Raw genomic sequence first — 71900 nt, forward strand, 5'->3', positions numbered from 1 at the left:
TTGAAAATGAGCGCTTTGCCCTCAATAAATATATTATAAAATATAATGAGAAAAGATTTGATTTACCGGGGTCACAGGTGGTTGTAAATGCATACACCTTGGTGAGAATCAAGTACATCACAGGCCTAATAATTCACAGTATCAGGTTCCCTGGAAGGTTATGGACTATTATAATCAAAGGTATCACTATTATATCCATATTGTATCTAAAATATTGTATCTAAACATAATTTAACATTTCATATGTAAAGGTGATAAAACAAAGTTCCATCATATATGGGTCCTGGTGTATGTTTTTGAGAAGAACCTTGTCCATGTCCATGTTCTCCAGCGGTGGCTCTTTATCCTTTTACTCTTCATGAAACTGACACAAGCACTGAATCCCAATCAGCCCATACAGCACAGAGTGTTGCAGTGATGTACCTGTGCCTGCTTATCCTCCTGAGGTGTCTCCTTCCCTGCTCCATTTAGAGCCACAGTCCTGCTCGGATCGATGCCTTTCTCCAGCCGCCCGTCATCAATTATTCACCTGATCAGCCCTGCTGCTCATTAGATGAGTAATCTGGCAGGGTGAGGAGAGATGGGACGCTTTGAAACCTGAGACCGAGAGGCAGCAGGGAAGGGAAGGGCGGATCACATCTCCAGATCGAGAGAGAGAGATAGAGTGAGAGTTCATGCATGTGGGATTACCGATTTGTACATCTAAGTCCTGACATCCAGGAGGGTGTGTAAATCTTTGATGAAACCATAGAATCACTTTGATGAATGTGCACACGTATCACCAACATACTGCATGTGCCGACAGCAGCTTCACAGATGTTAGTGTATTAAGACAGACTGGCAACAGAGCATCAACAGTGAGAAGTGAGAAGGTGGGAGGGGAGCTTCCATTAGCCCAAAGATTGCATGTTGCACTCAGGTTTCACCCCACCTAAGTTGTTTTCGAGGGCATCTGTGGTCAGTGTGGGTCACATTTTTACTATTCTATAAATCTCCCCCGGCATTCTTCCAGTGACGCTAGTTTTGTTACTCTGTGCCTCTGTGCATGTTGTTTAGTGGTCTTGTTTCTTTATTCCAGATCTGTGCATCAGGGTCAAACAGCATTTTCAAAAATAAAATCCTGCTGAGAGTGAATACGAGTAAAGCTGCTAGGCCTGATAAAATCCCTGGCTGTGTACTAAAAACTTGTGCCAATCTGCTAGTAAATGGCATTGCTGACATTTTTAACATCTCACTCTCACAGGAGACCATCCCCATCATCGTTCCTGTACCTAAAAAGTCTGCTGTGTCTAGTCTCAATGACTATGACCCTGTAATGACACCATTCTGTTCAAGTGCTTTGTGAAACTGGTTCTCCAGCATATCCAGCCAGCCTAGACCCTATTCAGTTTGCTTTCAGAACCAACAGATCCACAGAGGATGCCATATCCACTGCCCTCCACACAGTCTTCACACACCTTGAAAATAATAACAGCTACATCAAAGTGCTGTTTTTTGATTCCAGCTCAGCGTTCAACACAATTTCCCCCCGAGAAACTGATTGGAAAAGTTAACACTCTGGGTTTAAGTACCACTCTGCAAAATAACTGAACCTTGAAACTTAACAGTCAAATGGGTACACACATTAAGCAAGTACATTTCATCTGGTATAAGTAGATCAATAAGTCCAGCATTTCTCTCTGACATGGATTTTAAAAACTGTTTGTCCCACACCTTTCTTCCTCAATCTCAACACTTCCAGGGCCACGGCAGTGTTGAAGGGGGTGTAGCTCAGAGACCCAAAGAAAGAAAGAACAAGAGAAAGAAAGAGAGCAGCCCCCAGTTCTCCTTCTTTCCCACTGATCATGTACAAGCAGGGGGGTGGCTTTGATCTCCCCTGTCCCCCTGAGAGCCACAGTGAGGTGGGAGTGCAGTGTGACGGCTGTGGTACACGTTAGCTCTGATTAAAGGGAAATATGCATCACCGTATAGCGCTTTCCTTTTTATCTGTGCCTGCAATGTGGTGCGATGGCGACGGTAGATTGGGTCTCGATATGTACTGATGTCGCAGCTTTATCTGTGTTCCACTGGAGCTGAAAGCCACCTGAAGTTGAGTCACTCTCATTTGAAACCTTCTAAGGAGTTTCAAGGAGTTGAGGAGTTGACGTAAACCTAGCGGAGGTTGTTTTGTGTCACAGAGTTGCTCTCTCTCTCTCTTGGGCTGTTGCCTGTTTGAGTAGCAGCAGAAATCACAGTAGAGGTGCCCTTTGAACTTTGAAACAGGGTCATGTGCCTCCAGATCAATTGGAGCTGATGACCTGCATTCCACACTGGTGTGGCAATGACTACCAGGGCTGGGCCTGCAGCAGAGAGAGCATTTGGCTCTGACAGCATAGAAACAAATAGAAAATGCATTCTCTGACATGTTTGTTCCAATGTTTGTTCCTGTTTTCTGTAAATTTGAAAAGAATAGTTTAGCGTTTTTTTTTTTTTACTTTAAATGCATCTTGCAAAGCAGAAAAAGACAAGCACAGGGGAAAAAATGGAGTTCAGTACTCATGTCATCTCCATTCATTAAATATGAAGCCATCACAACACATACAGCTATTGGTTTTATGCTCTTCTCAGAACATACAAACCTTACCTTTCTCTGAACTTCCGTAGTCTTTCAAATATTCAAAAAGTCTCCCACTATCATGTTACATTTTCAAGCTAGTTTTTGTTACGTGGATCATTTGTGGTCTTTTTAGTGAAAGACACAATGACAATGATTTGCATGAAAACCAAAAGGTAGAAACATTTCTACACATATCTGTAGGTTTGATTATGCTAAAGCAGACAGATGGAGGGTCTGTTTGGTGGGGGGAGCACAGAGGTAAAGCATATGTAGGCTCTTAAAAGCCCTTTGGCTAACCCACTTTGCTTGACCCTTACATATGACACACATGTACAGACTGAAATATCAATTAATCCCATTCTCTGAATCTCATCTGATGAATACACAGTGACCCTGACCTCTGTCGTTTGTGCTTCAGGAGATGAAAAGTTCACATCTGCAGGGTATTAAGTGTGAATGGGAATGGCTAGAATGTTTTTTTTGTGTGTGTTTTTCCCCTCAAGCTGAAAAGGTTTAAAAGCAGTTGTTTGTTTATCAAGCCAATATTTTTTGGTTCCAGCTTCTAAAAAGTGAGGATTTGCTTCTTTCCCTGATTTAAGATTAATTATTGTTGTCATTATGCAATACAGGGTTGTATGATGACATTTTTGTTTGCAATTCACTAAGCTACATGCACACACTACTCCTCAAACTATACAGACTAATAAAGAAAGAATAATAAAGTCATGAACATAATTTATTTATGGTGGAGTGTTGAGGCTGAGTTCAGGAGTCTCAGTCTGTGGAATGAAGCTGCTCTGTAGTCTGGTGGTATGGCAGTGGATACTTCTACATCTTTTGTCAGATGGCAGCAGGGTGAACAGACTGTGGCTGGGGTGGGTGTTGTCTTTTAGTATCCTTTGGCCTCTGTCACTTGATTCCAAAACAAATGCACCGCCGGCACACGTTATCAAAGATTTTTACAACAGCAGGTGCTGGTGTCGTACTGCTTTTGTCAAAAAGGGCCGCTAGAATCAACAAAAACTGAAAATTCCTCGTAGTCACTTTAATAATTACATCAACATCAGCCTCAGCCGTACTTACTGTGAACTGCTAATTAGCAGATTTTGACATGCTAACGCTTTCAGCTAAGATGGTGATCATGATAAACCTCACTTGCTTCGAGCAAAAGCATTGGTGCATCTAATGCTGTGTTCCAGCAACTCCAAACTCAAAAAATTTCTGACCCCTACTCAAAAAAGTACAATGGAAGGCCACTTTAAGTTAGAATTCCTACTTGTAAACTCCAGGCAAATCCATCAACCCCACCTTCAAGAGGAGCAGTTGTCTGATGTCACACAATGGCAGCACCCATGGAGAGGGGTAGGGTGTATTTATAGACTACAGTATTAATATAAGGCTACTGAGATAGCTTTCCAAGTATAAAAGTGCCATAAAATGAAATATATAATAGTGTTTGTTACCTCATGTGTTGTTTTTCCTCCTCCATTTTGTTTATACATGTAACAAGGCTGATCTGCTGAGGTTTAAACTGTTCTTAAAAAATCACCATTTTGTTATGCTCAGCCAAGATTTTCGTTTAGTTTTGGCAGGTCAGAAGTTGGAAATTCGCACTTTGTTTGGAACACAGCACCACTCACAGGGTGGCAAACTTGTAGTCTGGTCATCATTGTAAACTGTTTGTCTTTAGGCAATTTAAAGACGTGTTAATGGGTTTTGGAAAATAATGACAGGCAATATCCCCCTTTTTTATGATATTTTATTGACCAAACAAGTAATAAAAACAAAAATTCAACAATTAATTAAAAAAATATTACAAGTAATTGTAAGGGTTATTCTCCCTAATTTCCATTTTAAGGTGTTTTTCGATTTCTGAGGCCCACATACAGGTGGACTATGATCATACTATGGTATGACCCAGACCAGGAACAAAGTTTAAATACAACCATGTCAACAATCAGAGCAGCATGGTAAAACTTAATGACACCAAAAAAGTCCATTTAGAAAATGTATCACAGATCTGATCTCAATTATCCACCTGTCCTTGACCCATAAACTGGAAAAATATAGTAAAGACTTCTAAGAAGTATATCTGTTTTAAGAAAGCACAACAGTCACAGAGTCCTCAACAAAGCATATCTTTATTGTCATAAACATCAGGTTCTTCAGGTACACAAACAGTAACAAGCACGAACACTTTCAGTCTTTTTTTTGGACACAGTCAACATATTAAGTGAGCCAAACACATTATATCACCAAATGTGTGATTTTTCACTTTCCGACATGTGCTGACAGTCATGTATGTTTGTCACCTAACTGAGGAAAGAAGAGTCTGACCCATAATTCTGTCACTTCCTGGTTTGTGTTGAGGGCTTGAAAACAAAGGACAGCTCACTGATGAACACCCCAACATGGCATTCAATGAACAGTAATACTGTTAACCGTAGTTGACCTCTCGATATGCAAGTGCGATATGTAAACATCAGTGCTTTGCCCTTCATTCAAAGTCCTACGTTTTGTGTCAGAAACATAAGGACAGCTCGACATGGCTTTTGTTTTTTTGTGTTGCCAGTTTTGGCAATGATATATATTCATCTCGTTTCCCTCCTCCACTATGACAGAACAAAGCAGCTGATTCACTAGTTACTCTATGTAAATATATATTTTTTCTCAATATATCTATATATTCTATCTATAGAATTAGTCTATATAGCATACATATACTTTTGGTAGGGTTTTTAAAACATTCAGGTACATTCACTTGACCCTGTGATGTTTTTTTTTTCTTCATGTGAAAGATAACCACAGACAAATGTTAGCAGAGCTACTTGCCATGTAGTAATGGCCTCTCAATCAATAAACAAGACATTAAGCATCCCCCAAATTAGAAGAAGCATACATAACAAATATCCCAGTGCTGGTTCTTCAAGGACCAACAACAAGCATAAATATACTAAAAGACCTCTGTATTAATCTAGAGTATAAAATAGCATATTTTCTGGACTTGACAACAGTTTACATTAACTCTAATAATAGAGTCTGGGTGCACACAATTCCACAGGTGCGTACATGAGCTGGCAACCACAGGTAGGCAATTCAATGGTTTCCTTTGCGTATTTACTAAGTCAACAAAAGGTATTCTGTCAGTGGTTAAAACGCTTAAATGCTAAACTCACTTTTACAATCACTAGTGTGAAAAGACCCTTGGCATATCACAGAATACACATATAGGCATTTATCAACAAGTCAAGGAGATAGAACTTGGCCTAGAGGACCACACTGACAATAAGCCACATTACACATGAACACTGATTTTTTTTTTTTTCAAAAGGCCACAAGGATGTCACTTGGGTGCTGGTTAAAGTGTTCCTTCATGGGTCCAGGTTGGCAAAGGACCCTAATGCTGCCCTTATCAGACTGTGAAAGTTCAAGTCATGACTGAAAATATCGATTTTCCGTTACAGGAGCAATATCAAATCACAGGATTGTGTACACATACTGATTACTTTTAACCTGTAAGAATCCAAGGCCAATGGATCAATTGACAGCCAGTGTGATAGTAGACAGTGTGCCCTTTTAGGAGATTTACATTTCTCAGTATTTGGAAGGGTCAATACCCCCCCCTCAAAAAAAAAAAAAAAAAACTAGACATTTTTTCACTTTCCCATAGTGGTATCTAGCTATGCAGATTTGATAGTTTTAGACCAGATGTCATCTTCAAGATTTCTGCCTTCACCCGTAGAAAATGGAGGTGACAGGACATTTTCTGGGGTCCTCAAAATATTTAAAAGGTGTAATTTGTAAAAAATCTTCAGAATTGGAAGGTAGCTCCAATACTATAGAGGGCAACATAAACGATACCTGCTGCTCACTTTACTCTTTAGCTACTATGTTTGGCTGTAGCGACTAGCTGCCATTAGCAAGTAGCTCAGTTGTGGAGCTAAGTTGCCCTATAAGCTGACAAGAGTCTTCCTGGACTGCAGCCTTGGATCACCACGGCTTTCTTGCAACTTGTCCTTTAGATGATCCTCAGTGTAACACGGGTACTACTTGAATTTTTAAGATGTAATTTTCTATTGTGGGGAAGGCAGAAATCTCAGCTTAGATATCTCAAAAACTGAGCACATAAAACCAAATAATCTGCATGGCTAGATATTCACAAGAGGTGTTTGGGTGAAATGACCTTTTAACAGTTTTATTGTGTCAGCTAGGTTATAAATGACCCTTTTAATAACATTTAAATAAGCAGTACAAAAAAATAATCCAACAGGATATTAAATACATACCTCCAAACAAAATGAAGTCCAAAAACAGAACAGTGCAATCAAAATAACAACATGAAAAATAATATTGTCTATAAAATTGGATTCTCTGACCTAGAGAGAATATCCCATATGAGTTCTAACACGATTTTTCATTTCCATTTTCACCATTAACTTGATATTCTTTTTCTGTTCTTTTTGTTTTTTGTTTGGACCATGTCAAATGCCTCAACTGGTGAAAGATGAAACTAGTGTTAAAAGACATAAGAGAAACCCTCTATCCCTGCGCTGCTGATTGTTAGGACTGAGTGTGTATGATGTGGAGCCACAGTGAAGAGCTCCATGCCCATCTAAGGGCTAGGCTGGATAGTGTGGGCTTGGAGCAGGAGTGTCCAGATCCCCGTCCACCTCACCCTCTTCCTGGCCAGAGTATGAGCTCAGGGCATCCCACAGCAGGTTGGGCTGCTCACAGTGGTGGCGACTCCTCCAGTGGTCCATAACTCCCTCTTTAGTGTCCAAGACCTCGCTGCAAAGCACACAGTTAAAGGCTGCACCTGCTGCAAGAACCCCAAGACCACTGCCAGCATCTGGTGACGAGAGGGTCCCGCTGTCCTCCCCTTCCCCTACACGGTGATGGGACATGATGTGCCTCTTAAGCTTGGAGAAGGAGAAGAACTCTTCATCACAGCTGCCGCACTTCACTAGGTTACGCTTCTCGTTGAGCTGTCGCCAGTAGTGGGCAGCGTGTTTTACAAGCTCCATCTCAGCCTCACGGCCACTTCGCTGGTGTTGGCCATCGTGAGGTCGGACTTGGACCTCCTCCCCATGCACATACAGCAAATGCATCTTCATGTCGGCAAAGGTAGGTGTGATGGCCTGGCAGCGGCCGCATTTAATCTGCAGCTCCACTGGGTCTTCACGATCCTGCTCATCTGATGGCTCTGGGGAGTTGGCCCTGGTGAGGAAAAGAAATATTAAAGCTTATTTCTAACTTTTTAAAATTTTTATAAATGTTATAAAAGTTGTCTAGTCAGGCAATTGATATCTTAAGCCACTTAATCTATATGTTGACATCTTTGCATGAAACCTGCTACAGGGTTAAGGCCACAATGAAGAAGGTGCACAATTGATAATGACTAAAATTTCTCACCCCTCCACAGACACATCATCCTCATGATGGGTGATGGACGGCTCCACAGTCAGCACCACTTTGTGGACCTCTCTCAGATGACTGAAGTAAACCCCCACATATCCAAAGGCCTTCTCGCAGAACTCACAGCCTAGGGACCGACGTGGACGTACCTCAGAGTGGTGAAGCTTCATGTGGGTGCTCAGGCTGCCAGAGTGAGCATATGCTTTGCGGCAAACTGGGCAGATGTAGGGCCGACTATTGGTGTGACTGTTCATATGGCTCTGGAGGTGATGCTTGAACTGGAAACAGCGGCTGCAGGTTGGGCAACGGTGGAGTGGACGGCTGCCTATGAACACTCTTGGATGGGAGGCACCTCTCAGGTGGAGGGTTACTGGGGCTGATTGAGGGGGACAGTCCAGGGCCTTGGATGTGGTAGTGGTAGGAAGCTGATGACCAAGTACAAGCTCCTGTTCTTGACCATCTGGGGTAATGGCAGGCAAACTAACCAGTTGAGGAACTGTCTCCATGACCAACATGGGTTTGGGTCGGATGCTGCGGTACTTCTTTGAAATATCAACTTCCTTTTGTTTAGAGCCTGGAACGACAGATGGTGGTTTTTCTGGGACCCTTCTACGGAAGAAAGACAAGGACCTCTTCTTTTTGGCCTCAAATGCCAAGATGTCTTCCACTGTCTTTCTCTTCCTCCCTCTCTTCTTGCCAGGTGGTTTCTGGAGTGTTCCCAACCCAGGCATGAGTGTGGTCTTGGCCTGGGACTGTAGAGTGGAGTTTGGCACCTGGTTGTGACCCAAGGCTTCAGCTGTCTCAAGGGTCTTGGATGTAGGATCTAATGGGCTGGTGAGTCCTGTTTGGCGAGAGAAACCCTTCTTCTCTGGGGACAAATGGCCAAGCTTGGTAGCTGGGATGAGGGTGCTCTTCATTTTAGAGTACGGCAGGATGGGCAGTTTACCCTTAGGTGGGGATGGGATAATCTGGACTGCTTTGCTGAAGATGGCTGGGGACAGGACAGTGATACTGCCCTGGGGCTGGGCTGCAGCGGGCTTAGATTGGCACAGCCTTACTGTAGTCTTACTTTCCTCTGGGGGTTTGCCTGAGGAGCTATTTCCAGCAGCAGGGGGGTACTGGAGGTTCTGAATAAGGCTAGCAGGTCGTTCAGATCCGTCTGGTGCTCGCTCTAACTGAGAACCCGGGTACTGGACAGCATTGTCTGGGAGTAAAGCAGTAACAGAGATGTCAGAGGAGGCTGGGTCAATCAGAATTACCTGCTCTGAAGACTCCTCTTTGGGCACTAGGGTTTTCTTTGTGTGCTTAGATTCGTGTTGTTTTTTCTTCAACCCTGTTGATGCCCCACTCACCACTGACTTGGTCTGTGCTGTCACATCAATCTTGGAGGCTGTTTTCACCCTAGCAGCTAGTGGTGGAGATTTTACCTTATCTGTCATCCCCTTGCTTCTCACTGGCTGGTATCTGGGAATGGGCAGCTTGAGATTCTTTTGAATGGACTGGGTTTGTGGCTGTTGTTGCTGTGGTGTCTGAGAGGAGACAGAAGGGGGCAGTGCCACCAGAGAGAAAGTGCCATCCTGACCAGCTATTTGCATCAATGCATAGTTTTGGGTGGGCACAATAATGGACTTGGGGCTGGAGGCAGTGGAAGCCTCAGGGAGGGCAGAGGGAGGCTGGCAGGACAGGACCGCAGGGGAGGGGGAAGGCACCACGGCTGGGGCCTTAGGGGCGATGCTCCGGAACTGAAGACTCTTCATCTGAAGGGCTGGACTCAGTGGCTACCAACTGAAAGAGAAAGAGAAAACAGTTTTATGAGTTATTGCACTGAGACCTGAACCTTTCCAGACTTAACTTACCATTTAGCCCTAACCCTCTGACCTCAAGTTTCCATATCAACAGTGAGTATATGATTGCTTAAATCTGTTTGATATAACATACTTAATAGGAATATTTTAGATGGACACACGACTTCCAGTGGTCTTTTCTGAAAGATGCCAAGATCAGTATCAATGGCCTCAATTTTTTATGGTGTCATTACTGTGCAACCCAAGCAAACATACACTGTCAAAAATACAGGCATCTGCACAAGTGTGACAAGCTGTCCTATAACCCATGTCTCTCTGGTCACACACAGAAGACTACATCTCCCCCAGGCTAAGGACAGACTGTCCCCTTTGATTTGGGATCAGCATGCAGCCATGGTAGATGCTAGGGCTCTGCGGGGGGTGTAGGGGGTGGTGGTCCTTATACCCCCCTACTTCCTGGAAGGATCAGCCGGTGGAGCGTGAAAGCTGCCCAACGGCAGGATCTTTACCAGATGAAGAGGGGCTCCTCTCTCATCTCCCCCTCCACTGACCAGCACTGCAAACTGGCCGAGGGCAATGAGGATGCCCTTGAAAAAAGCACTGGATTTACTTTATCATCCCTTGTTCACAAACAACGTTTCATGGTTATCCAGCAGGGATAAGGCTGTTCCACTCAGTGGATCGGCATTCTGACTGTGTTGATACAAAATACAGCTGAAGTCTAGGGGGAAACTATAACCTCAGAGTGAGGTTTTAAACAACTCTATATTATCTAAATCTACCATAGAGTTTCCATCCATCAATCAAAAGCCACAGGTATGGCTTCAAAAACAAAGGCAAATTCCCTTCATTTATATCAATACTGTATCTTTATATCAAAAGGAGGGAGAGATTACAGTGGAATGCTTCAAAGGGCCTAATTGTAAACAGACTCAGAGGTTTGAATTTCACATTATGACCTGACTTTCAATAGCAGCGTTTGATACCGGCAGAGTTCCAACTCTACTCTGTATTACTAATCAGCTTAAAGTGCAACAATCTGGTGTCACAAAAGGCAAATATTCAAAAGCAGTTTCTCACAAAAAACACTCAGTATTCATTTTTCAAAGCAATCTGGGCAAGAAGCTTTATACAGTCAAAAAGAAAGGAGAAAAGAAAAGCTGCAAAAGGGCATATTGTTTAACAGCTGGAAGTGTTTCTGCGCAGAGAGATTATTTATACAGTACCCCTACCGCATTACGACTCCATAAAACTGGAGATATTCCTTCTCTGTGTGGATAGTTGACTCCAGTTTGACTGTGACTTTGGCTGAACACCGAGTGAAATAAAACCGTGGGATGCGTGTTCCTCTGGGCATTTTATGTGGCTATAGAAAGTGGGAGAATAGGATGGAGGCAACGCTTGGCGATTAAGTCTACCATGTGAAAGTTCACAGCTGGACATGAGGAAGAAAAAAGCGGTGTGTATCAACAGCTGGAGAAGCAGCCAGTAGGCCTGTAATCCTTTTGTCACAGATGACTCAGCAGACATCACCTGACACCAAGTAACTCCACACAAGAACAAATTCAGCTTTGCCATATTTGTGTGTCTCCTTCCACCTGTAAAAGTAGGAATAAAACTAGAGCAGGATGGTCACTGTATACCTTGTTTGATCTTAATTTTTCATTTGAATTTTTTTTAGACTCAACTTTAAAGAAACTCAACAGAAGAAGATAGCACTTACCAAACACAAAGCCTGTCCCAACAATTGTGCTGATTCATATGCAAATTTGTTCAGTGTGATGTTTCAAACATGTAATGTTCTTGAGTTGCAGTGCATATTGCAGGAGGAATTGGGGACAGGGAGAAACCAGAGGAACTAAAAGAAAATATCAAAATTATTTCTCTGTAACTGATTGTAACAAACTCTTTAATGAATGTATCCTTAGGCACATGCAACTACACACAAATTACAAGGAGGGGGGGCATAAACCTGTGTACCCACGTGAAAATGATTTGAGTAATCTACACACTTATTATCATTTTTCACATCTGCAAAGACATCTTTTCTTAGTAATCCATTTTGTTGCACTAAAACATGTTTACTGTCCACTTTTGGTCTGATCACTCAGGATTCATACCAGGTCCGAACAGTCTCTGTGAGGCTGTACTTACTGGGGAAATCGGTCTGAATGCAACCTTTGGCAAAACAGTGCTTGAAGTTAAATGCTATCGTCAGTGTGCTAATGTGCTCACAAAAAAAGATAATGTAGACATGCTGATCTTTAGCAGGTAATGATTGCCATATTCATCATCTTACTTTGGCATGTAAGCATGCTAACATTCACTAAATAGCACTAAATATAAAGTATCAGTGAGGCTGATTGTCATTAGTTTTGTAGGTATTTAGTCATAAATGTAAGTGTTGGACAGTCAATAAAATTTTGACCTGATGATGATGCTAGATAGAAAGTTGAATCAAATTTCAATAGTCAAATAGTGTCCAAGAACCATGAGTGTATATCAGATTTTGTGACTTTACATGTTGTAGATGTGAATAGGTGATAGGTGAAATATTTGATCTGTTGGTGGCACTGAAGGAAAAGTCACAGGATCAGGGCAATTTCATGGCAATCCATACGATAGTTGCTGCTGTATTTTAATCTGGACAAAAGTGGTGGACCAAGTGATCTTGCCATTCCTTCAGCCACTCCACTAATGTGGTTAAAAATAATGAGAGAAGATACTGACTAATCCTCAAACTAGTACATCAACAGGACAGTCCAAAACAGGCCTAAACAGGCCTAGAGTGCCTTATAATGAAGCATTCAAACCTTTTCAAAACCAAGGCAATGACATTCAGTGCATTTACAACAAAACGGTGTTTTCATTGTCAGGCTAAATTTTCTAATTTGTATGGGAGAGAGTTGGACAACGGTAAATAGAAGCTGCTAAGACCAATTGTATGTATAACTGCTCTGAGAACAGGTGGTATTTTTGCAGTACAGCGTTGCACTGATGTCTAGAGGCCCTGAAGCTACTGGTTTAACACACACACTCTCTGAGCTCTACTACAGAAGTACACTAATACAACAGGTGAGTGTCTGTGATGATGATACAGCCTCAGGCCACATCGAGTTATTCAATAGACAGAATGGAGCAGTCTCTTTTAAAGATGTAGGCCGACCAATTTTACGATGTGAAATGCACTGAAGGCTGCCCATTTCCACCCTCTCTCTCTATTTTTCCTCTCTACAGCATGTGAGCCCTCTACTTTCACACTTTGCTTTACATTTTGGGATTCTCCTCTCAGTGTGTGCTTCCATCAGCATAATCGGCATGTTAACAACTCTGCCTGCGGTTCAGCCATGTGGGAGAGGGTAGAGGACAATGGATGAGAAGAGAGGAGGAAGGCTTTATTCACTTGTTGATGTATCAGTGACAGTCAACTTGCCCTGTCATCATTAGTCTCTTCAACCGCTCTTCTCTTCTTTAACCTGGACCACTTATATAGTGTTTTAAAAATGCTACAAGATTTGTTATTGAAGGCTTTATAGATCTCGTGGATCTAAGTATTTTGGTCATTAAAGTTTTTTTTAATCCGACGAGGGAATCCTTTTCCTCTTGCTGTCAGAGTCCTTTAAATGCAAAACTCGATGCATGTTGTACAGGACTGCTGAAACACTGTCCTAGAGATGAGAGTTGTTTTTGGTCACCTTTGTGATTACGCTCTCTTCTCTGGAACTTTTTGGTAGTTTCACACTTATGTCCTCTAAGGAACATTCAAAGCTTGTTGTGAAATGTTTGGTACCCATGCCAATGTTGATAAATGTTTCAACACAATTTGATGGCAGAGGTCTATAGAGAGTTCATAAGACTTCATGGCTTGGATTTTGGTCCAAAGCACTGTGAATTGTGGGCCACAGTTGTGTGCCTAGGAAATCATGTCCCATCATCTGAATATGCCTCTAATGAAGATCTAGGCAGGGTATCTATGGCAGGGTTGCCTGCCATAACGTTTAATTTGATCCATCAGATGTTTCCAGTGAATGAAAAATAAAAAAAATGAATTATACAAACTGATCTGTGCAGTTTTATTTTTTGGAAGATAAAAATGTTCTTTAAATCCTTTAGGTCCTAATGGATATTTGGTCTTAAGTGGTCTTAAAGGATACGTTTACCCAGAAATGGTTATCTCCTTCCCCCTATGCTGATGGAAAGTCAGGTGACGTTTCGTAGACCACAAAACATTTCTGGAGCGGAGGAGATGATGACTGAATTTTTCATTTTTGGTTGAACTTTTCCTTTAATACTTTTAAAAACCACAGCAACCCACCTAATATTGGCCCACAGGGCTCAGCTGAATTTGCCTATTAACCAAGGTATTGTCTCAGGGCTTGAAAATGCCCTCACTTGCAAACCTGTGTCCAATTGTTAGTGAGATCTGACTGGCTTTGTCTCAATTCTAAGGTGGCGTCACACGGCTGCGCAAATGGAGAAATGTACAGGGGACTCACAGATGCTACTCAAATCTGCTGCTGGATTTGAAACAGCAACCACTCTAATCTGACTGAGGTCAGAGGTCACGGCTAAGTTGATGCAAAAACCTGGTTTCTGGAGAGAATGTGAGAGAGTGAGGGGGAAAGAGAAGAAAAAAAGGGTGGGGGGTTATCCACAGAGACAGATTATCAGGTAAAGCCAGTGGGGTGAGAGGTGAGGATCTGCTGTTTATGCTGGAAGCAGGTCAGGGTTGAGCAGGAGGGCAGTGTGGGGACGGGCCAGGCATCCACCTGGAATGGAATGAAATGGTATGATGTGGACTGCACAAGCTACACACGCAACTCACACTCTCGAGCCCGGACCTGGGTCACATGTAGAGGTGGTCCAGCCAAGGCCGATTGACTAACCAGCCAAAACAACCTGCTTATTGTTCGCCCGTAATGCAATTTAGTGCGAGGTGAAAGCACTGCTCTGTGAAATGTCAAAACAGGCAGAGTGCTGTGTTTTGGTAGCATCCCTGATGCATTCTCTGATTCCATTTTGTCTCGCTTTTGGCCAACTACTGTTCAAACTGCAGAGTCCAGCATTTTGCTCTCAGTCCAGTCTGCAGACCTTGGCCAGGGTCCAAACACAAGACAACCTCCCCTGTTTACAAGAAAAAGGTAAGCTTTTAAAAAACGTTCACATATGAAAATGACAGTCTGTGGATGGTGTTTGTTGACAGAATAGAAAGCGGAATGGGAGGTAGATTCTTTTTCTCTTTTGGTGAGTTTTAAAAAAAAAAATCAAATCTGAGGTGTTTTGAGGGGAGCAGAGCAGGGAGCAGAGGAGTGTGAGCTCTGTTATCTCCCTTGTAGGTGAGAGCAATGCTCATCTGGGACACAAAGATAGAGCCCGGAGATGGAGGGGGTCTGGAATGAAGTGTGTGTGTGCATGTGTGAGTGTGCGTGTGGGAGGGAGGGATAAAAACCCAGCAGAGGCCAAGCTCCCCCAGGTTTTAGCCCAGATGAAAGGCCAGGATCTGGGCTAGATAAGAGGACAGATCACGGGGGGTCGGGGCCAGCCGGCTGTGAGAAGCCATGTCCAGCGGCCATCTTTCTCCAACCTCCTCCCTCTCTCTCACATATACACACATACAAACACATGTACACAGTATGTGGGATTAGTGACCCTGAGAGAGTAAGACAGGTCCAATAAAGGACCATTCTGTGACTCATCCAGTCCAAGAGGAAATCAGATCATTCCATTTGTTTTTTACTCCTGAGTGAACTTAAGCTTTATCTGTGCTCGATTGCTTCTTCCTGCATGCATGCTAACTGCTCATCTTTGCTCTCAAGGCTAAGGTGTACATGTGTGTATGTGTGTGTGTGGGGGGAGCTAGGGTCTGGAGCGAAGGCGGTCATGTGGAAAATGAAATCAGTGTTTGCAGTGCTCCTTGTTTCATCTCAGAGCTCCTCTGAACGAGAGAGCCAAGGAGTGGGAGGAGAAGGTGCATGCGTGCGCGAGCGCACACACACACACACACACACACACACACGCGGGCACACACAGATTTGGTAACATCCAGCTGCTCCTTTTACCTTTTCACCGGACAACAAACAGTAAAGGGTGTTGCAAGTGAGAACATTACGGCACCATATGGTATTCATGGCATGCGCACAAACACACAACCGTATGTCATCCACTGTCACCTGAGCAAATCAATGCAAGGGAGAAATCCATTCCAATTAGGATCCCGCTGCTCTGCCCTGCATGTGGATATAGATGAATCGATACAGAAATCCCACAGCTAACCTGTCGTTCCTCTCAGAGAATACGCTGAACTGAGACTCGTTCATTTACTTACTCATACAAATGAGAAAACTCACTTATCCCTTTCATTTGCAGCTGTTTCTAAGTATAAATATTCCAAGGAAAGGCCCTAATTGGTTTAAGGAATTCCAGTTTGGTGGTCACTATAGACAAGCTGGAACCTCAATAAAAAATGAGGCAGTACTCTTTGAAGGCAGGATGCTGTAAACCTCTGACAACCAATGACCTTTGACCCGATGTCCTACAAGGCCCTGTGTCATCTCTGGGAAGCCGTAACATCTTCAATCATCCATGCTCACAGATGAAGAAAATGAGCATATGACTGCACGCACAAACACACAGTCACATGCTCATGGACAACATGGCTGCTGGCTCAGAGCTGAGTGGCACTGACGTGAACTGGAGGTGACAGCAGTGTGCCCCAGTGTGTGTATGTGTTCAAGGTCTCAAGTGTTAGGCAGCCAGCACTGTGTTAGCCATCCAGACTTTGCTCGACACTAAACCTTTACCTGACCTTTCCCTCTGCCGTGACATTTGGACCCTTGTGAATAGGTCAAACAGCACTAAAGAGTGGTGGAAAAATGGAAGAGAGATGGAGGAGCAAAAGATTCTGAGAGGGGGTGAGGGCTGTCAAAGCAGGGAGGCGACAACAGATGTGTGTTTGAGAATGTGTTAGAAACAAATGTCAATAACTGAAAGTTGCAATATTCCTCAAATTATTATCATCAAAACTGTTGCAGACCAAATTTAGTGATGAGTTAGTTCTTTGGTTTGTAAACAGCAGAGGGCCATCACTCGGTGTGACAACACATAAGGATGAGCAATTATAAATGCCACTCTGCTAAATTCAAGTCTGTGAAAAAGCACTGGCAGTGTCAGATATTTTGTTTCAGAAATGTGCAGGGTCACTGATGTCAGGATGTTGCTGCAAGTAGATTTTGCTGGGTGACCAACAGGAACAAGACGGGGATGACAACATGCTGGTAAAATAGTTACACAACTAGATAACACACATGAAAAAAGGGATACTGGTGGATGAATGACATAATAGGACATACAATGAATCCTTGTCTACCAGTGTGGAAGCATTTAAACTCTCATTGCCAAGTTGTAAACCACTGACACTTCTCCAAATTACCAAATAGTGAGGCTTCGTGTTATTAGGTTAGGCTAGCTACCAACCCAAAGCATCAGTTTCTGATGACCTGGGAAAGAGACTCAACAATCAGCTATCTTCAGAATTGCACCTCAACCAGCAGACTTCCAGAGTCTGAGGGGCCCAGACACACCACACCATCATCAAAGAACTAGCGGCAACTGTTGCGTTGTCTCACATCGCCTGTGTTTTGGCCAAAAAGCTGCACTTGAACATATCGAACAGGCTACAGCTGACAGCCAACTGACTCGTCTGCCTGCTATTTTCACAGCACTCTCACAAATAGAGCCACTTCTAATCAAGGCAAAAAAAAAAAAAGAAATTGCACTACATGGGTGAAATCATGGATACAGTGTTGTCTAAAAAGCAGATGACAAGGGACGACTAGTGCCTACGGACACACCACAACAACTAGGGCCACAGACGTTCACCAACATTTGCCAACGGCCTACCTTCAGCCAGGTGTGTCAGGGGCCTGGCAGGCATAACCCTAATATCAAGACCATGTTCCCATTACAGCTGGACAAGAAATGCAGAATACAAATTCTGTGTGGCCACCAGCTGATTATATCTGTCAATCATCAACAAGGAGCCACAAGCATGGAGCTTGGTTAGACCGTGGACCACAGTGCTTCAAATGTCGAAGGGCACGCACCGATCTGTGGCACCTAACAATAAAAAAAGAAAAAAGAAAAGAACGTGTAAACTAGCACAAAAGCCGTCCGAATGACCTAAAGGCCTCGGTATGCTTTGAACAGATTATGTTCCATCTGGAAAGTGACTCAACAAGGCTTGTGACTTTCCATTACAGACAATCCATCAATAATGAGGAGGTATGAAAGTAGACATTAGGAGATATTTGTATCAGGGATCATGGCCACGACATAACAGGCTGAACATTGCATACAGGATTTGTACACTCAGACATATATTATTTTTTTTAATCAGGTAATGTCTGAGGAACACGAAGATGCTGAAACCTGCTCAGCCTGCAGAGGCAAACAACAGGTCCGTTTTAAACCAGCTCTGTCCTCCTGCCCTCTCTCCATCCCTACTGACAGATGTGCAGTGCACGCTGTAATGCACTGATACACAAATACAAGTAGAAAACCTGTTCAGACACACAAACACTCCCACAGATAAGCATTGCAAAGAACTTGGCCCTTCCTAGGAAAAGTGATGCCACTGCAACCTCGACTGGGACACTAAGAAAACACCTGCGTTCCTAGTCCCACCTTAATGATCACTCGTCGCAATGGGAGAACTTTAATGGGGGCCCTGGAAGGAAGGAAGCTGCCAGCTTGCTAATTTTAGGCACTCGGCATCTCAGATGAAACGCAGGAAAAGGCAGAGAGGAGGCGTGGAGAGGCGGGAAAGTTCTCTGTCTCTCACTTTCTTGACTTTTCTGCATCATGTCTTTTTCTAACTATCATTACCCCCTGCATCCGCTACCAGAGAGTCTCATAGCTCTTTGATTCTCTGAATCACTTCTCCCTCTCTTCCTGTTCCCAGCCCTCCCTCTCTCTCTTCCTCTTCCCAGCTTTCTCTGTCTCTTTCTCCCTTTTTCCGACTCTCTCTTTCATTCTCACCTCCCTCCCCTTCTGTCGGTACCTGAGTAAATAAACAGTGTTGTGTGGGATGCTAATTAGAGCAGGTTCAGGGACGTGACGAGCCCAGAGACAGATAAACAGCAAGGTGGGGAGGAGAAGAGATGAGATAGAGGGGGTGGGGGTGGAGGTAACCCACCCCAAGGGCAACACAACACAGACACAAACATGTCAGCTTAGCGGTGAAGGACAGACAAGAGTGGTTTTGGCTTTCAACCCAACTAAGGGCGTCTTTGAAGCGAAGGGCGCTAGCAGGGTAGAGGACTTTGAAGGAGCTGCCATGGAGTGAAGGGCAATAGCAAAGAAGGGGGCACGTGGTGGAGTTTCAGCCATGATGAGAAGAAGAAGTTACGTCGTGCAAACTTCCTTAATGACGTGCTACTAGAGACCCGGTGCAAGATCAAAAGAATATGCAGATGATTCCAACAGTTCTCCTGTTGAGGTGAGCCTGGGCTTCTGAAAGCAGGTCAAAATGAGACGGCTTGTTCTTATTTAACAGAAGATGGCCTGTCTGGGGGGAATAACCTGCTCGAAATGCAGGTCAAAAGGTAATGTTACAAAGGAGAGGTGAACACAAACAAGTACGCTTACACTTGGTGGTAACTTGATTTAACTCCACACTGTCCGAGCAAAAATATAATGTCATCAGACAGCAGGCTGACTTGAAACTTATTGTATTATCTTTTAAATCACTTATCAAAAATATTCTCTACTTTAGCTCAATTTAATGTGACATGGCAACAGAACAGCAGTCATAAATATGAGGACTTAAAACTTATTGTCCTTTTCCACTACAAGAACTTAACAATCTGCACTTCTGATTTAAACTGGAAAAAAGTTTTTTTTGCTTATTTTCATATATAACTAAGTAAATATTGATGTTACAGTGTAATGGCTATAGAAAAATGACACCATCCACATTTAGATTGGTTCTCTATAACCCTCCCTTTTACTACGATACTCAGTCTCCCACTGGGCTGGATTTTTATGCAAAAATGAAGGTCGATTACAGCACGAAGCAAGTGTGTCTGCCATTGGGCAAACAAAACAGGAAGAGGCATTGTTTCCCTGGTCACTAACCCCAGGTAATGGTGGAACAACTGATATAAGTGTGGAAACTGGATAAAGAACCCCCACTGATCGAGGAGGCAAAGAAGGTGGAGAGGGACAGTGATAGAAACTGAGGCAAAACAAGAGTGAGCGGACGGGCACAAAAACAGCTTTTCTTTTATTTATTTAGAAAGAGTACAATGTTTGCAGTCCAGGGTAGGGCTGGGCAATATTACTTCAAAATAATATTAAAGTATTTTAGACTATATCACGATACACAATATATATCTGGATATTTTGAAATCTCAAAAGCCTTTCATAAATGCTCAATACCTCGATAACAATGCTCCAAAAATATTGTAGGGATGACTATTGGTACTTTCTGAAAATATTAACACAATGACATTTTTGATGACAACGCATCATCAAAAAGCAACACATGCCATATCACAAGATAACCCTATCCAAAATCTAAGACCGTATCTCATATCACAGTAATTGTATAATATTGATACTGTATGTCACCCAGCCCTAGTATAGAGACGTTGTTTTGATCCCTAACCCTTTTTTTTTGACACTGAGCATTCTACAGTGTGGAGAGTCCTTGTGGAAGAGAAAGTATCTATCTTTCAGACTCAGCACCTCAGACAGAAAAGATGTGCATGTTTTGGATACTCTTCAAAAAAAAAAAGAAAAAAGGCAGCAGTGCAGACATTACGTTAATGTTTCACAGGGGAATAAAATAAGATTTTGTGGGAAAAACAACAAAGGAAGAATTGGCGCTGACATTGTTACTGCAAACATTACATATATGTTAATACTGTATGCTGATGGAGAACCTGGGCCACTGCTGGGGCTAGAACAAGCTGCTCAAACAGTGCGTCAAACCAATTTAATGATATGGAATAATTTTTCAGTGTGCTGCATTGCATGCAATGTGATCCATTATTAATTTGAGAATGAATGACGCATTCGTTTGACCAACCACAATCTGCAAATCTGCTGGGACCCCCAAAGTACCTGGCATTTAGAATCACCTACTGAGTAAAGCTAAAATATGGTTCCTTAAACCCTATTACTGGGTCTCAGCTGTGTACCAAAACATAACAGTAGTAATACAGATTGAAAGGAAAATGTTAAATGTTAATGCAGCGCTTTACCACATAATGTTGTGGTGCGGTGCGGCAGAAGTTCAGGCTGATTCAACTTTTTTGCTGCAGTTAGCAGTATAGTACTGGTCCATTCAAATGGACATGTTGGGCTACGTTTCTTTATGCAGTACCGAAGACAATCTGAACACAACTTACCTCTAAATAAATTTGAGTGAGTGAATTATGAATATAGTAATTTTATCACACTATCAGTTGATCCTGAATCCGTGTATCATTTGTTTTTTAAATATTCAACTGGGAATCCAAAATCGGAAAATGAAAGAACGATTGTTTATTTCGTTATTCGTTTATGTATCTGATACCAAAGAAATAATAACGGTTTGTTTTTTCATACTTCGATTTTATGCTCAGATCAAAAAAAGGGAAATGAAAAACCGGGCGACGGGCCGAACTTGATTTTGATATTTAGTTTGTCTGATTTGTGTGACCCAGAAGTGACTTTGACTTCTTCGTGTGTTGCACTTGCAGCAAATTCACCCACCAACAGTTCAGTGTGAAAGAAAGCCTGAATAACCAGAACTGATTGTAAGTCAATGAATCAACACTATGGCCGCACTGGAACCACACACTAATATAATAGAAGACTTATTTGAAACTGGCAAGACGCAGCAGAGATTTCCACCAGACTGCAAAAGATGAAGTTAACCCACGATTCACAGCTTCTTATTGGAATTTTCCAGTCTACCTTAAAAGTGGCATACTGCCTAAAGATGGCATAGTTCAGTCATTTTCAAGCCAGTTCACTGAAAAACGTAATAAATATGGTAAGATGAAATGACAGTGAATTACAGGTTCAGGGGCGTGACAATGACACAGTCTGTAATTGGTTTACAATCCTTTTTTTTTTTTTTTTTTTTTTACAAAAATGCTAGAATCATTTTGATTCTAGCATTTTTTTCTTATTGTCCTCGCTCATGGTAAACTGATACTCAGTCCTACCTATTTGCTTTGGTTCTACCTGCTCAGTATTAAAAAGTCTCAAGAAACCAATACTCCAATATGACAGGGGACATCACAGGGTTTGAATCCTGACTTTTATTTATTTTTACTGTAGCATTTATCTCCTGTTGACCTAAAAACCTTTACTCTATTTGAATATTTTACATTCATAACCCTGGGCTACTTAACTTTCTCAAAAGAATACAACAGATTGAGCTAACAACACACCTTGTCATTTACTTAAGTCATATCCCTGTCTCTGCTCTGCTCCATGTCTGTAAAACACACAGACAGGAAGCAGAAGGGAGGGAGAGGGGTTAGAAAACGCAATCGCAAAAGACTCTCAAACTGAGCTGAAATGCAACAAGGGCACATAAATCAGGTAAATAACAGAAACGGTCCTGTTGGACACGCAGGCTACATGTGTAAATTTGACCAAAAAAGAACTGGATATATCTAACACTGATTGGCCGGTTATCGGTTATGGCAGATCATACTGAAAACCATCTGCTTTCTGATGTCTGGCCAATCGATCGGCGCATCTCTACTTTTTTTTCTGTTCTCTAGATTACAAAGATTCTGTGAAAAATAAATTAAGTTTCTTGGTATTTCATGCCCCCCAAAATCACATTCAATACACTCCCCCAGCCCTCTGATTACTGTGATTGCATACTTTGAAAACTGTGGAACATAATCATTAGAATTTTTATTATAATTTCTGCCGGTCATCAGTACCCTGAGCTGCTCCAGTGGAGTGGCTCAGCAGCCAACAGTGCAGCGCCTGTATAAACAGCTCCCAGGGGTGACTATGTGTATTACTGTGAATGTAAAACAGTGCTTTACTGAATAAAAACCACCATGAGCTTAGTCACATTTTTCTTCCTAATTAAAGTCTTAAGAAATTAGTTTTTTTTCTCATTCCTAAAGATTTGGTGGATCCTTCCCTCCTGTCTGTCTGTCTTTGTCTTTGTCCATAAATTCAACATCTGCTAAGGTGTCTTTGTTGGGTTATTAAAACTGTAGGAAACACTGTCTGGCAGGATCAAAGCCAGCCTTGGACCATAATGATCACTGATGCTGTTGTTAAATTAAACAGACGTGAGTGCTGTTCAGTCTAATGGGGGGATTTCGCTCCACTAGCAGAAGAGGTGAAGAGAGGCAGTGGACCAGGTACAAGACAGGAGAGAACAATGGTGGAACAACCGCCACAGCATGCGAACACTGTCTTTAATGTTACTCAGAGACGTTTCATGATTAAAAGACATCTTATGATCCCAGATTACGGGCAGATTGGTAATGACAGGTGCAGGGGAAACCTTGGCATTACAAGGACTTGCGTAAGCTTTTAATCTCATGTTAAGTCCAGCACAACACTGATGAGGAGCCAGAGAGGGGAAAGTGGAAGGTGGAGAGGACCACGGTATATCGAAGAGATTGCGGAGGAGAGGGGAAATGGAGGGAAGTGTAATGGCTGGATAGATGAGCTATTTTTATAATGAGGTCACTGTGAGCTGTGGGATTTCATTCTCCTGGGAGACACACACACTCACACACACAAACACAAGGGAACTGTGGCGATGCATCGTTCCTGCTGAGTGGGGCTGCCTCTGTCCACAGAAAGAAGGAGAAGATGAACAAGAGGAGGAGGAGTAGGCAGACAAACCCGATGTCAGAGAGAGGATCTGGAGGATTTTGGTTATAACCGGATTGGTCGGAGCAGTCGTTTTTCACATCTCTAGCACGAGGACTGATGCTTAATTATTGAAAAGGAGTGACATTCACTCATCTTGCCTTTGTTTCAGGACAAACAAACACATTCCTCCACTCTCATGACTGCTACTGTCTCTAATCCAGTAAAGTTCGAACATAATGACAGAAAACACTGCTACCAAAGAACTTGATTCACTTCCAAATTCATCCATCGAAGAGCAACTTTTGAATCAAGTACAATTTTAAAAAATATATGTTTGCATATTTAGTACCTTTTTTTCATTTTGCTCATGCTTCACTTGAATATAGTTGGTGTTCACTATGTATGTATGACTCCTAGTTTTTTTAGTTATCTGTTCTTGTACTTCTGCTGCTGGGACACTTTAATTTACCAGCGTAGGATCCATTAATGTATCTTATCTTAAAAGTAACTACTGTCAAACCAAAAAAGTGTTTACCGATTGGATGATCCTTCCTCCTCAGCTGCTCCCTCGCTCCTCCTTCTTCTGGATGGTGCCCGGGATGTGGTCCTGTCCCCGCCTCTCCACACAACCCCTGTAAAGACATCAAACAACAAACCTTAAATATAATTGTTAAAAAAATAGAGAAAAACAACAATCTTAAGGCAAACTGTATAACTGATTTGCTATGCAAATAATATGGAGTCCCAAAGTGTCAAAATACCTAAAAAATAAACAAGACATCATTAATAATCATATGAATAATCAGATTAAAGTTAATTAATATTTAAACATACATATAACCTTATTATTGATTCAAAACTCAAATCATTATTACAAAAGCTAAAGACATTATAAAATCAACAATAAAAGCAAAATGGAATTAGCTAGCTGGGTGGGAGGATAAGAACAGATATGATTAGCTGAAATGTGGAAAGTGGACGGTCCCTGGTGACAACTCCACTGTCATGACACTTGATATTATGACGTAATATCATTGTGAAAAAAGCAATTATGAAATAAAAATATACTAGAAAAAAAGGCATTTTAAAAATAAAAAAAGGACCATTGTCATTGTGTATTATTTGTATTATTGTATAATAATAATAATAATAATAATATATATTTTTGTCACACTTAATAATAACCATCATTAATAAATGGTAAATTTATAGTTAAACAGTTCACTGTTAACTATAATGAAATGCCTTATAGCCATTTATTAAACAACGGTTTCTAAACAAATTACAAAGTATTATAAACAATAAACAACTGCTTATTAAATGGTTTATAAAGCATTTCATTGTTTGTTAAGAGTGAAATAACCATTAACTAATATTAAATTAACTTTTATTTTACCCTTTATTAATCATGGTTGTCATAGAGTGCTACCTTTATTTCTTAATGCCTTATTTATTTAATAGTGACACATTTGGGGCTCCATAAATGTCCATAGTATTTTTTCCATGCGTTCGTTACAGTGTGTGCTGTTCTATAAATTCCTGGAGGCATCATGTGAAGGGTCTCAAATGATCTGTCTGCATCAAGGTAAAAAATGTAACATGGTGTGACGACAAAGTACATTTAGCCGCGGCTCTGCATGGCCTGTTTCAGAAGCATACATATACACACTAGCTACAAACTCTCTCTTATGCACCCCCTTGCTCGCTCTAAATGCCTGTCGCTTTGGACCTCCATTAAGCGAAGCGAGCTCGTTTAGCCAGTGTTTCGGCAGTTGGGGACGCAGGCTGCCCACTCAGTCAGATCCAGCCGTATTAAATAAATAAGGAGCGCTCTTCTGTGTAAATTATTCATTTAACACGCCTTATCCTCTTCCAACAACCTTGTTAGAGCAACTCAGGAGTGGAGAGGGGGCGAGCGCTGGGGCCAAGGGGGGGGAAGCAGAGGGGAAGAGGCAGACACCGCAGCTCATGTGCGACTCAGCAGAACCTGTGGTGCATCTCTAAGCTCTCTGGGCGTTCAGTCGTAGGGGGGCTAATTCGCCCTGACACCTCCTTTGTTTCAGGGGGAAAACTGACGCGTACACACAGCATTTGCTCACATGCGCACACACTTGAGCACACACCAACATGCACAAACTTAGAGAGAAAGAGCATAAGAGAGGAAATTTTAGTGCATATTCATAGAATAATCATTCTAGTTGTCTGGATAAATTATTGAGAAATAGGAGTCCAAGACACGCAATGCTGGAATGCGGGAGCTGTTTTTTGTGCTGCCTGAACTCCAGTCAGACAACACAGCAAGTCATCCACCCTAAACAAGCTGATTCTGATAAGCCGAGCTGGGGACGGAGAGGAAGATGCTTTGTGAAGGAAGAAAACAACTGTTCTATATATGCATATACAGTGGGGTCCAACAGTTTTAGACCACTAGTCAAGATACTTGCACTTTGATGAGGGTTTCAGGGATCAGAGTTTTCTTTCATCACTAATGATATTTGCTTAAGAATTTGAGTGAAAAGTTGAATCTTTGAAAAATGTCCATGAATTTCAGAATATCTTTATTTGTTTTGTCCCCCTTTTGCTTTAATGACAGCATGCACTCGAGCTGCATGGACTCCACAAGTTAGTGTAAAACCTGCTGACTCATGTAATCGCAGCTTGATCTGACAGTGTTCCACAAAGCTTCTTGTGATGTCACAGAGGATGTTTGGCTATCTCAGTCGTCCAGTGCCCCCATAAATATTGAATGGGGTTGAGGTCGGGTGACTGTGAAGGAAAGTCCATGACAGTCAGGACTCCTTGGTCTTCTTTGGTCTTCAGTAGTTGTGTCAAAGCTTTGAGGTGTTTGGGCTCATTGTCCTGCTGCAGTATGAAGATTGAAGATCAAACCAGAGGGTGGAGCATGTCTCTGATGAATGGAGTGGTGCTTCTCCTCGGTCAGGGTGGAGTCAGTTCTGTGCAGGAGTCTGAAAACAGCCCCAGACTTGAATCTTCCCACCACCATGTTTCACTGTGGCTTTGAAACACTGAGGTATCATTCTCTCTCCTGTCCGCCTCCTTACATACACCCTTCTGTTACTGACATACATCTATAACTTCGATTCCTTTGGTCTTGTGTCCCCTCCTGAAAAGTGGTTTAAAAACTGCTCCTTGTCTACTGAGACACTACAAGACAGCCTTCTTTTGACATAACGACTGCTGATCTGAGTCTTGTGTTGTTTATTCAATAAATGATGTATCTGTGATGAAGTTGCTTTTCTATCTTTTAGTGAACTGAGCTTGAGTGTTTTAGAGTTCCATGCACTGCCCCCTGAGAAACCTTGAGTCTACCCATGATTTTATGCTGAGAGAAGAACAGAAAAGAAATGCCCTCTTGGTTAAGAATAACAATTTGACTTCTGACACTTTCACTTACTTTCTGAATCTTCAAACTTTCTAATTATTTCCAGGGTTATGCGACAATATTAGAGATTTTCAATGTGGTCTCTCTCAATATGACCCTTTATTTCTAACCCTGCAAAGTTATGAGTCAGAAAGACTCCATTCAAACTAGACTTAATTCCTAATACTTGAAAACTCCAGTGATGCTTAAGTTTTAAGCCCCAGTGTTAATTCATTTCAGGTATAAGGGGAATTAAACGCAGTCACTGTAAGTTAACATGATTTACCTGGAACTTCAACCTCTCCTGCGACAACGAATCACAGTGATGGCAGTTTGAAGAAAAGGGCATTTAAATTTATTTAAAGAAACTGAGATACTTTTTCTCTAATACCATACAAATATAAAGCTATTGGCACAAACACAGCTAAAACTGACAGGGAATTTGAATGGTTAATTTGCAGACAGTCCCAGGATCACGGCAGCACAGACAGAACCTGTTCTCTCTCTCTCTCTCTCTCTCTGTCTCTCTGTGTCCGACTCCAGTGTTCAGCCCCAGAGCGGGAGGTTGTTATGTCAACTCTGACAGTGCTCATTACCAGCCTCTACGCTCTGAATTGGAGTTAACAGGCTTTGGCCCAGGCAGAGGCCAGCAAGACCTGACTGCTACAATGGGATCAGTGTGTGTGTATGTGTGTGTGCATGTGCTGAGAGTTAATCACAAAACGCTCTTTCATTTCTAAATCACACCCCGAGGCCACTGTACATTACAGAAGCACTGATACACAATGTACCATGACATCTACTGCTTATTTTCATTTTCCTCTGATCGCAGCGTCCTGCTACCAAAACGCTTCAGTTGGAGTTTGTACGTGAACCAATGGGCATTTCTCAGTGAACAGTTATTATATTGGGATTAGAGCTGCAAGGATTGATCAGTTAATCAATTGTCAACTATTTACATAATTGGGTAAATTTTTAAGGCAAAATAAGTAAAAGTTCTCTGAATCCAGCTTCTTTAAATATGTATATGTTCTGGTTTCTTTCCTCCTCTATGACAGTAAACTGAGTATCTTTGGGTTGTGGACAAAACAAGGCATTCGAGGACATCATCTCAGGCTTTGGGAAACACTAATTAACAGACCAAACAATTAATCGATTAATCAAGAAAAATGATAAACAACTTAATCGACAATGAAAATAATCAAGAGTTGCAGTGCTAATTGAGATTACCTCTGAGATCACACAGTAGACTATTCTATGGTTAAATCGATGACACAAAAATACTTTTACTACCAGTAAGATGTTGTATTGATGGTAATGAACATCTTTTCCATAATGGAATATGATTTTGCATATGTAGTGTAGAAATAATGTGTTGTTGTTTTATAATGGGAAGTATCTTATGGAACTGGCATGTAACTTTTTTGCAAAACTTACAAACTCACATATTTACATTTACAGGTTGCAGATTCACCACAAGGGTTTTACTCAAAGCCACCTATGGGAAAGGAAAGTCAGTAGTCGAGACCTGTAGAATTAGACATGATGACATTTATGTGTGAATCACACCAAAAACAGCACTGCATTAAAGGATCAATGTGAAGGATTTAGTGGCATCTAGCAGTGAGGTTGAGATTGTAACCAAATGTACACATCTCGTCTCACCAAGCGTGGCTGGCTGCTAAAAACGCAAAAGGCCCAATCTAGAGTCAGGGTTTGGTTTGTCTGTTCTGGGCTACTGTAGAAACATGACAGTACAACATGCAGCAGACTCTGTGGAAGAGGACCTGCTACCTCTCTAGATATAAAAGATTGTCATTTCACAAACTTAACACTGGTCAAGTAAAGGAGTTATCTACTACTTAAGCTACAGAAGTACTTTATAGTTCAATCCACATCACCTTTGACCCCCGTTATGACATCACTGTTCTCAAAACATTTCCTGTCCAAGCTGTCCAGCACAGCTCCCGACCAGGTCTTCACCACATTTACTGACATCACAAGTAGCCAAAAAATGTTTTTTTCAAGTAGACCGAGTGATGGGACTCCACTCTATGTTTGCACTGTTTTATAATTTGTACTGACACTGCTGCACAACAACGTCCCAGGGGATGAATAAAGTTCTAGCTACTCTTAATGAGAAGTATACAAGAAGAAAACAACATTGTTTTTACTTACTGACTCAATTACTTCATTTATTCTGCTGTCATAACTCATTATAACTACAGTGAAACCAGAAAACTCACATTAAATGTTGCTGTCTTGATCAAACATTAAATAAAACATTAAGTAAGCAACATATAGATATTTTTGTGTAATATGACTGCCTGTGCAGAGTGATGTTTGTGAAGCACATCTCCTGGAGTTGGTGTGAACTGTTCATTCTTTTTTTTAAAAAAGGCAGCAAGGACTTTTGCTTATGGAGTCTGCGCTGTTATTTAAGAATTTCCGTATCAGTGATGAAATCGCTTTGCGATTTCTCAGAGAACTAAGCTTGATGTTTTGATGTTTTGATGCTGTGGTCACCTTAGCTGTCTGATCGTGCTTTGGATACAACTAATCCAGTTTCTGTAAAGTGTTCCATGCACTGCCCCTTTAGAAACCTTAAGTCTAGCCATGATTGGATGCTAAGAAAGCCCCTCTTTGCTTAGAAGAACAATAAAAGAACAACAATAATCTCTTACTTTCTGAATCCTCAAACTTTATCATTATAGGTTCACATAAAAGTATTAGAGATTTTCAATGTCGTCTCAGACTTTTGGACCCCTCTTTATATCAACTAAGATTTGTATGAGATTAGTTTCAGTACTAGAAGTTATCTGGTTCTGTAATATTGCTTTCAGGAGCAAACAATAAAAAATGTTTTACCTATCTCTAGTTTATCCCCAGAGACAGAATCTGTCACAATCCTTTGTCTCCTGCTGCCATCAGGTGTCTCTCAAGACCTTGATGGCATCCCTCGGCAGTTTCTGCCGCTCCTCTCTCAGGCCAGAAACCACCAAGCAATGTCAATGATTACTCTTGCGATTAAAAGCTTTCCACTTCAAATGGGCCTCATGTTTATACAGGCTCTGATATGGCGGATGGGATAAAGAGCAGGTAGAGCTCTGTGTTTGTGTTGGTGTGCATGTGTGTGTGCCTGGATTGGAGGATGAATGTCATTACGCCCCGGCTCTGTGGACATACAATCATAATGACACGCCAAATGCCATTCTGCATATTGCAGCTGCTTCTTCCTCATGCTCTTCCTCCTCCACCACCTACATAGGCCTATAGAAACCACACTCATATGTTGCTTTAGATTCAGAATGAGTGCAGTTTTTATGCAGGAGGTGGTGGGAGGAGTGATTTATTTCTCCAAGGCTTACCTAAGAACTTTGGTGGTTTTGCAACAGGGACTGGAACAAAAATATTACCAAAACCTTTATAAGGTCCAATTTCCATGTCAGTGTTTTGCTGGGAAAAATTGCCAAGTCTTCAAATGTCTCACCAACAGTTTATTGACTTATCCTTCAGTCTGTCTGTTCTACTGCATGTCTAAGTCTGGGCATGACCAAGTCCTTTACATTACCTTATAAACAAGTTGCTTTTCCCATAATTTTTTTTTATCTCTAGGCAGAATAAGAAGGACAAAAGTGTGAGGTGTCCCACAGCTGCAGCACTGCAACCTAAATTAGTCCAGACCACATGAAAAGCTGTCGTCTCTATTCCAGGCCGGGGCGGGAAAATTACAGCCCTGCTCTCGCTACTCTAGCATTAAACCTCAATTAGTGCACAACTACACCGATGATGTCATCACCGAGAGACCCAAGAGCCCTGAAAATAAGGGGTGCGTTGCTTTACAGAGACAGAGGCTCACAAACCACCTCAAACTTTCAGGTCCTCCCTGAGCACCTCAGCGGCTCAGAGATGTTGTTTTTTCTATCTAACTGGCGAGAAATGAGGTGATGTTCTTTTGATACGGCCTGAAAAAACAAAAGCACAAGAACCTGTGGCCCGCTTCAGCTAAATTTATCAGGAATTTTAATCCAGAGTCGTGACTGGAGCTTTCAAGAGGTCAAGAAGGTAGGACAAGAAAAACTCCTGTTTGACCTCCAGTGACCTGGCAGGAGAGAGAGGAGGAAGATGAGGGGGAGGAGGGTGATGGGGCCTGGCTCCAGTCCAAACACTGTTTCTACTGGCCATTTATCAGAAAAGCAGTGATATTACACAACAAACTCACATAAACAAATGCTGGAGAAATTTCATTTGCTGCTGCACACATTGCGCTGAGCCTGAATATTCCTGTTTGATTAAATAGAGGGTACTGTTATTCTTGAGTACTATTAAGGATCAAAAAAGGTGTTTCATACTAAAATTAAGTAGGTGGTGTCTACATTGGTGTAGGAATGCTGAATGGGGACCAGTTCTAAATGAGTAAAAATCTGTTTCTGAGGTCATCTATCTGTACTGAGGAATCCAACGAGTGACATAAGCATTACAATGAATGTGGTTTGGTGTCATTTTTGCTCTTCCGCTCCACACACAGTGGGCAGTAGTCATGGCAGACTGAAAAGGGAAACGGTTTGAAATGTGGTTATATTTTTTGTAACATAAATCTGCTAATATCAGACGTCTTCCACGGCTCTACCCACAGAGAGTCCTAAGTCCTAGTCCCAGTTCGTCTTAAACTGGTAAGTTTAAAATTACTACATGAAGCTTGTTAGGTTAAGAGCATATTGTTATAACCAAGCTAAAAACACAAGTTTAACTGTATGTTAGGGAAGCACTGATTCAACTTTTCCCATGGAGACATTGATTCCATTACCTCAAACTAGGGCTGTGCGACATGGCCTTAGAATAAAATTGCAATATTTTTAGGCTATATCGCGATACACAATATATATCTTGATATTTTTTACATCTTTTCAAAGCACTTCATAAATGCTCGATATGGGAGAAAAAAATCAAATGTCACAATATTACTGACCAAATCCCTCGATATCGATGTTGGGACAATAATGTAGTAATGACGATTGGTAATTTCACAAACAAACAAGTAGAACAGTCGCGTAAGTTTAGAAAATGACCTCACTTTACTGTAATGCTGCTTTTAGAACCACGAAAAGACAACACTTGTGTCATATCACTATATAATGATAACAAAATCTAAGAGTATATATAGTCTCATATAACATTATATACTATAATGATATAGTATTGATATATTGCCCAGCTCTACCTCAACTCAGGGTATCTGCTGATGTAGATCAAAGATATAATAATTGTGTGCTCTTTACTGCTAATTTATTAATGACAAATTACAAGCTCATCATAACTGATTGGAATGATACCCTTAAAAATAAGAAGTAACATAAAACCCTGGACACAGCACTCAGTGGTCGGTTATGTAGTCTAATGTAGTCCCTCTTGCTGCAGGGACATTGTTCCTTCATGTCGTACAAAGGAGGGAGCACCTTCAACACAGCTCAGCATGGGAACGCTCCCAGGCACCACCTCGTACCTTTCTCCTCTTTGTAACACAGAGAGCCATTCCCCACACTGTGTGAATTATGCATCGACCCTCCCAGCAACTTCTCACCGGTTGTTCAAGTGTGCTGCCCGAGGACCACAAGTCCTCTTCGGTGTACCTCCACCTGAAGACACGGACTGCTCTCACATCTTCAAAGAGAAGTCAATCACGCCATAGATTGTTAGTACCACCCAGTGGGTTTACAAAACTTATACTCCCTCTCTCACAGGTGCAGAGAAAGGGGATGGGGCCCACATTTCTCAGAAAGTGGAACAGATTTTTTTTTTTAGAGCCAAGCTCCAACAAAAACTTCGAGCATGGGTGGGTGGGGGTGAGGGGGGTGGTTGAGATCAAAAGCCTGCAAGTTCCTGGCGAGCGGACCCAATCAGCCAAGAGGGCCAAGGAGAGGAGGAGAGACAAGCGCTTCCTTTTTAAATTGATCCCACTGAGACCCTCAAGGTTCCCCTCACAGGACTCACAGAAAAGCGATAAAAATCTGGCCCTGTGGATCTGACGAGGAACTGGGAGGGTAGAAGGCGAAGAAGAAAGGTGGTTTCGGGGGAGAGAAACAGAAAGAACAGAGGGGAAGTGTGGGGGGAGAGGAGCCAGTTGAGGCAGATCAAGGGGAGACAAGGGAGACAAGAAGGGTGGGCTCATTCTCCGAAGGTGCATCAAGGCATCGTTGTGTGCCAGTTAAGAGCCAGAGTAGGCAGGACTGTGCTATCAGCTATCAAACCTGTGTTATACGTCTGATGATGTGCTCAACCAATTAACCACGGGTGTATCTTTATCCTGCCCAGGTCCTGGCAGCTGAACTGTTGGATTATTTCGTGCTGGCCTGAGATCAGACCCTGGACGGGGCTGGTGTCGTTATCCTCAGCATGTTGGGGCCTCAAAGGAACAAGCGCTATCAGAGCAACCCAGAGACGCCGCAGCCTGCCAGACACACCGCAGACCTGCCCAGTCGACTCCAGGAACACACTAACACACAGCAAGGTGGTGTGTGTGTCCTCTCCAATTCCATGGATGTATTTTACAGTACGATGTGAAGCCATTATCACAGGGCTTCACGACAAAAGCCAGATAAAAAATAAAAAGATCTGCAAATTATATTTATGCAGTGTTTCTAAAATGCATTTTTTCTCTTTTCAATTTTTTCTCTTTTACAGTAGGGATCCTACTGTAGTCTTAGTAGTTCAGATTCCATTAATTCTCTCTCACTTTTCAAAACAGGGTTAAACAACTTCCACAGCTTACAAATGTGACTTCCTTCTGGTTTGTTAATGTTTCTTTGTCTTCTCAGAAAATACTAAAAAGGTGTAGGAAAATAGCTGAAAAAACACAATCTCAATTCATGCGCAGAACATTTTGTAGGTACTTTCTTATATTTCTTCAAAGGGGACTCACACTATAATATAAATTCCTGATATTAATAGCATGTAGTAATGTTTGCCAACTGGAATACACTTTCAAAATGACATTACATTTCATAAATTCAATTACAAAACGGAACAGATTTTAAACGTTTGGCAAAAAATGATATAGCATTTACAGTTTTCACAGGGAGAGATTACAGGTCCAATGCCACTTTTTGCACTCATGCTAGACCTCGACATGTAATGTACAGTATGTCACTGCATGGCCTTGCTGATAAAACATGCATGGTCTCTTAATAGATTGGGGCAGTATACCTTATTAAGTTTCATCTCTTCATTTCTCAAAGCTTCTTGGGGTCTGAACCACACAAACTATTTTCTTAGATCTGGAGAACAACTGTAGGCCAGGACATATCTGCAGGACTACAATACTTCATTACAACGAGTTTGATGGCTTATTAGATGCCAAAATACATTTGTTAATAATGCAACAAGACAGGATTACAGCTCTGAATAATTATATACGGAGCTCCCCCAAGCGTCAGCGAGTGCCTGATCTAGGCTCTCCTCCTCTGTCCACCCCCTTGGGTGCCTGGGTAGGTCCGCTGTTCAACCAGAGGGGGAGGGAGTTGTGGGCCATGATGAAAATTACGATTAAATCACACCTCAAAAGAGAAAAGCGTGCTATTTCCTATCTGTATGTTCAGTGGTTGTCGGGTGTTGATGGGTTGTGTTTAAACAGCCATTAGCAGAGCAGATACGTAGGATTGTGAGCTGCTGCTGTGCCGGTAAACACATTGGCATTTGGCTGTCGCAGTTGCAGAGTCTCTGCACTCATTAGGTAGAGCGTTCCCTCGCAAAACATGTTGCAAGGGAACGCAAAGTATTGCGAGGTAACGCAAAACTTATTGTGAGGGAAAACAAAGAATTGCGAGGGAACGCAAAAATTACTGCATGGAAATGCAAAAATTACTGCATGGAAATGCAAAAATTACTGCATGGAAATGCAAAAATTACTGCATGGAAATGCAAAAATTATTATGAGGGAATATAAAAATTATTGTGAGGGAATGCTAAACATATTGTGAGGTAACGCAAAAGAAATCCTAATGAAAGTCTTCCCATGTCCTTAAAGAATGAGCTCACCCGGACAACAAAATTCAGTCTTTCAGTCAACTAAAGTAGATGGGGAGTTGTTTTCAAAGTTTAAAGAAAAAGAAACACACTAACAAAAATGGCTATGTATGATCAATTTGAGATCTTGGAGCTTCCAGAGACTCGGATTACACTGGACAAGCTTTTCAGTTGTTTGCTTTACATTTAAAAAAAAGTTTCCTTAAGCTAAGTGTATACTGAAAAATAACTATTTCCTACGATTTGTCTTCCGACTACATCAGAAGGCCGAAGAGTTTATAGCTAAACTGAGCAACACTGGAAGGTGAGCCTACTGTCACACAGAGGCAAGATGTGATACTTATTTACATTTCTTGTCATGTTAATTGCAGTTCAACTGTTTAACACTTCCTGTTCCTCTGAACAGAAACGCTCTGTCCTGCGATGTCTTTTTTAACATTAGTTCTGCCAGACCTGTAGCAGCAATTGGAGCTAACTAGCTCTCCTCCTGTTGTTTTCAATACGGACTGTTGGAGCCCTTTTGGTATGATCAGTGCAACATTTCATGATGTTCTGCATTCTGAGACTGAGGAGATAGATGGGCCGGTAAAGTGAAACACTTCTTGTCACATTGGGTCTCCCGCCGAGAAGCCAGCCAGTGATTGTAGCTAGCGCTGTGGAGAGAGAGATAACTATGGTACCAGCATGAGAAGACATGCTGCGTAGTAAATTCAGGTTATCATTTGATAAACAAAAGTCTGTATGACTTCAGCAGAGGAGGGAGCAAGAGGTAGCCTTCATCCACATCTCAGATACTGAGGACAAGTAAGAAGCAATGTAAGTGAAGAAAGACTCACTTGGTCAAACGGAGGACTGGCAGACATCAGCATTATAACCCTGCATTCTGATCTGAATGAAGAGTAGAGGACGAAAATAATCTTATCAGATTATCAGACAGTCTGGTAGCAGTACTACTTAATACAATAAACCAACCTAGCTGTGATGGATAGCCAGTGCTGAGCATGAATAACTTACAGCCTCATAAATAAGCAGATCTCTACTAACATCATTAAAGTAGCCTTGGGCTGACACGCCCCCTTATCCCAGTGCAACACCTTCAACCAAACCCTCTCCTCAAATGCTTTGAAATCATGTAACTATTCAGTGTCAATATTTTGACATTTCATTCAGCTAACTCTCCAGACGAAGCCATTTATTTAACTAGCAGAATAAAAATTGGCAGGAGATGCAAAGTTACGTGACCGGGGCTCAGTTGCCACAGGTAACCTTTTTGGAGGGACTTAGTGTGGCAAATTGATTGCTGAGAGCGCAGACTCATCATGAGTGCTAATTTTCAGCAGCAGCGCACAGCGGAGGGGGAAATAAGAGGCTCTATTTATAACAGAGGAAAACAGCAGAGGGGGATTAGCTTGTCATTAGAATAAAGAGTGCAGAAGAAGAATCAATTTCAGGGTTTAAAAAGCTGACAAACACAGTTCACTTATTCTTTCTCTCACTCCCCCTCTGCCTCTGGCTCTCAGGTCACCTTTTGACTTGACAGCCTACTACCAACAGGATATGATGGAGGTGAGTTTTTTGAGGAGGCAAGCTCAGATTTCACTTTCACGACAGCTCTTTATGTCTAGTCTAATGAGGATCTATTCAACAACACAACTGCCTGAAAATAATAGTGGTTGTCTTCATACCATCAAGGCTGGTAACAGTTGTAGCTGTAGTTTGAGTTTGGCTAACCTAAAGTATCATACTACTCATTTGTGATTAAAGAAAATACTCCTTAATACATTCACTTTCTGTGAATTAGTCGTGCTAGTAACCAAAAGTGGTTATTCATTGAAACAGACTGTAAATTGTATCTATGTACATTTGTCATGCATGGTTTCTGCAGTCAATAGCCTGACAAACAAAAAAGAAAATCACATAATCCTAGCAAACCCATCACCACCACATCTAAATCTCTGTGACATGATCCACATTGTTTCCAAACATGAGGGACTCAATGCTGCACTCCACACAGTCAGGGCAGACTCATGTAGATAAGATGGAGACCTTAATCTGTCGGGAAAGAGACACTTTAAAATGCTAAAAATAGCTATGCTGACTGGATTTAAGGACAGATCACACAGGTGGGGACAGCAGCAACTACTCCTGAAACAAAGTCTTGACATTTAATAAAAAGAAAAAACTAGAAATGAAGAGTAAATTGTGTTTCAATTATGGATTTCCTCAGAAAGATATGAGAGGCTTGTTGATGAAGGTTCTCAGTCATCCAGGTCAATGTAATTCCAAGTGCAATATCGTAGGCAACTGGACTTTCAGTTTCTTGAAGACGTTTCACCTCTCATCCAAGAGGCTTCTTCAGTTCTACCTAACTGAAGGGGAGTTGTCCAGGAGTGTCCTTACAGAGTCATTAAGGAAGCGTGGCAACTCTGAGTTTCAGAGTCTTTAGGCCCACTTGTGAGTTGTTGACCCAACTGGCCTGGACTTGAAACAAGTCTTGTTGCCTATGATATAGCACTTGGTATTATGAGAGTCTTGTAAGTCACACACCAATAAAAAGTGCATCTACTCTATGACTTTAAAAGTCATGTTTTTTGTCAATGTCAATGTCTCAAAAGATCAAGCCAAAGGCAATTTTCCTCCTCGTGGACAATAACCTTACTAGCTAACTTCCCTGTGGGTGTTGCTAGGATGGGTGAACCAACACTTCTTTCAGGAAATTTTGCACTGAGGTCAGGCTCTTTAGCCTAATTTTCACCAAGCAGTCCGGTTCAGTTTGGTTCAGTTCACCACACTGATCCAATACTAAAAGGTGGAGTTAAAACACTGCAGAGCACTGATTGTTCATCTTGTCGTCTGCGCTCTGATGTAGGATTTCCCAAACCCCCGTTTTTTTATCAGCAGGTTTTTGTCTTGCTGCCTACGGCAAAAGGTTAATAGATCACAGTGTGTCTTTAAACCAGTGTCCCGTGTGGTTCCTGACTGCTGGAAAAGTGACAGAGATTACCCATAAAGCACGGCCATTACAAACCCCACCTACATTGAAGAGTGGATTTAGGTACAGTTACCACAGGTTCAAAGGGTACTAATCTGAAACTACTTTGATGGAAATTATGCCCATCAGTATGTTGGGAATGTGCTCCTTTTCAGGAATCGCCTGTTAAAAGTGTTTGATATCATCATTTTCATGATTGGCAGTCCACCTGGTCTCACTTCAGGTGTGCATAATGGAAAAGGCCTTGGAAAAATCAGTTTTCGGGAACTAGACCAGGAAGGAAGCTTTGGGCTTATTATCAGACAGAGCCAGTCCAAACTGATCATCCTACTACCCCTCACCACAGATCCCTCAGCCCCTGACCTGGGCCATCGTGTGCCCGCTGTTTAACCTGGACAAGTCGTGGGGACAGGAACCACACAGGAAACAGTGTAACTCGACACGATCAGGAAATCATGCAGGGGGATGGTGAAAACAAAAGTAAACTTTTCCACCAACGCCATATTACAGCCAAAGCGAGTTTAGCCGGGCGGAGGCACTGGTACATTTCTCTTCTCAGCCCAGGTTAGGCCCACATAGAGCAGCTAAGCTGGCTGTAGGAGGCAGCATTGGAGGGATTTATCATTCAAAAGGGATTGCTTAAGAAGGCACCAAAAGGGGGGATGAACTGAAGACAACCTCCCAATGTCTCCTGTAGAGGATGCTGCCAAGACTCTTCACATTACTGATACAGTAGCAGGAAAACATATTCAATTAATACACTACAGCAGACAGCAATACTGGACTCTCCAATCCAATCGGCTTATGGAGCATCTAATAGCATACGAGGAGGAAGGATATTGTGCTAATTTGTCTTGTCTGTGGAGCGCTCTGACAGCCCCATTGATGCTGACATCTCTTTAACATGAGGTTAGTGGGTGTTTGGCCTCCCTTTCAGCCGTTTGTGAGCTGCAGAGCCTGGAAATGATTAGGCCTGGGAGGGCAATTAGCCTGAGCATCGCTGGGCTAAATATAGTCCGGCTTGGCCCAGCTCTGCTCCTGGGTCATATCCACATCACAGCCTCCACGCAGGCATGTTAGTTCAATCTGGATCCCGTTTGTTTTATGACTGATGCGAAGGCTCCGCTGACTCAGACGAGATAACATAACTCAGCCGTCGATCAGGTGTCTCGGGAGGGAAGGAAGTGAGTGGGAAGGAGTCGTGGAAGAAAAACTGAAGGTATGACGTTTGAAAGGGAAGCACATGTTAACCTCAATAGTCGGAGCAGCATGTTCCTAAAGTTGACTGACTCATATTTATTTATTCCATCACACTTTAAATGTGTCTACAAGCAGTGCCCTGCTTTCTTAGAATCAAACCTAACAGCCTTCTTTCACAAGAAACACTGTCTCAAAAAAACATGGTTGGGAAAACATGCTTTTCCCACAGCCTTACACCAACTAAACGGAATGCAAAGAAAGAATGCGTTCCCATCGCACGGCTCCCTACTCCTCCAGTCCCCGTATTTCCCACCCCCTGTGAGAGATTTTATCCTTAAAAAACAGGAGGTTCGCCCACTCGTTCACCTGGGACGGCTCTTGGACGGTGGAGGCAAGCTAGAAGGTTATAGGAGCCTGGGAATGTTTAACATCAAGAAAGCAATCAGAACATAGCTGGAGCTCTGGGATTTAGACAGGAAACATGGAGAGTAACCCCTTCCTGCCTGAGAGGAAAGAGAAGAGGAAGTGATATGGGTTATGTGACGAAGTTTGACTGTAACCTGAAAGGGAGCCTGTTGGCATTTATAGGAATACTACAATTTTAAGTGCTAAATTTAGCCTATTAAGACATATCAGGAACCTGTAAAGTTTCACTTCTCTTGCAAGTAACACTTTTTGGCTGATTTCAACCTACATCAGTGTTCAGAAAGGTGAACGACATATACACAGGAGTAACACTAAACAAGACAAATAGTCTACAGACACACTATCGGCCATGTCATACATATATGCTCACTGTAAAGGAAACCACACTGTAAGAATAGATCAAAGTTGAGGTCCAAAGTTTGAGCAGTTATTGCCGCAGTTATAGGTAACCAGGTCACTCTCTTCTTTCTCCAAGAAGCTGATTTCTTAATCTTCATGCAAACGAAAAAACAGGTTTCTGTGATCTGGACAGAGTAACTAGGATTTCTCCTGAAAAAGCACAAATTTGTCAGCTACGTAGAAAACAATGCAATGAGCAGGAGAGATAATTACAAATAATAATGGATCATATATTAAAACCAATTCCACTAAAATTGAAGCTCCTACAGAGTAACCTGTATAGGTTTAAATGAATGTGTTTCAGGTAGGGTTACAGCAATGACCACCTCAGAAATTAAGACACCTCTCAGTATCATAGTATATGGCATTACACTATTATCACCCTTAATGGAATATGGAATAAAAACAGAGCTTTAACTTGGTAGACAAACGCTTCCTTATTATTTCACAGAATATATATATATATATATATATATATATATATATATATATATATATATATATATATATATATATATATATATAAAAATACACATACATATATATATATGTAAATATATATGTAAATAAAACACAAATATGTTAGAATTCAATTCTTTAGATAAGCAAATGTATGGTAACGGTCGATTTTCATACCATGGTATACATTTAAACAGATATATTGCCTCAACTCTAGCTTCAAGTGTCTTGTACCACATTACTTACATGGTGCATGTACATATATTTACAGCTTCAATGTTCTCAAAGAACATGTCAGCATGGTAGATTTCCTGAATGATTTTTCATGGTTACCCACAGCATTTTATAGAAGAGGTGCCCTGTCTCAACTGAAATAAAGACTGTCTTCTCAAATATCTGAGGAAATTACTACATTTCTTTGAAATATGACAATAGTTTAATTACAAGCTATATCACACGGCACATGCTGCATATTTAACAAGTGAGGCAACTGCTTAAATTATAATCTATTTACGACATTGATAACAAGATTAGATACATCAGGATCTTTCAGCTCAGCAGGTGATTGCACGATCGATCATACCATACATATTCCTCTCTATAACTAATCAAATCAGCATTTTCAACTGTCAGGAAAAAATTAAACTTTTGAGTTTTTACATCCGTCACATCAGGTTGAAGTTAGTTTCCACCTTCACTAACCAATTTCCTGTAATGTGTGTGTAAAGCAAGTCAAATTTTATATCACCATGGTTAGAATAGATTGTGTGGCGTCCACAAGTATCTGTACCAAATATTATGGCAATCATGTTTTATCATATTGTTCATTCAATAATAGATTATCAACATGCTTTACTCAGTTAGTGAAACATTTGACCTGCTGGTGGCGTTAGAGGAACGGTCATAGGGTTGATAGGCTTAATCTTCTGGGAACCATCAATGTCTGTGAAAATTTCATCCAACCATCCCATTGGCTAAATAGAAATATGCTAATTGTAGCGTACTGTAACTGAAATATGCCCCTTTTATAAGCGGTTCATTTCCGTGTACTGTGGTGTCTACTTGGAAATCAACCTCTGACTGAGACATTAACTGTTTACATGACATGAGAGAGGACTCCCATAAAGAATTCTACTGAAGAAGCAGTTCAGAGAAGAGATGTAGGATTTAAAAAGTCAACACAGTAGGCGACAGCACCACCTAAATACTGCCTACCAGAAAAGGCCCGCTGGCCTTAATCCCAGCCATAAATCACATCCACTGTGCACCCACTATATGAAATTCCCTGTAAGCCCTAACATTATGGCCATACCCATAGATATCCTTGCAGCTTGTAGCAGCAGAATAAAAGTGGAAAATACATCCATCATAAAGAGAGGTTATTTTGGCGGTGTGCAGTGATGATAAAACTGTGGGCATGCTCAGTGCCCTGTTTATAAACTGTTTGTTAATCTATCATTTGCCACAAGAGGAATGAGATAACAATATGGTGTGGTTTACAGTCAGCTCGCCCACCGTGGAAAGATCGAAGTGTGTCCTTGGACTGACATTATTTATTGAAATATATTCACTCAAGCTGAAATATGTATAGCGAATGCATTATGAACAGTGCTTCTGATGGAGCAGAGAGCGCTTTAACTCACCGTAACATTGGCTTGCTCTTTTCAACAGATGTCCCTTGTGTGACACACGGCGGGGATAATAGAGAGGAAAGGGTCTGAACGCTTTAATTTACCCCTTTCATGAATGGAAGGGATTTCCTTTTGATGGCCTATTTGAATGTATAGACAATTTAGAGTCCTTCTCCGAGCAGCGATTCTGATCTTAATTACTTCGTTAATTAGCTGTGATTCACAGGGAGAAGCCTTGCCCTATCCAGAGTCCCTCTGCATTGCTGAGGGGGCTTCTCAAAAGCCCTCACATCCTCGCTCCTATTTTAGAGCACCAATCCTGCACTTGTGACACTGATTTGCAAGTCTGCCTTTGCTGAAGGTGGGCTTTTTTTCCTCAAATGTCAGCAAACCCCATAGAGCTCCGGCTCTCTCATTCTACTGCCTGAGGAAAGCGGACCAGATCAGACCCAGCCCCCCCTCCCTGGTCTGCTGTAGACTTATATCACACGGCCGCATTCCACAGATTTATGTTTATCGTTTTCCAATGAAAGAGGGACAGCCGGTGCAACATCCTGCATGCTCCCCTCACTGTGATAAATATGGCTCCCTCGCTCTGGGTGCCGCAACTTTGCAGATCGATGGAGCATTTAGCTAATCACAAAAGAAAGCAATAGCAGGAAGAATAAAAAGGGTTGTCATAAGCAGGAGGCGTTGAGTGAACACAGCAGACAAACAATGATGCTTATCATTTGCTTGTGAGGTTTACTTACAAAACTGCCCCACAGGAGTTATCACTCATCAAGGTGGATCAAGCTTTTTCTTGTACAACAGGCAGTGCAGAACATGCAGTGCAAAAGTAGGTGTTTTGGCATGCAGGCTAGCTTGAGAGAACAGCCGGCCAACTGAAAGAAAAGGTAAGGTCCAGCTGAGGCAGCTGCTTGCTATTACACCCCCCCCCCCCCCCCCCCCCCGCGGCAGGAAATAAGCAATCATTTAGTACTGACAGGTACACGCTGAAGCAATGCTATCTCTGCTCTCAAACCAACCAAATCATGGATTACACAAGTTTAGAATTAACCTTAAGCCTCTCAAGTATCTCTGCCAAGGTTAGTCACTTTTATACCTTGCAGAGTGTGAGCGTATATATTTTCGTAAGTAGGATAAAACATGCGGACACACGTGAGCATATGTGAGAGAGATTTTACTTTGAACAGCAAAGAGAGTATCAGCTCACACGAGCAAAGATATCAGATGTACAAACCATTTCTGTGTGTGTGTGTACTTTCCTCTGGAGACAGAAAAAAATCATAACGGCAAACAAAGAAAAAGCTCTCCTCAAATCCTCCTCAAACATGTGAGGTGCTTTTCTGCTCGTGAAAAGCAGCAATTTAGAGGTCTCTGGTGAGCTGTAGAGGGCTTAGCGTGTCCAACTGGATCTGGAGTGTAGCTGCAGACCTGCCTTAATGCACTGCCAGGTCACCGTAACTGTGTGAAAATGGCAACACAAGGCCAGTATGGCTGCTTGTAGCTTGGGGCACATAAACAAGGTGACAGTACAAGCAAAAAGCTAAGAAAGTCCAGTATATACCAAGTGCCGCTACCCTTAGTGTTTTTGCCATGCAGGCATGGTGTTCAGCTAGGATAACCAGAGTCTCTTCAAACCCAACACCAAATAAGACTTCTACAAACTTAGACAAAAAACAATTACTTGATAGCGGTTAAGGTGTAAGTTCTAAGAAATGGACAGAATTTGAAGGAGGTTCCAAATCTACAGGTCCAGTATAACTACTATCTGCTGCCCATTATACTCTTTGTGGTAGCTATCTTTAGATGTAGTGACAAACTGCAGTTAGCAAGTAGCTCAGTTAGCCATGGAGCTAAATGGCTGACAGGAGTCTGCCAGCACCACTACTTTGGATGAGTCACCACTGACAACAAGGCTCACTTCGGTTGGGCTCAGCAGCCTACCAGTGAACAGAGCTTTACACTAGACTGGGGCTGAACACAGCCTCTGAGAACATTAGATACATTGATGAGTTTTATTTTGTTTATGTTATTTGTATGAAGTGTATTTTAGATGAGTTAAAAGGCATTAAAAGCTCCATTCACACCACCTTTTCAAGGCAGGAATATTGCTCTGTTATTCCGCCTTGCCGTCAGTGTGAAAGTCACAGAGGTGGAATGGGGGGGGAGTTTTGTCCCGCCTCTGATTCGCAGCAGAGGTAGTAACAGAGCCGCAAAAGAGCTGAGTCGATCTGTGTGAAAGTGTAAGCCGGCAGCACGGGACAGGGGTTTGACATTTTGATGTTGTTTGTCTGAAAACAAAACAGATCCTTCACTGGATAGTGCTCACAATAAAAGACCTTCAAAATAAGAGACATGTCCCCCACTTTAATCCACTAAGTTATGTTACAAGACCAAACAGCAGTGATGTGGTCACAGGTAGTGTCTCTGGCATCTTATATGAGAAAAAAACAGCAAATTTATATGTGGAAAAGTCGTTGCCAGGCACCTCCAGCTGTTGACTGGCGGTGATTATGTGACACACTTTTAAGCAAAAATTCTGACATGTCTTGTCACCCTCCACTACTGTGTAATGGTAGTTACTGTCTTTGGCAACTTGTAAAAAAACAAAACAAACAAATTTAATGAGGAAAAGTCATTGCGACCCAGTCAGCCCTCCACTCACTGAAGACTCAGTAGTCTTCAGTGAACTTCCCCCCAGAAAACGGCATCCCTTTCTGCGAGTGAGAGCCAGACAGGGTCCGCTATTTACTGATGGTGATTATGGGATGCTGTTTTTTCTGTTTAGTAGACGCTCTAATTAAGACTAAATAGCAGTTAATCCAATCCATTGTGAAAATCCAAATGTGTAGTGATGATAATATTAACAGCCTACAGTCTCAGTAACTTGCAGCGACCTGCCTGCCGTGAGCCTGATACTAGTGCATTTTCTCCTCTGGGTAGAGATATGATATGTCCTCCCTTACCTTTAAATAGCCTTACCCTTGTCCTAAATAACCCCAAATTATTATTCTTTCCAATGAAATAAATCTAATCTAACATTAGCATGGCAAATAAGACTGTGCCAAGGCAGTGTAAGGGCCAACTAAAATGCCCACATACATGCAGTCAGCTCTGTTTTGTCTGTGACAGCCCTAAAGGCCCTGAGGCTCAGTAGCATTTTCTCCATCTACAAACAGCTCTGTTCTCCAGCCCCAGATGTCTCATTACTGTAAAACAAGCAGAGAGATGAGCGACATACAAGCCACTGGCCCACAACGCTGCCTCCCTTTCAATTAGAAAGGATTAGCCTAGCCTGAGCGGGCCTTCCTGTGCGATATGTTACCTTGCATTGCACAGGACAGCCATATGTCAGACCTAAATAAATTACTGAGAAGCTGAAAGCTTGGCGATATCTGAAAGGGAGTTATGGCTCCACTAGAGTGCACAACAGGCTTAACAGGAGGAGGATGCTGTTGCCTCTATAAAACTTTACACTCTATGAGAGGGCATGGGCGGAGACACAGGTATACACCTTCCCTCACTCACTCTCGTAAATTAGACCTATAGGATGCCACAATTCCTCAGTAGATTTAGTAGTTTTACTCAGCGTGCATTAATCAAGTGATAAAGCCAAGCCAGTGAAATTTCTGCAGTGTCAAGCTTTGGCTAAGCCAACTGGACAGATCTCATACTGTCCCATGGCACATACTGGAGGAAGAGAGACCAAACTTAACGGGATAGTGAGGCCCTCATGCCGCTGCCTGCATCACTCACTTTTATGAGAATAGGGTGGCGTGGGGTTTAACAAGAGGTTTTACTCGTCAAGGGAACCGACATTACATAACCATAAAACGATGAGGTCCACAAATCACCAGTTGACTTGTGACGCATGGTAGGGCTGGGCTTGTGCAGCTCACAACCCTGCTGCAACTCTTGTGATGGTTGCTGTAAGAGTAAGAACAACAAAAAGAGTTTTAATGAAACCTGTTTTTTCTACAGTTAAATGGAAGCAGGGTTTCTGCTGGCGTTTGCTTCCCCCCACATGAAACTGAAAATACAGCTTTGATACTCCAGCTAACCCTGCACCCCGCCACTCGCTCGTCTGCAGAATTTTCCAGCGAGTCCGTGCCATAGCTGGAGTGACTCCACTGACCAGGGGCGTCTGTGGTTGAACCGTGCTAGTCCGCAGGTCCGGAGAGGCAGGCAGCGAGCAGGCAGTCAGGCTCCGCTATGCCTGACATGGAGCACCCTCACAGGGGGAACGACTGAGTAATGGCAGGGTAACTTGATCCAGGGCTGGGAGGGAGTGGGAGCAACCCTGACGCCTAAATCATAGCTGTGGGATGGAGAGAGGGAGACACACAAATGTGTTTGCAAGAAAGATACGCAGAGGGATGAGAGGCTGAGGAGACAGTGGGTGGGACGAGCAGAGAAATGAGCAGTGGTGAGACAGGATACTTGGGAAGCGGCCAAACGACAGGGGATGAAAGTGAACGCCTCTCTGCTGCCTTTCATGCACGTGCCATCGTGAGGTGGGAGGGACCACAGAGGAATGACAAGGCGTGGGCTTGGGTTTCAAATTCATCAGTCTGTCTAAAACAGAATAAACATGCGTAGGCCCAAAATGACTTCTATTTTCCCTAGTGTCTGACACTAATTGAGAAATTTGGGCTTGTAGACATAAATAAATGTATACCTCTTCGTATAGGCCAAAGCATTTAACCAGGAATTAACCTGTCCCACAGCTCTGTGGGCTCATGGAGAATCACTTAATTACATCTGGAGCAAGGATGCAATACATTTCAACATAGTGAACTTACTGAGGACTTCAACCATAAACTGTGATGCTCCCAGAACTCCAGGATCCCTACTAGCTTGAGGCTTGCTGCAGAATAAATACAGCCACTCAATAACAATATTACTGAAATGATAAGGGCCCTAAGTTGGGTCCAGCTTTACTAAACTTTTAATAATCAATTTACATAAAAAGAAGGGCTAATGATTTCACAATAAATGAATTAATTAAAAATCTGGTCAAAAAATTGTATTAATTGTGAAAAATGCCAATCACAAGCCAATCTTCAATGTTGCTTATTTTGTCCTACAAACAATCACAAACCCAAAAACGTTAAATTTACTATCATGTAATTTGAAGAAAAGCAGCAGAGAAAGAACAGCATAAGCTCTAACTTTATCAACCCTGAAGAAATTCTTGTGCCAGAGATTGCTCCAGATACAGCATACACTGTAAACAAGTATGTTTTAAAATTAAGTTTCTCTTGACTGACTAATTGTTTCAGCTCTAGAAAAAACAGTAAATTATAGATAAATCATTTATACCGATATTAAATTGCAAACATGAATAAAAATAAAAAAAGCCCTTTAAGAAAATACCCTTACAAAAAGGCAAAGAAAAACAACAAACCATACAAAAATAGAAAATAGAAAAAAAACCTGATTGCAGTAACTCTCATAGCACAGCTAAACTGCTAAGACACTATTTCAGGACTGTGGCAAAACACAACTTCCTATTTTTTAGGTTATATTCACTGAACATGAATGGTGTTTACAGGAACACCCTGCTCCACACTGACCCTGTTCAGACCTGCTATCAATATGAGTTTTAATTGGACAGCTCTAAGTACAGGTATGAACACTGTCAACATGCTTTGAGGATGCATCTGAGATCTGATCACTCAGACCACATTTCAGAGGTGGTCTGGGCCACATGTGAACACGTTCTTTAAGCAGTGTGCACGCACATGTGTCCTGCGCCACACTGAAGGACTGCCTACTCAACTGATGTGCTCTGTGAACAAGAAGAAGAAGCCACAGCGGCAGCAGAATGGTCTGATTTTCCTGTGGTTCACTGTAATGTAGATCACATGTTTGGGCTCTCTTAACCTGCCAATGTTAGCAGCAGATGTTTGTGAACACACTGTCTGTTAGAGCTGTCCACTTGTGATTGGATCATTCAGGATGATTGTTGATATCAGGTCTGAATTTCTTCTTTGATTTCTTGTCTGTACAACCACAGTCTGTGGTCACAATCTGTTGTTAGCTGCTGGAACAGGTTGGGGTTAGGGGCCTCGCTTAAAGTCCACTCAGCAGGGTTAGGAGGGAGGGGCAGATTAATTCGGAAAAGCCAGCCTGTACTCAACTCCATTTTAAAAACTGTCTGACTTCACTTTTTCAGTAGCGACTTGTGATGTATCATAAATATATCATTACACTAAGCGAAACGACAGATCTGTCCCAGCCGTTGCCATGCCAATGACCATACAGGTCTGATGCTGCAGTCTCCTCTCATCAACCTCTTATGATGTTACCACACGACGACAAATTTTTACCACGCACACAGCATACAAAATGGTTTGCTAGAAGTGGAACACAGCCAGGAACTATGCTAATGCTCAAAGGAGCAGCCTAATATAATAGTATGCCTTAGCTGCCTGCAGCCTACAAATCCTGTAAAAGTCAGTCATTAAGCTTCACATGTAATTTTCATTAACTTTTCTTGGAAACAAGAGTCTAGCAAGACCAACAATTTAGCAGAAAAAGAAATGTTCACCAGACCATTACTGAACCACATCCTCCCTTTTCCATCCACAATATGGTCTCCATTCATTATTCAGACTAGAGATGCACTTTCCTTGTTCTTCAACTCTCCACTCATGACATCTTTGGGCAGCACTTAACAGACGGGATACATATCAGCTGCTTATAATTCAGGTATAAACTAAAAAAAAAGACAACTTCATCAGGTTTTATTCAATTAGGCTAAAACAGGCTGATGGACTTCTTCCAAAACCCACACAAAAGGATTCCGACTTTGAATGCATGACTGAATTAGCTGTGTATAAATGTTTTTAGGGGAGACCTGCATTTTAATTTAGTCTTGTAGCGCCTACATTACGGCCATAATGTAGATAAGCCATAATTGGAATAAGTAGGCCAAGCCTTGAAGCAAACTTTAACTTGGAAAAACAATCAGTCGCAGCTACAGTGTCCATCCTGCAAGACACTTCATGCAGAATAACTGAATCAAGACGTGTCTGCATTATCATACTCCTCGTGCAAAGTGTCAACAAGATTTAGGAACAATCTACACTTTTTTTGTTGATACCTTCTAGTTAGACCGTTACTTCAAAGTCTGGCTCGATTGGCGCCTGAGTAAAAAAAAAACAACCTTGTGTGTGTTATGGTAACATGATCTTGGTTATGATTGAGCGGAAATGTTAGACAAGCATCTAAGTTTCCTCTGCCTGCTTCCTCCCTCCTCATCTAGCCACATGTGAAACCACACTGGAACTGCTCGCCAGCCAAAGTAAACTCTCCAGTCATCCACTTGGCATGTGTTTACACTGGATGCCAGCTTTACATGCCAATCCCTTACTCATATTCTGGTGATTAATGATATCACACAGTGGAACTCTTCTACATAATCATTGTATGCCATGAGTGTGATACATTTCCCACAGTGAGATACATGTAATGGATGCAGTTGCAGTCAAACTCTGTGTGTGTGCGTGTGTGTGGGAAGGGAAGGTGTTCCTCACACTGACTCATCTATAAAGGTACAGAGCTGCTCTGAGTCTGCAAAAAATGGTCACCAAAAAAATGTGTAGGCTAACCAATTTTCTAAGTGAGCAGCAAGCTGCTCTGAGTTGAACAATGAATGGAAATGTAATGTAATTTAGCAGATGAATTAGAGCCAGAGTTAAAGCTGATTTATGTGCGTATGATTAGCTTTAGAGCTGGATACATCACATGCTCCAGCAAATACCTTAAATGAACTGTATGGCCTGTTTACAGTCTTCTGCTTAACCAAAGTGACCCGCACTTACATAACATGGAATGTACAGAGTTCTCGCGAGGCAAACAGAAAACAGCCAGTAAAGGCAGAGTTGGGCATTTTATAAAGTTGAGAGCATGAAAGGGTCAGTTCACTCACAATAAAAAAAAGTGCGATATGTAAGATTTAAGTTGAAAACATACAAAAAAATAACTACAATTATCAGCAGAATGTGAAGAAATAAAAGTTTTGACATTACAATGTTTATGTACTGTGTTGCAGAGATATCTACATAAGTTAGCATGCTAAGCTAGCCCCGTCTGTCCTTGTCCAAAGCTCCTGTGTTAGTGGTGTAAACATCAACATTATTTTATTTTATTTACTTATATATATATATATATATACATATATATATTTATCCATTATGTACGTTTTTACAACCTAAACAATTTTTATTGATTCATTTTGTTTTATTTTCTTTTTACTATTAGTATTTTAGTTCACTTCAATATCTTAGTATGATCTGGACCTGTAAGAACTTTTTAATTTGCCATTTTTTAATTTCCACTGTCCTAAGTTGGATAATGTGTGATATGTGCCTCTATGTTTTTCCCATATGTGTGTATGAGGACTCCCATATGTGTGTATGAGGACTCTACTGCAAACAAAATCTACCTCTGGGTACTAATAAAGTAACTTGAACTTGATTACCCCAGTGCTCAGAGAACTGTTTCAGGACCGCTAGCTGCATGGCTAACTGAGCTAACTAGCTAAGGACAGCTACATATAGCAGCAATTAGAAGTTACACTACCAATATGCTGCCCCATATAAGTATGAAATTGACAGGTGGCCAATTCTTACAAATTGCACCTTTAAGAAAAAAATATATTTTGCCTCTTAGTTCTTGTGGTGTATATACACCGATCAGGCATAACATTATGACCACCTGCCTAATATTGTGAAGGTTCCCCTCGTGCAGCTAAGACAGCTCCGACCTGTCAAGACATGGACTTAAGACCTCTGAGGGTGTCCTGTGGTGTCTGGCACCAGGGCGTTTTATAGTGGATCCTCTGGGTCCTGTATGTTGGGGGGTGGGGCCTCCATGGATCAGACCTGCTCCAGCACGTCTTACAGATGATCGATCAGATTGGGATCTGGGGAATTTGGAGGCCCAGTCAACACCTTGGGCCCTTTATTGTGTTCCTCGAGCTGTTCCTGAGCAGTGTTTGTGGTGTGTCAGGGCACATTGTCCTGATGGGGGGCCACTGCCATCGGGTAGTGTTGTTGTGATGAGGGAGTGTACTTGGTCCACAACAGTGTTTGGATGGGTGGTGCGTGTCAAGTGGCATTCACATGAATGCCAGCACCCAAGGTTTGCCAGCAGAACTTCGCATTGTGATGAAATGATCAATGTTATTCGTGTCACCTGTCAGTGGTTTTAATGTTGTGGTTGATCGGTGTTTAGCCATGCAAATATTTTGAGTTCTCTCTCATAGCATTGGTTTCGTGTCCCACATTGGAAACACCTTCAGCGTGACCTCATCAGAAGCTCCTATTGCATTCTGCCAGGAACGTCCTCAGAGCAGATAGTTGTTCAAGAGCGCTCACACTAGCCTGTCACCAAACAGTAGTTTGAGTTGCTAACTGTGGGAGTAGAAATACTTTCAACAGCTAGCCAAAACCGAGTGGCAATACTCCCTGGTAGCAATACCCACCAGATAGAAATATTTTCCCGAACTGAAGTTAACTTCACCAAGCTAACACAGTACCGAGTAGCAATACTCTGCTGTACATATTAATCCGCCTGGAGGTCGGAACACTCCCAGTTTGTCCACGCTTTTACCTAACCACACCAGGTTAGCATAAGCACATTAACAGGTACAGCTTAATGTTAGCTTCACAGCTAATTAGCCCTGCTAGTGACCATGGCTGCCTCTAATGCCCCCATGAAAGAAGAGGAGAAAACACAGACGCGTGGAAGCTGGAACGGCAACGTTGCCTAGCTGGGGGGGATCAACTTGACCTCATCAACCCGCTGCCTCAGGATTTAGCCGGTCCCGACTTAACAATAGGCTCGGTGGATTGTCAGAATGTAATGGTGGATGATGATGTGGATGGTCTCCTCGTTTCAGATGAGGATGACAATGACAACCCTTCACTTGCACTTTTGGACTGAGTTGCAAAACCTCATCCCTCAATGGCAGTTCCAGCGGGTGACGACGACTTGTCTTCCCCAATGTGACTTGGACTTGCACGATGTGTGCGAACACGTCGCTGCCAAGCTCAAAATCCAATGTCCAGAGGTTCAGGTTGAAGCTTCAAGGTCTCGTTATGAGCTTGTTAAAAGCTGCCTAAAGTGAAGAGACGGGCAAACAACTCCTCCTGATTTTTACAGAATTGATGGAGGAATTTGCTGTCTCTTGGCGTAACAAGCCATACAGAGAGAAGCATCCTGTGGCTGGCAGCTCCATGCTTGACTGCGAGGATATGGATAAACACGTTCTCCGCAACATGCTTCTGGTGAAGCCCGTGGTGGCAGCTCATCTCTACCTGAAAATATCCCTGTCGTCACCAGGGTCTGCTCTTCAATCCAAGGCAGATCGTCAGGCCGAGCTTGAGGAGGAAATGACGGCTTCACCCGACCCGGCATTGTGGGAGGAGGTGTGCATCATTACTGATCATTGCCTTCACCTGCACAAGGTGGCCATCCAGTTGCACGGAAGAGCCATGGGGTTGTTGGTCCTGCAGGAGAGAGCCTGCTGGCTGAATCTCACTACTTTGTCGACCAGAGAGAAGGACGACCTCCTCGACACCCTGATGACATCCCAGGGAGGATGTCTGCCAAGAAGGGCAACCTCAGCCACATTGCCAATCCTTTGCCCAGGCAGCGAAACGGCCTCCTCCCACTTTCAGAATCCCCAGGCTGCCCAGGCCTCAGTCGGCCCCCCAGGCTCCACCAAGGGCATCGGCTCAGAAGGGTCCATGGCAGAGAAAAGCTCATCTCCCTCAGGAAGGGACCCGGTCTGACCAACCACCTCCAACTTTCTCTCAGGTGGTGAGGAGGAAGGAGCGGCTGGCCTGAAAATGCGTGCAATATTAGACCTCAGAGATCTAAACGAGCACCTCAAATACAAATTCAGGACGTTAACATACGCATCTCTGATGCGTTTTCTGCACCCAGGTGATTGGTTCACCTCAGTCAACCTCAAGGACGCTTATTTCCACATATTTTGTTGAGTGAAGGATCTGTTTAGTTATCAGACTGTGAACACCATCAGATCGCAGGCCCCCGCCGGCTTATCCATTCACACAGACGCCGGTTTGCCTCTGCTGCACCTCTGATACCACCTCCGGAGGCGCATCAGAGCCACGGCAAAATTTCACCCCTCGCCACATCTGAAACTTTCACACAGAGGAGGATGCAGAGAATTGGCGCAGGATCTCTGCACTCAAAGGGCAGTGTGAATGGGGCTAGTGTCTCACCAGACCACCTTCCTTGCTCTTTCGTAGCGAGGAAGAGGTGAACGTTTTTGAATGACGAAGAGGTTTTTGAATGACTGGCAGTGCAGTGTCAAGCCCTTTTCATAGGGGGAGGGTCTCCACCCTCCATGACACTGACGTGCCTCGCTCCAGCCAATCCTGGCTGGCAGAATGTAATAGGAGCTTCCGATGAGGTCACACTGAAGGTGTTCCCAATGTGAGACACTCACTACTCAGAGAAACTAATTCTTTCTCCTACTCTGAGGATTACCTGGGCAATGGGTGACAAGTCCTGACCGATGTAATATATGATTGGTTGCCTGAAAAAAGAGCAAGGGTGATGCAACCAGTGGCTTTCTGAAATGTTGAAAGGTTTTCAAGAAGCGCTCAGAGCGGATGACCACAAAAGGCAGTGCTTTTTCTCTAGACGGCCATATGCTGCCACAGACGCTCACTCCTAATTAGAAACAACTGAAAAAAGACACTGACACTCCAGAAAAGACGTTATGTGAAAAAAAGTGACAGTTTCAGAAGTCAAACTGTTATTCTAAGCAAATAGGGTTTTTCTCAGGATCTTGACTAAAGGTTTCTAAGACGGCAGGGCGGGAACTCTAAAACATTTTACAAAAACTGGATCAGTTGTATCCAAAGAACGACCAGGCATAGCCAAAGTGAGAACAGAAGATCAATACATGAAGCTTAGTTCCCTGAGAGTTGAAAGGGCTACTCCATCACAGATACAGAATTTGCTACATAAACAACACAAGACTCCAATCAGTAGTCCATGTAGTGACTCAGAGGACGAGGAGCAGTTTCTAAACCACTTCTCAGGAGGGAAACAAGGACAAACACAGAGGGTGTATGTAAGAAAACAGACAGGAGAGAAAGATACCTCAGTGTTTCAAAGCCACAGTGAAGATTCAAGTCTGGGGCTGTTTTCAGACTCCTGCACAGAACTGACTCCACCCTGACCTAGGAGAAGCACCACTCAATTCTTCAGAGACACGCTCCACCCTCTGGTTTGATCTTTGTGGAGAAGGATTCATAGTGCAGCAGGATAATGAGCCCAAACACCTCAAAGCTTTAACACAACTACTGAAGACCTAAGAAGACCAAGGAGTCCTGACTGTCATGGACTTTCCTCCACAGTCATCAGACCTCAACCCCATTCAACATTTATTGGGGCACTGGATGACTGAGATAGCCAAAAATTCAGTGACATCACAAGAAGCTTTGTTGAATACTGTCAGATCATGCTGGGATAACATGAGTCAGCCTGTTTTACACTAACAGAGTCCATGCAGCTCAAGAGCATGCTGTCATTAAAGCAAAAGGGGGACAAAGCAATAAAAGATATTCTGAAAATGTTCAACTTCTCACTTAAACTTTTAAAATTAGATTATTTAGACTTTTGTGCCCCACTGTATGTAACAAATGTTTCAATAACATGTTAGCAAATTAAAATATTTAATAATTTCCATGGCATTTTATTTATGCCATGCATCACTTTTAATTATTGTAATAATTTAATTAGGACAGTATCATTCACTTCAGGACAGTTTAAATTTCATTTCAGTGGTGGTGAAAAAAGTTGGAGCCCTGCGACTGCAATCAAACTGCAGGGTATGTGTTTAACATACTTGGCCAATAAAGCTGATTCTGATTCTGATTCTGAGTGTGGTGGTCGGAAAGTAAGTGCTAGCCTATCTGTTAACTTTAGTGTAATATTCTAATCACGAGCAAGCATGGAGCATGTGTTGGCTGTGTCGTAGGAGGTTCTGTTACGAGTGTGAAGTTGTACCAAATTAGAAAAAAGTGTTTGCTGATTTGTGTGGTGCCCACTTTTCCATCATCAGCAGAAAAATATTGCTGAGACAGCTATTTTTCTACAAAAAAGTTGTAACAGTGAAAGCTTTTTTCTCTACAGGTCCTGATAATATTTCCTGAACATTAGTCAGGCCTTTGTTGAACAGATCTGAGTCTGACACAAAGAGAGTTACATCAGATTGACCCCTGGAGCAAGGCATTGAAGCCCCAAATGCTCAAAAAAATATAAAAAATTGTGTTTTTACTGGGAGCCTCCCAGTTCAGAATTAGTGTTAACTTTAGAAGTGAAAGCTGCTGCTGAAAAGAAAACACAGTTTTCTGTCAACGTTCCCAGCTTAAAATGTGTGGGGTTTACTGACCTTTACAACATCTTTTATGTGACAAAAACTGGGCTTCTGCAGATAGTGAAATAATAAACTGTTGTACCTGGAAAGGAAAACCATGAACACTCACTGGAACATACTGAATACCACAGTTTACACATTTCCAGTTCCTAAAAGATGGATCAGACTTGAGGGGAATTTTCTTCATCTACACTTCACCACACAGCAGATCATATTCCTCATTTTACCGCCTTAGAGGCGTTTAATCTAAATCTTCAGGTCAAACACCTAAGGGACCAGAAATTGTCTCTAACCAATGAGACTAGGCCAGTACTTCAAATTCAAGGCCACATTTAATCATGGTCTCAGCGCTTTTTACAGTATGAAACAGAAGGCCTTAAAGCTCACGCTGACCTTTGACCTTCCCCCGAGAAGAGGTGTAAGAAAAATTTTAGGGAATACAGAAACAAAGAATTTTCCAACATGTACCACAAACTGTATCTTTATCAGCCGAAGCACTCAGTATGAGTGGAACGCACTTGTTTAACGTCTCTCTAGATTCCTTTTCTGATACTTAAACTCAGCTGTTACTGAGTACTGATCTGAAACCATTGGTTTGTTTTGAGTTTTGAGTTTACAATCTATATTTAACAGAATAACTGGAATTATTTTTAGGTTTGTAAAACTGCAACCTTACAATTGTAGATTAACAAAGAGTAAGAAATAGTACAGTACGTAGCAGTATAGCAAAAAAAAAAAAAGGCATGTCAAGTCTCGCCGATAAAGAGTAATCTGAATAAGGTCATTACCAGGGCGATATCACACTGAAGCATCACTAATGATTCAGTTAATCTATGATTGTGTCAAAAGTAGAAGCATAAGCACAGGGCTACAACTGCCTTAGAAAACATATTTTGTTATTAAAAAAAAAAACTTCACAGGTCTACATTATATGACAAATAACAACACATAAAAAATGTATTATGACAAGCTCAGAGAACACAACTCCAAGCACAGTTATTAAAGATAAGAGCCCATTAGTGGGTGCTACGAATTATCACAGTATATGTCATTTTATATAATCATACAAAAATATTCTGCATTCTCAGTTTAGAAGCCGTATACATCATTTTCAACAAACCGAGTGAATTCAATATGCCTTGGTGCCTTGATCGTTAAAGATCAAGGCACTTCAACACATTAATATAAAAACTCCTGTACATCCAGTCATGCTGAATAGAGTATAGGGGAAGATGACTATCGGCCCTGATTACCAGGGCTGATATTCAGCACTTTTTTTTTGGTATCTGTGATTTTTCTGTGAGATTGCTGATTTAAAAAAAATAATTTAAAATTAATGTTAATATCCTAACTCTCACACAATGCCCCACCCACAACACTATCTGATTGGTAACACGTCACAATTAATAGCCCATAAACACTGAATAATCTGAATCTGCAAAGTAACTAGTGACTAAATGCAAATATATGTAGTGGAGAGGAAGTAAAAAGTAGCAGAAGATGGAAATACTCCAGTAAAATTACTTGAAATTGCACTAGAGAACAGTTCTTGAGTTAATGGTAGTTATGATGGTGATCATCAGTCCAAAATATTGGTTTACCTTGATTTCTAATAATCTGTATCAGCCCTGAAAAAGCCATATCAGTCAATCCATAATAAAACATTTCTTGCAGTGGTCTACACATCTACTGACATCATCTCTCACAGCTGGCACATTTCTTTCATCTCACAGTATATGTAAGCAAACTGCCTAAACCTTGGGCCCGTCTACATCAACTCAGTTTTTAAACTGAATTATTTGGTTATGTGAATATTGAAGTGTAATAAGTCAATACTAACTGGACTTTGTATTGTGTTATCCCAAAATCTTCTGCTCTAACTGGGAAACAGGTTCTTCACTGCATTTAGCATTTATTATTGTATCCACAGCAGTTAGATGAGTTAATTTCACCTGATTAACACTAAATATAACTCTGCTCAAGGTGAAAGCAGGGGATACCTCCAAGTACACCTAGGTGACTCCTCTGCACAATGCCTTTGGAAAAAACAAACCAAAATCTACCCGACTTGACAAACTCCCTCCTCCTGGCTTCACATCCATCATGGACTCTTGCACAGGTGCGCATCCAGCACTGCTCACACAGAGCAGCTGAGTTGAGGACAGAAGTGAGGCTGTTCATGGGACAGTAACAGTCAGTCCACTGTCTGGTTGCACATCTTGTCTGTGTACACATTTAACTGCAGGGAATTCTAGCCTGATGACGTATGTCTGCGATGCACAGCTGCAGGGTTAGCCACAGGCCTGCTCTGCATTAGCTACACACACTCTGACACCTACGACACCTTTATCTATCCGCTGTTTGTTGCATGTGCACTTTCACGCAAAACCTACACTTTGTGAAGACTGCTATTTGAGTTTGACTCTGCTGTTCATACTGTAAATACAGAGCAAAGCCAGAGCTCCTCACTGCTGCATGTAGAGGCTACCGTGATAACACTGCAAACGAGCCTGGTTTGGCTTCATTTGCTCTCGCGGAAAGCAGCTGGCTGGGTGAAAATGTCGGAATGACTGTAAACATGTCTCACCTGGATCCCCAGTTATGTGGAGGACGCGCCTTCAAACTACAGACAGACTCATTTTTGTAAATACCTGGCAAAACCGTCGATCTTCATAACTGTTCCTCTCCAGCCATTTTGAGCCAAACCGTCAGCTCGGTCCGGCGGGGTGAAACAAATATGACGAGTTGTAGATAAACCACATTTCTTTGCGTATGCGTAAGAAGACAATCAAAACAATCAAGTTCGAGTGAGGTTAGTGTTTCGGTGAACAGTGTGTGTTTCAGACGGGTGAGGATGCGACATCCTACAGACATCACTTTCCTGTATGAACCCCTGTGTAGGCACAAATGGTACGGCTCGTAACATTCCGGAGACCTACTTCGCTGTGCTCGGTGGGAGCAGCCAATGAGCGGCTGAGTAGTAACCTGAGCGGGACAACACAGCGCGTCACTGAAACAGCTGAGCGCGTGCCACAGAGATCAGAGCGTCCTGCGGAACGTTACTGTAACGACAATGTAACGATGACGTGTACACGCACGCACACACACACACACACACACACACACACTCATAGCGAGAAGTGTCATACACATCAACGGTTTTACATATATAACGAATAAGCGATGGTGGAAGAAGTATTCCCTTTCTTTACTCAGCAGCAGCAATACCATGTGTCAAAATACTAAATTAAAGGTAAAAGTCCTGCATTTGATTTTTAAATTAAAGGGGAACTTTCTTTCCGTGCAATGCTAAAGTATCCCTTTAAGAAAGTAGGCCTACAGAATTTAAGCGACAGTCTGTAATAACTATTATAAATAACCGTAATTTTATAGTAAATCAAACTTCAGTTAATAATTATTTCACTGTTAACTAACAATGAAATCCTTTATAAACTATTTATTAAGCAGTTGTAAAGGTTTATATAGTGGCATAGTTCATTGTCTTGAAACCCAGTAATCAGTTAGCATTTTTGCACATCTAGTTCCCTTGTCTCAAAGTCTGTAAGTTTTTTTAATTTGTTTTCAGTTAAATGTCTGAAGTAAGGCGTGTGGCTACCACAGGCAGAAGATATTGACCTGTTTTGTTCTGTGACATAAAATACATCATTAAATGTCCCACAATTTAATTATAAATTGCTTACGTGTCTTAAAAACAGATGTTCCTAATAAGAGTCTAAATAAGACTACAGAGGTTGTCAGGGACATTAAACTCTAACTTTTCAACTTGTACATTGATTAGTTTCCTCCACAAAAAGGATTACTGCAGAAAATAAACTCTGTGGCAAACATAAGTGTATGATACTTTTAAACTACATTTACATTAACATTAAACTTTACCTTTCGAAGGGTAAATGTAATCACCAGAAGAAAAAAGCTAACATTTGACTATAAACAAACTACACAACTGTCACATCATGACACTAAGATTCCCACTAAACTATGCTGTACACACTTTAATGTAAACTGCTCAATGTACAAGTTGTAAAGTCAGAGTTAGAATAGTTTGTGGGCCTGTAAAGACGGACTAGTGAGTAGATGAGTCTCCGTGTTCGCTGTGATGACTTTTAATTTCCCCGACAACATCTGTAGACTCATTTCGACAATTGTTAGCAACTGCCATTTAAAGACAGGTAAAAGCTCTAAAGCTTGTGTTTACCACAGACCTTATTTCAGGTATTAAACAAAAAAAACATTCAAAAACCCATTGACTTTGAGATGAGGGAACCAAATGTGCAAAAATGTTTACTGATTTCCTGTCAGTTGTCCTGTCATTTTCTTCTTATTGTGTTTTCTGTATTTTCTCCTCCTGTTGTGTTCCCGTGTTCTTCCCCAGCCTGCTTTCCCTCCACACCTGCCCTGCATCTGCTTTGTTAGCCCAGCCCTGTTCCTAGTGTTCTTCCCAGCTCAGCAGGTCTTCACGTCATTCTCCTCACCTGTGTTTCTCCACCTCTCTTCACCTGCACCTCATCGCCTCGTTAGTTTAGTTTGTATTGAAGTCCAGTCCATATGCTGCATTCCATTGCACTCAGAAAAAAACAGCCTCCGACACGGAAAAGTGCAATGGAATGGTCATCTAAATGAGAATCCAAGTCAGAAACTCGGACAACCCCGAGCCTGGCTTCACTGACGTAAACACACAACATCACAGCAACATGGGCACATTGTGAACAATTACCTTTTATCTTTTCATCACTTTTACTTTATATAATGTTTGTGAGCATAAGGAGGGAGCCTACTGCTTTTTAAGTGCTCAACATGTAAAACCAGCTGTTGTAGTTGCTGAAGTTCACAGACTTAACATACAAACATCCATTTGCTGCAGGCGTCCATGGTTCGTTTTGTTTCCCGTCCGTGATGTCCCGTTCCCATTTCCGTGCACTTCTATGTTGTTTCGATTTCGTCCAACTTCGCCCATGTCCGTTGTGGTCCGTCATCCTCCGTCATCCTCCTTCCTCCGTGTTGCCACCCTGCTTTCTTTTCCAGTGTTTCCTCCAGTGTCTCCTTGTGTTTCCCATTTGGTATGTTCCTGGCTTTGGTTTCTTGTTTCTCTTTTGATTTGTACTTTGCTTCTGTTGCACTTTGTGTTAGCTTTTTGTTGCTACTTTGTTTTTGTCCTCATGACTCGTTTTGGTTTATCTGTATTCCTAATTTTTTGTGTCATTCAGCTTTATTTAATTAAAGCTCGCCTTTTGTTTCACCTGTGTGTCTGCTTTTAGGTCCTCAACTTGTGTAACCTTAAATCATAACAAAACGAACTGACCAAAAGTATGGACCCAGCAGACAAGTACGCACAGTTTTTGAACTTGTGGGAAGATTTGTCGGTTGTTTTCAATGGCAGGATGGGTGTGGTGGATATGCTAGAGGCTGTATATGCTTTCAAGGGAAAGCTGTTCTTTAGGCCCTGGTTGGGCTCCGAGCGCCGCGGATCTCATTTCAGAGGTGGAGGAGCTCGAAAGGGCTTTATTAGAGAACCTGAACAGCAGCGACTGTTAGCTGCCAGTGTTCCAGCCCAAGCCCTTGCCTCAGCCCCAGCCCGGCTACCAGCCCAAGCCCCTGCCTCAGCCCAAGCCCTTGCCTCAGCCCCAGCCTGGCTACCAGCCCAAGCCCCTGCCTCAGCCCCAGCCCAGCTACCAGCCCCAGCCCATGCCTCAACCCAAGCCCATACCTCAGCCCCAGCCCGGCTACAGGCCCAAGCCCATGCCTCAGCCCCAGCCCCAGACAAGTCCGAAGTGGACCCATTTTTGGGAACCCGACTGGCCTACAAGGTGCCCGGTGTCGGTCCGGCCGACTCCTGCCAGTGGTTCTCCGTCGGCAGTCCAGTCGACTCCTGCCAGTGGTTCTCCGTTGGCAGTCCGGCTGACACCTGGCAGTGGTTCTCTGTCGGTGGCTCAGCCGACTCCTGTTCCTGCCCCTCAGTCAGCGGTCCGGCCGAGTCCTGATCCTGTCCTCGGTCAGCGGGCCGGCCGAGTCCTGATCCTGTCCTGAGTCCTGATCCTGTCCCTCGGTCGGCGGTCCGGCCGAGTCCTGATCCTGCCAGTGGTTTTCCAGCCAGTGTTCCTCCGTCGGCGACTCGGCCGACCAGCCTCAGACTGTCTCCGTCGACGTCTTGGCTGACCAACCCGTGTTTCTCTGTCGGCTGTCCGGCTGACACCCACTGGTGTTTCCCCGCCTCCCTCTCATCCTCCGGAGGGTCCCAGCCTTGGCCCTTGTCCCCCAGAGGGTCCCAGCCTTGGTCGCCGTCCCCCAGAGGGTCCCAGCCGTCCCCCAGGGGGTCCCAGCCTACGCCTTGGCCGCCATCCCCCAGAGGGTCCCAGCCTACGCCTTGGCCGACGTCCCCTAGAGGGTCCGTCCCAACCTATGCCTTGGCCACCGGCCTACAGTGGGTCCCAGCCTATGCCTTCGCCACGGGCCTCCAGTGGGTCCCAGCCTACGCCTTCGCCACCGCCTTCCTGGTTCCAGGTTCCAGCCTTCGCCGCAGGCCCCCAGAGGGCTTCCGCCTTCGCCGCAGGCCCCCGGAGGGTTTCCGCCTTTGCCGCAGGCCTCCTGATCGGCCACCTCCTGGTCTCCCTTCGATCTGACTTTGACCCTCCTCCAGACCCCCCTCCACCCTCCTGGCTTCGTTTGGACTTTTGTTGTTGTTTGTTGTTGTTGACTTTTTGTATGTTCTCTGTTTCCTGTTTTATTTTGACAATGTTAGCCTCATGTGTCACATCTAGCTTATCAGTTCCTCCTTCCAGTGTTTTTCCTCGTCCTGTCATTAGTGTGTCTGTATATAGTCTTTGTTCTCCCTCATGTCTTCGTTAGTTCGTTTCATTTCCCGTCCGTGATGTCCCTTTTCCGTGCCCTTCCATGTTCCGACTTTGCCTGTGTCTGTTTTGGCCCGTCTGCCTTCCCCCGTGTTGCCACCCTGCTCTCTTCTCCGGTGTCTCCTCGTGTTTTCCGTTTGGTATGTTCCTGGTTTTGGTTTCTTGTTTCTCTTTTGATTTGTACTTTGCTCTTGTGTGCACTTTGTGTTAGCTTTTTGTCCTCGTGACTCGTTTTGATTTATCTGTATTCCTCATTTTTTGTATCATTCAGCTTTATTTAATTAAAGCTCGCCTTTTGTTTCCCCCAATCCTGCCTCACCTGTGTGTCTGCATTTGGGTCCTCATCTCGTGTAACCTTAAATCATAACAGTATCTTTGTATTTGCGGCACATGAGCACAGTACTTCCACAGATAACTTCCCACCAGTACAAACAAGTTCAATACATGAAGCTAAAACTCTGGTCAGTATGTATGAAACAAATCAGAGCCTCTTTCAGGTTATAATGGCAACAGTCATTACTGTTACTACAGCCAACGTTTCCCGCTATGATTGTGTTCAATTTTCCCACAACCATTTTAATCTTACTGCAGTATAATTAAATAAAGAATAATGTAATTTACAGTCCTGATAACAGTTTATTTGTGTCTTGTTTTAGTTTGTGCTTCAGTCAGCTTATAGAGAAATACATGGGGTGAATCTGTTATGACACAAATGCATACTCATAAACACACACATTTAGACATGCATGTGAATTGACACACACACATACACACACGCCCTTTCTACTGGTATTTCACACCACGTTCTTGGTGCAATGAAGCATGGTGTTGTTAGTTTTGCAATTTGAGTCACCTGGGGCTACACATGTCCTGTTCTGTTAACCACTGTCACAGGCCGCTGTGTATAGTCTGTGGCAGGTGGCGATGCTGTGTGTGTGTGTGTGTGTGTGTGTGTGTGTATGTGTGTGTGTGTGTGTGTGTGGATGAGAGACAGATAGACAGAAACAGAAAAAGACACATTCAGTTTCAAGCTACTCAGGATTTCTGTGTCTTTTTCTGTCTCTTCTCTTCGTCTCTTTCTCACACACACACACACACACACACACACACACACACACACACACACACACACACACACACAGAGAGAGAGAGAGAGAGAGAGAGAGAGAGAAAGAGAGGCAGTGACAGAAGCTTTGAGAACAAAGACATGTAATCAGGAACTTCAGTACAGGTGTTATGACTGCTGCTTTTCTCAAAGCCTCTGTTTCATGCTGATAGTGCTCGGCGAGTAATATCAATATTTCTCATCTCCCAAAACAGGATATGAAAGACAGTCGCCTTTTTCTGTAACCCTCGATGAAACTCTGAGCTACCACTTACTAGCATGAGTGTCTTATGACTGTAAACTTGAATAAATCCTCAGGTATGACTCTGAAATGTGTTTAAAGATTCAAAAAGATATTCTATTTTTTCAGTGGGATGTCTCTCCTGAAGAAATGTTGGCAATGTACATTTTTGCAAACCATGGATAAGTTAAAATTTTGTATTTTTTTTAAGTTGCAACTTGAACTTTCTTTAGGTTAAATTATTAATGTTAACTTATGACAGTGCTGTACTTATGGTCTGGTTAGGTTTAGGGTAAGGAAAACATCATTTTGCCTTAAAACACCACTGTGTTTGTCACCACAAACACAGCTGGAGATTGTCCTCAGGTCTCCTTAAAATATTCTGTGGTGTCACTCTTGCATATGTTGAAAAACACTTTGGTCCCTCATCAACAAAAAAAATTCACTGGCATCACAATTACATATGTTGAAAAGCAGTCAACAGTCACAGGCTTGTCTCGCCTGTAGCTCCACTCCATCCCCTCCACTTCCAATATGAAACTTGATGACAATATGTTTAGTTGACTATGTACAGTGGCCCTGAGGATAAAAACATAACAACATTTCCGATCACCGAAAAGGTGGGACTTGGTTCTATACAATCACAAGCAAGAACTGCTGTCTCACCTTTGATCTGTCTCTCCGTGATCTGAAAAACCAGCACGTTTTCTGAAATGTTGTGTTTAAGAAACTGGTGTTGTGTTTTTCTCAATTGTTCTTCTGTTTGCTGAAATGTTGTTACTTTTCTCAAATGTCGCTGTGATTTGACCCTCAGGGCCACTGTACATACGTATCAATGGTCTGCAGAAACTTTCACTGCCAACATTTTATCCTGGCAACTGGGCTGGGCATGTGTTGTGGACTATATGAGCTAAGTGCTTTTTTTTAACAACACATAGAGGTCTTAACTGTAGAAAAAAGCAGTTGTGGCATCCTGACTTTGTGATCAATACAAGGATCTTTAGCTCAGGGCCAAATAGAATTAAGAATTGCTTTAGGATAATGACAGTATCGACCAGCGCTCAGTAAAGCGTTTCAAGCTGTGGCAGGTTAATTCCCATCTATGAAGGTGTACAGGGAGCCAGTCTGAGTCAGGTTTGACGGTCAAAGTAATTCTCTCCAGCCTGGTGCTGCTGAAGCACTATGCACAGCACCTATTTCCCCCTGTATCACACAGCCATTTTAAGCTACTGCAATACAATTTACAGCCTGTTCTTTGGAAACATTTGAGAGACTTCGTGCCATCACAGAAATGGAGAAGATTTTGCAAAAGCTACACTTACATAGACCACACCAGTAAAATTTAACAGCTGCAAGGTTATGGAATAATTCATCCTCTCCATTGGCATGTGCATACATATCTGTAAACCCAAAAGTCCTCGGGCGACTCATGGACGGCACGTCATGAATTACAGGTCAGTATGAGTTATTGCCAGATCAGGCTACAAAGCATTAAGGCTGACACTGTAATATAACATAATAAGACAATTACAGCTCTGAAAAGGGCTCAGGCAAACAATCATAGGAAAGAATTAGCTCCTTTTGCATGTTAAAACAACTGGTTCCTCCAAGGACACAAGGAATTCTGGCAAAATGCAAAAATTACTGCTGTAAGTTCTCCCTCTTCTTTTCAAGCTGATATATTTTTTAAGCAAGGTCCATTGAGTGAGCGCTCCTTGTTGCGTATTCCCTCTGTGAATAAAAGTAATTTACCTTGCTCATTATGTGAGACATTGAGGTGTTTTGATGTTTGGAGATGAAAATGCTTCGAGATGAAATATTCATTTTTTTAGTTGGCTTAATTATGTATGTGTCCACTGTCAAGTTGAAAACTGCTGCTCCTGTGAGGGATGTTTCAAGCGTACCTTTTTGCCATTGGCGCAGAATACATTACCTCCTTATTACAGGGATTGCCTGGCATACACTCATATGCAACCTTATGGAAATATTAAATGAAGAGGCTGCACACCTCAGTGGACACACTGAATAAGCATGAGCGTCTCTTGTACGTGACTCATAATGTGAAGGTTGGGATGATTGTATTTGACTCATTTACTGAGTCATCCATTGTTTTATTTAAGACTTTGTTCTTGTCATATAGATAAAAAATATACCTGTACGCTTTGTCCTGCTATTTAAAATATCCTCATCCCAACAGTTATGTAATGAGTTAGTGCTCTGGATTATGAGCAGATGGTAAGTGAGCCTTAGGTGTAATTTGTCTGACATCATAAGAGTCATATCCCTGTGTGTGAGGCTTCATGGTCATGTGAGAAATCAGCATGTCAAGCTGGGGTATTTTCACAGGGGCCATGTCATATGAATAGGTCAACATTTTGGGAAATACAAAAAAAGAAAGTGAAATGAGAAGACTGATCGCACACTAATGTGTGTAGGCTACAGTAAATATGAAGATACAGATAGCAGCCAGTTAGCTTTAGTTAGCATTTAGACTGAAAACCAGATCCTGCTGTTTTTGCATTCCAGTTTTTGTACAGATGAAGCAAACTGGATATAAAATGAGCTTGTATGCCAATTTTATTACTGTCGGATAGAGTCAGGATAACTGCTGACTAGAGCTGCGCTGATTAGTCAATTATCGATTAGTTGATCAAAAAGAAAATGAATTCCCAACTTCTTTGATAACAGATAAACAATTTCAGTAATTCGAACATCTGCTGGTACCAACTTCTTAATTCAAGGACCTGCTGCTTTTCTGTGTCATTTATGACAGTAAATGAAATGTTTTTGTGTTTAGGACCGTTGGTCAAACAAAAGAAGCAAAGCAAGAAAATTGTGATGAGCATTTCCCACATTTCCTGGACTTTTTATAGACTAAATAATTAATCAATCAATCGTGAAAATAATCTGTAGATTAATTGATAATGAAATTTTTGTTAGTCGCAGTCTTAAGTCTTTATGTTAAGCTAGGCTATCCATCCGCTGGCTCAAGCTACACATTGAACAGACATATATGAAAATGGTATCGATCTTTTCTTCTAATTCTTGGTGAAAACAAAACAAATAAGCATGATTCCAAAAAATACTCAACTATTCCTTTAAGTAAATCTGGAGTCAGCAAATTCTTAGCCTTGATTCAGATAAAACTTAGAAGCAGAATCTGTCGAAAGTGAAAAAAGTGCTCACAACCCTACAAAAGCTCACTAGCATGTTGTTTGTAATTTGTGTTATCAATACACAATAAGAAATGTAAAAACAGGAAGTGGTTTGGAGGGAGTTACATGCAGGAGCTATTTGTTGCTCAAACAACAGCTTGGGTCAGTGACAGTGCACAGAATCCCAGAGGGTTGTCCCATAGTTGGCAGACTTGAGACCTGCCACCTTACCAACTGAATCATGACCAAATCATGCAAGCCATAGCCGCTACACAGAAGTGCACATAATGAAACTGTTGGTCGTCATGGTATAGCTGTAACATACAATTCCCACTAAAATAAAAAATGATTTTAACACCAATTAAATGTGTTAATTAGTGATCTTCGGAGGTGCTGGCAGGCTAACTGCGTTCTCCATATCTCCAGTATTTATGAAAAACTAGACTAAGCATATCCTGACTCCAGCTCCATACCTAGAGCAATAGCTCGGCATTCTCAAAATGAAATCAAATCTGTCAACTCTAAAGCTCACTGATTATCACATAATATCAGGTTTATTTAATCCGTACAAAAATTGAAGTGTAAAAATAACACCTGACACTATTTCTTGGCTGGGCGCAGTGATTTACAGGAGTCCCTGCTGGTTGCCTGGCAACCGTACGGCGATGACAATAGCCCACATAAACTCAAGACCAGATTTAGTCCAGCACATAACCTCCCTTAAAACTGAGTCAACCATCTCCTGGCTGTTGCTTCATATTTACAGTACAGACATGATCATTTTATCAATTTTCTCATCAAACTATTGGCAAGAAAGAGAATAAGCATATTTCCCAACATGTCAAACTATTCATTAAATGTTCAAATATGAGATTCATACAAACCTTCTCTACTCAGTCTCAGAAAGAAAAATGACTCCTTTAGGCACTTCATTTCAGGGCACATGGGGCAAAGAGAAATGTGGAAAAAGAGAGTCAGATGAAATATCTGCAAAATGAAGGAAGGCACATATTATATTTCATATTCTTTTTCCTTGTTGGATTATCCGGCTGTGTTCTATGAGTGTGTCATCGCGTTTGTGGTTGTATAGTTATGCGTAAGGGTTCCAACTGCCACGCTTTCCTGCTCTTTGGACCTCTTTTCCTTTCCAAGCCATGAAGTCAAGGCCCTCTTGCTCTTTCCAAGGTTGTAAAACATGAAAATGAAACACTAGTCTATCTCACTTTCACTTTTGTCCAGATGTCACATTGATGTGTGATGCTCTCCACATGTTACTAATCCAGACTTTTGCTGCATGCTTGGCTTACACCTTTGGGGTGAATACTCAAGATGAGGGGTGATCAGGGTTGAACTGTTAGAATACACATGAACAAAACTGTATATATGTATGGACACCATGTATGGACAACATAATGCCCCCACATATGTACCTATTATACCTGATAAGTTAGACTATACATAAAGGTTAAGTCAATCTGATGCTCTACGCTAAAATTAGAGCGTGACTGTTTAAAGTAGTGTTTTCTGTATGAATTAACCAATGAGTCAACTGTCAGAAAATCGATGAAATGATCATTTTTCCTATCGATATCATACAAAATGTAAGGCCTCTTGTGCAAGAGCTTCTCAACAGTGTGTAGGATGACAATGTAAGATATGAGGAGACGTACTACTGTGACAGAATGCCTATGAAAATGAGCTAAAGAGCAGCCAACTAGCTAGGGGGTAACTAAAGTTACACACAAACAGCTCACTCTTCTCTGCTCATTTGTTTTGAATTATTTCTGGTAATCCACAGTTGCTACATTTAGATAGTACTGCCATTTCAACTGTTCTTGAAACACACTCTGCTCATGGCGCACTGCCACTGAGTGTGGTGCTCTGAATAAGCAAGCCTGTCCTCATCAGAAAAAAAAACATATAGGTTGAAAATGAAAGTAGGTTATTACGACCCATATTTACATTTGTTGTTAGGCAGCGACCTGTAGCCACTGTAGTAATTATAGCAGCAAAGGAAGAGGCGAGGAGAAATAGTATAATATGGGAAAGGTCCATTTGGAGAGGAAGTTGGGGATTGAAGTCACATAACATACCGAAATTACTTAATGTAGTTACATTAGGTACATTAGGTTTGGTAATGTAGGTACACTTGTAACTGAAGTTACAGATGTAACATAGTTATTTTAACCCAAAACACAATGTTTTCCTAAACTGAACCATGTAGTTTTTGTGACTGAATCTAACCAAACTTTGACCGTATGACGAAGCCTGTGTCGCTGTAACGCTGCAACAGTCATTTGTTATTTAAGGAATGGTGATATATGAGTTGCTGGAAATCAACCTATTCAGTTATTAATTTATGAGGGTGGGTTGGAATAAGCAAATGGTCCAGTTTGTGTCAGCGTGTGCTCTGCGCTAATTACGAAATACACCCATAGTCATTTAGTAATGAAAGTGAGTTTGGCTCTTCGTGAACATCTCTCTCATCATCTGCACATCATTTTCTTACGCAGTGGAGCAGTTTCATAGTCGCACAGAATGGGCTTCATGTCATATTACTCACATTACGCTGTCCTTTTAAAAAAAGCCAGGAAAAACTTTAGACAAAATCAGCGTGTGAACCAAATCTTGCAATGCGTCACTGATAATTTCCATAAGATAAATGTAAGAATCCCACTCTTATTTCTTTAAACCTCTCTATATCAGATATCTGAACACACCCACTGCTGGGTAAGTTTCCCTTTCCTGAACACTTCATTAGAAACACTAAATGAGCACTATCTCTGTACATGTTTATTTCCAAAGCCTTACTGGCTGTTATGTTATTATTGCAGTCATTTCCTGTGCTGGAATTTCATTTTGGGGCTCCCTTTTCGCTCCTAAAACTTACTAGCAGCCTGTCACCCTTTCAGCACCTCTCGGCTGGCTCTTGTAAAGGTGTGGGTGGCCATGGTTGGACCCTGAAGTGGCCGCACGGACGCTGAGCTGTGAAATTACATTAAGCCGCCAGCCTAAGGCCCATGGCAATCCTCCCTTAATGAAAACAGTTTCACAGCACAGGCTGCTCGCAGCACCGGAGACAATCTGTTTGACAACCAGGGCTTAATATGGAGAGGTTGAGTAAAGGGACACCATAGTAATTGGCTGGCATTTTGGATGTTCATTTATAGTGCACCGCCGCTATTCATGTGCGTAGAAAAAATGTTCTGATGATGAGTGTGTGTGGGAAAAGAGTAGGTGTGTGGTATTCATATTCATCCAGTGAAAACAGCAGTAGCCTATCACAGATCGAAACATGAGCACACACACAAACATAAACCACCCACACACTATTCACTCATAGCGCTTCATCATTGTACCTATATAACCACACGGTCTCAGATGTGTTACCACGTAATGGAAATATGATGTACACACAAATACACTCACATAGGGGGAATGCAGCAGATTAGTGTGCATTAAAAGGTCCCGTCATCAATGAAAAGTGAGCTCCATCATTTTTTGTGAGCTGCTATGTGTCTCTTTTTTTTAAAGCAGTGAAGAAGAACAAGTCAAGATATAAATATCTCTTCTATTAGCTTTGTATTTTAAAATGCTCATTAACCCCATGTGGTTTCTAGCCGTGCAGATATTTTTGGTTTGATTTGCTGAGTGTTTGAGATGCATACGCTTTAATACAACAGAAGTGAATGGACAGCCCAGTCGCCAGGATAAAAAGTTGGCAGTTAACATTTCTGCAAATCACTGATATGTTCACATTTGTACATGTCATAGGCCGATATACCATACTGACATTTCTACAATCAGGTCATATCAGATTCACATTACATGTTTATGACCTGACTGTCATAACAGCAGTCGACCAAGAAGGCTGCCAAGCAGTGACTGCAATCTTCAACGCATATATTTGACTAGGGACAATGGTGTGTACATATGTAAGCATGACACTACTGGGTATAAGGAGGCCTTAGGACAATTTCCAGTGATGGTTGTGGCATGGAAAACTTGATATTTTTGCTGGTAAGTCAGAACATCTCCAGCCATGTTTGTGGTGACCAAAACAGATATTTTACGCCAATATATGATCTTTTCCTAACCCTAACCAAGTGTTTTTGTGCCTAAACCTAACCAGGCTACGAGCACAGCAAAAATGGAAAATTGCGACAAATCAGTGGTTTGCAAAAACATTTGCCAACATTTATTCTGGCATTTGGGTTGATTGAAGGTCCCAGCAGGGAGCTGAAGTTAAGATAAACCCGCTGTACACTAACACCTAACTCGATTTCGGCAATTACCTGATGGACTTGGTGGAATATGGAGCAAATAAAGGGAAACACATCTCCCTCAGGAGTTGGTAGAGACCAAAATCAGAGCTAAGAGGAGCATGGACATGACAGAACACCACTCCAAATGGAAACTAATGTTGCTCTTTGTCTTAGCATAAATATGCAATTGCAGTGAGCATTGCACATTAAGCATTACAGCTTCAGAGGTAATATGTCAGTGAGGTGTTTTCACTGTGTTCTGCTTCCTTCATGTGGCTTAAAACAGTATCTCCATTATAACCCGCAGTGTATGCGCTCTAATGAACAGTTTCACATAGTTTGAAATGTCAGAGACGGATATTTCAAAGCCAGCAGAAACTTCCTGCATGGTTGAAAATGTGCATTTTGGGCGCCACAACCCTTTAACAGTGCAGACTTCAGAAAGATTCATGTCCAATTTAAATCGGGTAGGAACTGGGCAAACCTTTTCATGATAGAAGCAGAAGAGAGTCTGAAGCTGCATCACCTGATTAAGAACATCATCTTGCCACTGCAGTAAACCTCACTTCACACATATTATTTCACCACACACTGGTTTCAACTGAGAGAAGATGGCTCCAAAAATAACGCCTTGATAGACAGAGTTTGACGTCTTTGC

The 71900-nt window shown here is 42.1% G+C and overlaps 1 protein-coding gene across 3 annotated transcripts; it reads right to left on the reverse strand.

The window, feature by feature from the left end:
• Positions 1-4718: 4718 nt before the first annotated feature.
• Positions 4719-58283, reverse strand: znf438 (zinc finger protein 438). 3 transcript variants are annotated; one of them, XM_073488810.1, is made up of 4 exons: positions 58262-58283; positions 24200-24296; positions 8009-9796; positions 4719-7813 (listed from the first exon to the last, which is right to left on the reverse strand). In XM_073488810.1, the coding sequence occupies exons 3-4, from the start codon at positions 9766-9768 to the stop codon at positions 7216-7218; spliced, it is 2358 nt and encodes a 785-aa protein (XP_073344911.1). In that variant the 5' UTR covers positions 9769-9796; positions 24200-24296; positions 58262-58283; the 3' UTR covers positions 4719-7215. The 3 variants fall into 3 exon arrangements, with proteins under 3 accessions (XP_073344911.1, XP_073344910.1, XP_073344912.1); XM_073488809.1 differs by having other exon boundaries at positions 58198-58283; XM_073488811.1 differs by lacking the exon at positions 58262-58283 and adding an exon at positions 35905-35962.
• Between the last annotated feature and the right edge of the window lie 13617 nt (positions 58284-71900).

Source organism: Pagrus major, chromosome 19, assembly GCF_040436345.1.
Source record: "Pagrus major chromosome 19, Pma_NU_1.0".
Lineage (NCBI taxonomy): Eukaryota > Metazoa > Chordata > Actinopteri > Spariformes > Sparidae > Pagrus > Pagrus major.

Bases quoted from the DNA above. Each gene is read 5' to 3' on its own strand.
- znf438 (XM_073488810.1), bottom strand. From the start codon at position 9,768: ATGAAGAGTCTTCAGTTCCGGAGCATCGCCCCTAAGGCCCCAGCCGTG. The intron at 7,814-8,008 runs GTGAGAAATTTT...TTTCCTCACCAG, and splicing joins GATGATGTGTCTGTGGAGGG to GGCCAACTCCCCAGAGCCAT.